At 51.0% G+C, this 70,480-nt stretch overlaps 2 protein-coding genes across 4 annotated transcripts in view; both read right to left on the minus strand.

Moving 5' to 3' along the window:
• The window catches only part of MLEC (malectin), a 16,752-nt gene extending 2,028 nt beyond the window's left edge, over positions 1-14,724 (minus strand). The window contains exons 1-5 of the mRNA XM_041003481.1: positions 14,332-14,724; positions 6,112-6,290; positions 5,357-5,533; positions 5,216-5,273; positions 1-3,417 (exon numbers count right to left, since the gene is read on the minus strand). The exon at positions 1-3,417 is cut by the window's left edge and continues 2,028 nt beyond it. Coding sequence (XP_040859415.1) covers positions 3,188-3,417; positions 5,216-5,273; positions 5,357-5,533; positions 6,112-6,290; positions 14,332-14,548 — 861 coding nt within the window. The 5' untranslated portion in view covers positions 14,549-14,724 and the 3' untranslated portion in view covers positions 1-3,187. The remainder of the gene's footprint in view (positions 3,418-5,215; positions 5,274-5,356; positions 5,534-6,111; positions 6,291-14,331) is intronic.
• A 10,766-nt stretch (positions 14,725-25,490) lies between these two features.
• Positions 25,491-49,291, minus strand: CABP1 (calcium binding protein 1). Of its 3 annotated transcripts, XM_041003711.1 has the most exons (8): positions 43,372-43,382; positions 39,910-40,239; positions 35,511-35,690; positions 31,500-31,530; positions 31,191-31,334; positions 28,818-28,927; positions 28,420-28,567; positions 25,491-25,932 (listed from the first exon to the last, which is right to left on the minus strand). In XM_041003711.1, the coding sequence occupies exons 2-8, from the start codon at positions 39,952-39,954 to the stop codon at positions 25,907-25,909; spliced, it is 684 nt and encodes a 227-aa protein (XP_040859645.1). In that variant the 5' UTR covers positions 39,955-40,239; positions 43,372-43,382; the 3' UTR covers positions 25,491-25,906. The 3 variants fall into 3 exon arrangements, with proteins under 3 accessions (XP_040859645.1, XP_040859646.1, XP_040859644.1); XM_041003712.1 differs by lacking the exon at positions 35,511-35,690; XM_041003710.1 differs by lacking the exons at positions 35,511-35,690; positions 39,910-40,239; positions 43,372-43,382 and adding an exon at positions 48,575-49,291.
• Between the last annotated feature and the right edge of the window lie 21,189 nt (positions 49,292-70,480).

Genomic DNA, 70,480 nt, shown 5'->3' on the forward strand with positions numbered 1-70,480 from the left:
CAGTATCTCTTAGGCAGGGGTGCAAGGGAACACACTGGCGTTCTCACAGACTGGTGGCCTGTGGTCGAGGTGAGCTCTGCCAGGAGTCCACCACCGCTGCTAACACCTGAAGATGACCACCATTCAGATCTCCACTACTCAGGCTGGGCCCGGCTTCTCGGCTTCTCGCCAGCAGAAGAGTGTCTCAGCAGACACTCTTCAAAAACATGGATTTGGTTTAAGGGATAAGGATCCCGCAGATACTATCTTCGCACAATGTTTTAGTCAGCAAGAGTGTGAGTTCTTAAAAAAAAGCAGCTGGCTCACCCCAAGCCAGGGCTGGGCTACTATCTCTTTCAGCCTGTCTCCAAGAGATGCCTCGGCACACAGCTCCCTCAAACTGACCTGAGCGAGGCTTCTAGCCAAAGAAGACACCCCCCCCCCCCGCAGTCATCAGGCGGCTGAGACCGAGTCTGCAGAGCCCAGGAGCCAGGCCTCTCCTCCCCACCGTCTTAGGCTGGCGTCACTCAGCAACACAGAGCAACGCAGAGCAACGCAGAGCAGCGCAGCGTAGCCCAGCCCAGCGCAGCCCAGATGCGCTCCCTGCAGGGCAGCAGTGTCTCAGTCCTAACACAAGCTCAAAACACACACAGAGGGACAAACAGTGCAAAAAGCAAAAGATGAACAACAGAATAATTCTTCACACACACTATACAGAAAAAGAGTGCCCCATCCCCACCCTTTAACCTAAACTTCATGTACCTTATATATCTTCTGGGAGGACAGCCCCCCACTCAAAGAGGGAAAGAAAAAAAAAAAAGCTTTCAAGTTAAGCATTGGAGCCAACCGTTGCCAGCCATAGGAAGCCCTCGCTCTTGCTGGCCGGGTGGGCTTGGCTCCAGGGGAATCTACCCCACCCCCCACCACACTTCTTCCTGTTTCCTTATATCCCCCTTTAGTTTTTGTTAGCCTCAGAAAGATGTTCCTTCCTTTTGGTCACAACCAAAGAGGAAAGTACCCATCCCCAGCCCTGAGCTCAGTGGGGAGGGGTAGGCTTGGAAACAGAGGCAGAAGCAGAGCTGCTTGGCTTACAGTACCGTTAGGAAATGGGCCCAGGAGCCAGGGTTTCCTTCTGGGACTCTGAGTCATCACAGGGATGGGCCGAGGTGAGGAGGCAGGACCCCCTACTTCCTCAGAGACACAGGCAAACTAACAAACAAGGCCAAAGGAGGCAGCAGCCTCCTGGCGCATCTTGTCTGATCCACTGGCAGTGGCCCATTGCTCTGAGAAGTTCTGATGGAGCAGGAACCAAATTCACCCTTGGAAGCCGAATCAGACAGAGGTCTGTGGCCCCAGCAAGGCTGCCCCCAGGACCTAAGCTACAGCAGCTCATCCCTTAGGAGCAGAAGAACATCAAGAAGCACTCCAGAAGTATTCTATAGCCACCCAGCTGCCTGACTACCCTAGGACCAACGCCCAAATCACAGCGAAAATAAGGGCCTTGACCTCAAGTGACTGAATGCTGGCCTGGAGTCATCGCCAACAGCCCAGAGCTACTTACTTTGTCAGATAAAGGACAGCTCTAATATACAGGACTCTTCAAAAACATATCTTATAAGGCAAACTCAAAATTAAGCACATTCAAGAAGGATGGGCCTGGCCTGAGAAAGTGTACCGTGGCCCAGCCTGGGCTGAAGCTCCTCCCGCTGCCTCCCAGCCCCAGAATTCCCTTTAGCTTGGCTGGGCCCTCCCTCACCGTGACCCTCACTGCGAGACAGATGACGGTGGTCAGGTGGTTAGACAGAAGGCACGGGGAAGCTTCACCTCCTGCAGCAAAGTCTCCAGGGAGTTCAAGACAGACACTTGGTTGCTAAGAACAGCTTCAGAGCTGCTGGGGCCACAGCTGACTCAGAGCCCATCACACCAAGAACCTGATTGCTACCTGGAGAGGGAAGAGAGCAGCCAAAAGCCACACAGCTCTGTTTGAGAGGTCACTGGGCTGATTTAGCTGATCAGTCTAGTTCCCTGGGGCAGTCTGGCCATCAACCAAGGCTGGCTGAAGAGTGACACAGAATGAATGACATGGAGGAAAACGAACATCGGATATGAGACATTCTCAACAGTGCTCAGGCACTGAGTAGGGCTCAAGTCTCTGAGGTTGCTCTTAAACGGTGCTAACTAAGCCCTTCCTAATCCAGAGATCAGAAGAGACTTTTAAGGTCAAGTGTTCTTTTGCTGCAGGCTGAAAAGTATCCCTGCCCCCTGGCAGGGAGACCCTAAGAATGGGCCAGCAAAGAACTGCTGGGTCAGGGCCTCCTGGCTGCCAGCTCCGAGAGCCAAGAAGGGAGGTACCAGCAAGCTGAGGCGACAAAGGATGAGACAGCTGAGCAGGCAGAGCCCCAGGTTCCCATGTCTCCATTCCTTCTTGCCAATAACTTGAATGGTTAAGAGGAAGAAGAGATTTCAAATACATCAGATTTAGAAGAAAACTGAGAAGCAATCAAGTCCCCAACAGGCACTGAAATCAAAGTGATTGATCCGTTGTGGTACCACATCAGAGGCCACCTGAGGACCAGACAGAGCAATTGTCCTGCAACTAGCACAGCAACAAAGCTTAAACACTCAACATGGAGCTGCTGGCAGCATCCAGAGGCTTCCAGGCAAGCACCAGCTTTTCCTTCTTCTTAAAAAAAAAAAAGAAAAGAAAAGAAACAACAACAACAAAAAGAAAAAAACACTTCCCTTCTTTCATCTTAACCTTAAAAATTTAAACTTTCCACACACATTTTCTCAATCTGGCTCTCACTTCAGAATTCCCGACTTCCAGGGCTGGTCTTCCCTGCTGCTAAGTGCTAACTAAACAGAGCAACCACAACCTGCTATGAGTTCAGAGCCCTTTCCACGAGGTGCCCAAAAGGGGATCCTGGACAGCGAGGATCCCATTTCCCCTAAGGACCCTGGAGAGGAGGGCTGGCCGAGGCCAGCCACAGGGAGTACTAGAACTGAAGCAGGTCCAGAAGAGGTGGTGGGTGAGGGCTGCTTTCCTCAAGCCCCCGCCCTTTTGATTTCCTTGACTGTTTCTGTGTTTTTTTGGTTTTTTTGTTTGTTTGTTTGTTTGTTAATCAATTTGAAGAATACAGAAACCAAAACCAATGTGTTTGGTTTCTTTCCCACACCCCTCCATCCTGTTCAGGATGGTAATTTATTCTCACAATCGGCAGAGGCAGAAGAGGGTTGGAATGAAGACTCCGAAGGCCACCAGGATGGGAAACATGAGGCTGCTGTTGTCCGAGGCATAGGGGTTGGGTGTGCGCGGGCCCGACTGCACTCGGTTCTTATTGGTCTGTCTTTTGAGATTAGACCCTTCATCATATTCTTCTTCTTCCTCTTCCTCTTCTTTCTTCTCTAGTCCTGGATGAGGCTGCAGCTTTGGTACATCTAACAAGAGACAGAAAACACCTATTACGTAAGACCTAGCACTTGCTACAGAGATCCCCTAGAATGCCAAAGGAGTCACACCAGAGGCATACAGGACCTGAACCAGGGTTTCAAGGAAGGAGCATGTCTGGCCTACAGGAGAGCAGCGTGCTGCCAACACAGGTCTTCAGATGTAAGTCAAAGTTCTATCCTCAGAGAAGAGCCTGATTCCCCTTCATAGCCCAGGAGGATCAGATTGGACAGTGACAACACCCTGATACTGTCAGACTTTCCAAATTCCTTTTCCTCAAGCCCACATTTTTGTTTAACTCACAAAGGCAAGAGCCGATCCTCACCTCACAGTAAAGTTCTCAACATGTGTTTCTTCCCTATCCTTGTCACCTCCTTAGAGACCCGCCTGGTGGTGACCCATCTTTCCTCTCCCCAGCAGATGGGATGACATCAAGACAAGAGGATTGGATTTTCAGAATGCTCAAGATAAGCTAAGGGCAAGCATTTGACCGAGTGGTTGAGATGACCATATCCACTATTAGAGTGCCTAGCTTCAAGTTTCAGCTCTGTTCCCAGTTCTATCTATCTTCCTGCAATGTCCCCTGGGGAAGGGGGACTGAGGCTTCTAGTACTTGGGTTTCTGGCACCCACACAGAAGACCCAGACTTCAGTCTGGCACAGTAGCCTAGCGGCTAAAATCCTTGCCTTGCATGTGCTACGATCTCAAAATGATCGCTGGTTTATGTCCCGGCTGCTCCACTTCCCAATCCAGATCCCTGCTAGTGGCATGGGAAAGCAGTCAAGGACGGCCCAAACCCTTGGGACTCTGCATCCGCTTGGGAGACCCAAAAGAAGCTCCTGGCTCTGGCTTTGGATCCAGCTCAGCTCCGGTCGTTGGGGCTACTTGGGAGTGAACTGGCGGATGGAAGATTTTTCTGTCTCTCCTTCTCTCTGTAAATCCGCCTTTCCAGTAAAAATAAATAAATCTTTTTTAAAAAAGAAGACCCAGACCGAATCCCCTGTGCCCAGCTTTGTCCTAGTTGTGGGCATTTGAGGAGTCAATCAGTGGACAGAAGCTATCTCTCCTCTTTTCTTCTGCCATTCTCCTTTTCAAGTAAATAATACTTTTTAATAGACAATTAAAAAATATGTTTATTAAAAAAAAAAAAAACATTGGGCCCAGCACAATGTTAAGCAGTTAAGTCCTTGCCTTGAATGCTCCGGGATCCAATATGAGCACTGGTTCTAATCCCGGTTGCCCCGCTACCCATCCAAGCTCCCTGTCTGTGGCCTGGGAAAGCAGTCTTGGGACCCTGCATCTCTGTGCGAGACATGGAAGAAGTTCCTGGCTCCTGGCTCTGGATTGGCTCAGCTCCAGCCATTGCGGCCGCTTGGGGAGTGAACCGGAAGATCTTCCTCTGTCTCTCCTTCGCTCTGTATATCTGGCTTTCCAAAAAACAAACACACACACATACATTTCAAAAGGAGGACAGAGAAGAGTCACTAACACACAAGTTTTCTCTACAAAACAGCCCGGGAAGTGGCAGCCAGGATGATCTAAACCTGAGAAAGACAGGTGCTGAGGAAGGACCAGGAGACATCAATAAGCAAGGGCTGTTCCCCTGCAGCCCAGCTCCACAAGGATGCTTTTCCTCCTTTTGCCTTTTGCTCCTAGGAAGTAGGCGTTGAACAATGCAAACACAAGACATGCAAGTTTCCTTTAGCAATGAGTTAAATGAACTCCCAAGGGTTTTCTCAATCTCACTCTTCAGCAGAGTCCCAAAAGCAGGTAAAAAGCATCACCTACCATCCACTGTCCCAGCCAGGATATAGAGTGCACAGACTTTCGGATTGTCGTAGTAACCCTAGGAAATGGATGACAGGGGTCAGTCCCACACTCAGCCAGCAACCCCTTCCCCAGCTAGGAGGCCCAGCCCAGGGCAGTTACCTTGACGAACTCAATGTAGAGTTTCCCGGTGAAGGTAGACACCTCCCCCTGGACACTCAGCTTGCCCTTGCGGATGCTCATGGGGATGATTTCATCGTGAGCTGTGCTGTGTCCCACACGGTCAAAGATATCCAGGTCCTTCACTACAACATGGCCATTCAACCGCACATCGAACACCTATCAGGATCAGAACAAGAGAAAAAGTCAAAACCATCAGCTTCACAACCCCTTAGGCAGCTGAACATCATGCACCTGGTCTGGGCTTCAAGTCAAAAAACAAAACAAAAACAATTTAGGAAACCCTGGAGCTGGAGATCCTCCGGGGGTGCTGGAGGTCCCAGACCTAGGCCAAATCAAAGCCACATCCCTCCCTGCCAAAGACGTTTCCTATTTGCCCGGAAGATCAAAGGATACAAACAAAAAGTTACATGTGAAACAAGAAGTTCTCAGGAAAAGACAGAAGAATAAAGCTACAACAAAACCAGGCAGGCTTTCACAGGATGGGTGGTGGACTGACAAGGACTAGGATGCCAGCACCGCGTTGTCACCAGTCCAGGAGACCATGTAGCCTCATGGCCAACAGAACAGGATTTCTCAACAGGCACAGGGAATCTGGCTTTCCTCTGAGTTCAACTGTTCCTCCCTCCTGGAAGCAGGCGGGAGGAACAGCTCTCACACATTCTGGTCCCGCAGCATAAGACTCTCCAAGGGCAGTCACATCCACTGGTCCTAGCAGGGGCAGGACCAGGCCTCACCTTCTGCTGGGACTGTGCAAAGTAGACTTCGGCAAACTTCAACACCAGCACGTAGTCCCCCTCCTCCTTGATGGGCACTTCGTAGCCAAACGTCTCCTCATTGTACCGTTCTGTTTGATAGAGGATCTGGTCCTCGGGGTTGGAACGCAGGATTGGCAGTTTCATGCCATAGTCTGAGGCTGGGGACAAAAGATCAAGAGAAAACATATCAGAAGCAAGACACAGCAGCAGAGACCCAGAACTGCCAGGGAGCATTCCAGGCCAATGTTAGCAATACTTTTGGTAGGAGACCCACCCCATCTGTACCCGACCCCACACTGTGCTCATATGCAGGTAGGAATCAATTACTTCTCCCAAAAATACCACAAAAAATAATAAACACTAAATACCCCACCAACTGCGCTGACTTTTCTACAGTGGAATAATGAGCATACATAGGCTAGCCTGCTGTTTACAGAAAGTGAGAAAGACCCCTGGCTCCCCAGAGGGACAGCTTCCAGGGAGGGGGCCAGGAACTTGACACAGGATGAGTCAGGCTAAAGAACTGCTTTTATTCTTCCTCACTCAGAAAAGCTGAGTCAAAACCAAACAGGATATCTCAATAGGAAAGACATCTGTTGTTACCTTTAGTACAAGTAAGAACACCAACATTAGCCGGTTTTGTAAAATTTTCAGCTGCAAAGCACCAAGGCTGATAGAGAAACAGGCTTATCAAAAGAAGGGCGCAGATGTTCCATACTTGCCTTCAAGTCTACATGTCTTGCTTCCCAAGACCCTCAAAACCCTACGTGGTACTCTCAGTTTATCCAACAGAAAAGATCTTGGCCCACCTCCAGCACCTAAGGGGATGGTTCACTGGGAGAGGGAAAACCAGGCCATTCACTCCCTCCATAAGGCAAGAGGGAAAACACACAACTTGCTGGGGCCCTGCTAGCACCTCTGGCTTAAGATGCCCAAGGATGAGGGGGCAGGGAGAGTCTCCTGGTTCACCCTGAAGTTAAAAAGTTACTTAAGTCGGGTCAGGACATCAACTGTCAGCCACCCTACTTCCCGTCTCACAAAACGTGCTAAACTGAGGTCTTCCCCCAAATGTAAGACATCACCGTATAGCCCCAGAAACAAAGGGCCATGTCTCCTCCCCCACTGTGAACATGAGGCGGCTTCCCAAGGTTCCAGTGACACAGTGGTTTCTCTTCCACCATGGGGTTCAGACTGTGCTGCCTTCTGGTCTCACAGGAGGACCCCAGAAGACAGGGGCCACCTCCATCCTTTGGAGGATTCCCAAAAGCAGCCCGCACTGGCTGCAGTAAGAACTTCCTTCTCGGTCACCAAAAGACAAGGTAAAAAATTAACTCAAAGACCTAGTGGCTGAGGTCAAGCCCTCCAAACAATAAACAAAGCCACTAACAGTTCCTGTAAGTGACATGAGCTGTGAGATCAGATGAGCTGATGAGACAATGGGACAGGAAACACAGCCACTTTTATCTCCAGACTCTTTTCTTTCCTCCTCAAGAAATCAAAGAAGGCTAGGCAAGTGGTACCACAAAGAATGCACTCTTAACAGGCCCCAGCCTCTTTCACAGGGAAAAAAAAAACAAAACTCAAACCTGCTAATTCTGAGTCAGCTGTAACATTTTCTTCTTCCAGATTATCCTGACCAATGTGGAGCATTGATTAGCTCTAATTTACTGATAAACAGAAAAGTTTGTGCCTGCATGGGAAATATTCACTTTGTCTAGTGGAAAGAGACAAAAACTGGTAGAAACAATCTGTGCCCATCTCAGTTTCACAGCTAAAGAAATCCAGCTATGTGTATAAAATCACTCAGTAATCTGGAATTATTCATATAAATCTTTAACTATGTATCTTTTTAAAAGATTTATTTTTATTGGAAAGGCAGATATACAGCAAGAAGGAGAGACAGAAAGATCCTCCGCCCACTGATTCACTCCCCAAGCAGCCACAACAGCCAGAGCTGAGCCAATCTGAAGCCAGGAGCCTGGAGCCTCGTCCAGGTCTCCCACATGGGTGCAGAGTCCCAAGGCTTTGACCCGTTCTCCACTGCTTTCCCAGGCCACAAGCAGGGAGCTGGATGGGAAGCGGAGTGACCAGGATTAGAACCAGTGGCCACATGGGATCCTGGTGCGTGCAAAGCGAGGACTTTAGCCACTATGCTACCGTGTTGGGCCCATATATCTTTAAATACTTATTCCTCTCTTTTACATTCTTATTCTTAAGATTGATTTTTATTGGAAAGACAAATGAGATTTATAGAAAGATCTTCCATCTACTCACTCCCCAAATGGCCACAACAACTGGAGCTGAGCTGATCTGAAGCCAGGAGTCAGAAGCTTCTTCTGGGTACAGGGTCCCAAGGCCTTGGGCCACCCTCCACTGCTTTTCCAGGACATAAGCAGGGAGCTTGATCGGAATTAGAGTAGCTGGGACACAAGCTGGTGCCCATACGGATTTCTGGCTCTTGCAAGGCAAGGACTTAGCCATTGAGCCATAGTACTGGGTCCACTATTCTTAATTTTTTCACTTACTTGGAAGGCAAGGCAGAGTGTGTTAATCTGTGTCTGTGAGAGTGTGAATAAATGTCTTCTATCTTCTGATTCACTAAAATGCCCATAATAGCCAGTGCTGGATCAAGCCAAAGCTGGGAGCCTGGAACTCCACCTGGTTTCCCACAAAGGTGGAAGGAACATAAAAATTTGAGCTGTCATCCGCTGCCTCCTAGGACACACTAGCAGGAAGCTCAATGGGAAGAGGAAGAGCCAGGACTTGAACCACCGCTCCCACTCAGGATACCAGCATCCCAATAGGTAGCTTAACCTCATAACATTCAGCCTTATCTTTCCTTTAAAGTGACTTTCCTGAGATATCTGCCACATGTAGAGTGTAACTTGCCCAAGTCCCAGGAGATGCAGCAACGAAAACTTTTCTTCCCTCCTTAGTCTTTTAATGCCTTCTCAATTACAGCGATTCCGCTAAAATATAATGAACTGTACAGTCAGCACACTGCTGAGTTTGGCACAGCATAGGAACTGCTTCTCAGTTCAAAACAGAGCAGCCAGGTGCTCTGGAAGATTCATCCCATGTTTTAGGTAAGACAGGCCTGGATTTGAATCCTGGCTCTGCCACCTAGTCAGTGATGCTGAAGAGGTGGTTTTCTTGAAGTTTCTTTTCTCACCTATGAGGATATGATCTATGCCACAAAATTGTCTTGTGGGTTAAGCTGATGCAACGTTAACACCCCATATGGGCATTGGTTCAAATCCAAGCTCTTCCACTACTAAATCAAGACCCTGCTAATTTACCCAGAGAAGCGATGGAAGACGGTCCAAGTGCTTATACCCATGTGCCAAGACCCAGGTGAAGGGCCGGCGCAATGGCTTGTGGCGAAATCCTCACCTTGCACACGCCAGGATGCCATGGGGTGCTGGTTTGTGTCCTTGCTGCTCCACTCTTTCCAGCTCCCTGCTTGTGGCCTGGAAAAGCAGCCAAGGATGGTCCAAAGCCTTGAGACCGGACCCTTCACCTGCATGGGAGACCCAGAAGAAGCTCCAGACTCCCGGCTTCAGATCAGCTCAACCCCAGTCATTGTGGCCACTTGGGGAGTGAACCTGTGGGTGAAAGATCTTTCTCTCTGTCTCTCCTCCACTCTATGGATCTGCCTTTCCAATAGAAGGGTCTTCTTTAAGAAGACCCAAGTGAACTCCAGGCTTTTGCCTGGTCCACTTTAGCTGCTATAGGCATTTAGGGATGAACCAACAGTTAGAAGATTTCTCTTCTTTTCTGTCTTTCAAATAAACACACACACACACACAAAGCAAAAAATAAAGCTTAATCCAAGGGCCAGCATTATAGTACACAAGGTTAGCTACCACCTGTCATGATCCCATGAGTACAAAGTGGCCGTTCCCGACGGTCCACTTCTGGTGCAGTTCCCTGTTTATGGGCCTGGATGCAGCAGTAGATGGTCTCAAATCCATGGGGTCTCCACAACCGAAGGGGAGACACAGATGAAGTTCCATGGTCCCTAGCTTTAACCTTGGCCAGCCCCAGTTGTTATAGCCATTTGGGAAACGAATCAGCAGACAGAAGATCTCAATCTCTCTCCTTTTCCTTTCTTCCCTTCTAAATAAATAAACCAATCAAAAAAGAATTGGGGCTAGTGTTACAGCACAGTGGGAGAAGTTGCTACTTGTGACACACCCCACAAGGGTATTGTGTCTTGGCTGCTCCGCTTTCGATCCAGCTCCCTTGCTAACGGCCTGGGATAGTAGTAGAGGCCAGCTCAAGTTTCTGGACCCCTACCATCCATGTGGGAATCCTAGATAAAGCTGCGGGCCCCTCGCTTTGACCTGATCCAATGCTGGCTGTTGCAGCCTCCTAGGGAATGACCCAGCAGATGAAAGACCAACTTCTCTTTGTCTATAACTTCCAAAACAAATAATTCTTAAAAAAAAAAAAAAACTTAATACAATGCCTGACAGAGAATAACAGGTATGACAGCCAGAGAGATACATACAATAAACACCAAAATAAATGCCTACAACCTAGGGTGTTTAGGAAACAGACTAAAAGGAAAAGTGAGTAATAATACTGATTAGAGAGGGTAGGTACCACCACAAAGTATATTAAACTTCTACTTGAAGTGCTGTCATCTCATATGGATGCTGGTTCAAGTCCCAGATGTTCCACTTCTGACCCAGTTCCCTGCTAATGTGCCCAGGAATGCAGCAGGCAACCACATGAGACCTGGAAGAAGATCCAAGCTCCTGGCTTTGGAACAGCCCAGCCCGTTGTTGTGCCATTTGGAAAGTGAACCAGCTTATGGAAGATCTTTCTCTGTGCCTCTCCTTCTCTCTCCAAATCTCCCTTTCAAATAAAAACTAATAAGTCTTTCAAGTAAAAATTGATTCAGGGACTCAGCCTTGTGGCATAATGAGCAAAGCACCCTTTTATGAAAGGGATGCTGGTTCAAGATCCAGCGGCTCCATTTCCAACCTATTCTGCCTATGTACCTGGTAAAGCAGTGGAAAACGACTCAAGTGTTTGGGCCCCTGAACCCATGTGGAAGAAGCTCCTGGCTTCAGACTGGCTCAGCTCGGGTCACTGTGGCCATTTATAGAATAAACCACCAGACATAATATCTTTCCCTCTGTTTTTCCCTCTCTAACAAATAAGCACATCTTTTAAAAAGAAAGGAAGAACAAAAGAAGACAACTGATTAGAAAATGTGGCTGAGAAGCTCAGACCCACAAAAAGCCCAAAGGAGCAGCAGCAGGTCCACCATTTGCCACATTCCATCGCCCAGCACAAGGCCCCTATCGCTAGTTCCCTCTGAATCACTGATCTCACATGAGGTCAGTTGCTAAATTACTCTTCCCAACAGACTGAGTGAGGCAAGGAACCCAAGGCCACAGTGACCTACATTCTCCACCTGTGAACTTCTGCCCCCTGCAGACCAGGCCTGTCAACCAGTGATGAGAGGGTCACAAGCCAGCCAGCCAGCCAGCCAGCCAGCCGCTAACCTCCTCCACTCCCTTCTTACCTTTCAAGCTGGTTATCTGCGCATGAGCAGATCCTCTCCCTAGCTGAAAGGCGGACTGTCCACAAGAAGGGGGTCTTCCTTGGTGGCGATGTAAATGACTCATCTGATAGGCTGTCGAGGAAGCCAACCTTTTCCCCCATCTGGAGCCATGTTCTGCCTTATTTTTAATTCCATCAAAGAAAGAAACAGGCGATGACACTTCAGCCTACTCTGCCCAAGCAGTTTTTTCTACAGCACAAGTTTTACCAGGAAAGAAAACAAGGCTGAGAGGCAAAGCAGGTTCCTCAAGGTTACACGGGTTTCCACACCATCTTTCTGCAAGCAGCAGAGTCTTCCCCAGCTGCCACACCAACCTCTGTGCCCTCAGGCCAGCTAATCCAGAGTCAAAAACCATGGATGACCGAGTAAGAACCCGTATAGTGTGCCCAGAGGTAAGGCTCTGGCTGACGATCTCAGGCTGTGAACACCAGCTCTCCTCTAGCCAGTCCAACAGACATTATTATGAAATGTCTTTGAAAGCATAAGCCGGCAGGTGCCCTGGGCCGGAGCACTGGGAGCTGGAATGCTGAACTACAAAGGAACTGCAGGGAAGCAGCAAGTTCAAAAGCAGGCCAAACCCTTATCTGGCCTAACTCGGCAACAAACAGGTGAATTCATTCAGTATAAAATGAACTTTCCTCGGCTCATTGGAAACTATGTCACAGGCGTGTCACATCTCTCCACTTGTAATCAGTGCATAGCTAAAGAAGGCACCTGGCCCACCTTCAACCCCACAGCAGGGCCATCGACAGGGCCAGAGATGGTGAGCGGAGGGAACAGCCACATCGCCCTTGGTGAGGCTCACCCCTAATCTACAGCAAGCTGCTTCCTGAGCTAGACAGGCTTAAGACCCAATCCCAGCGCCAGCTCAAATACTTTCGGGAACTTGGGCAAGTGCAACATGCAGGTCCTAGCAGAGCCCCACCCATGCCTTAGTCCTGCTGTGCACGTGCAGGAGGGAGCAGGCAGCCTCCTTATTCAACACCCTAAAGGCCAGTGTCCCAAAAACAGGAAGCCTCCAGGACACCAGTTTTGGCAGGTCTCCTGTAATTTTACCTGCTACAGAAAATTCCTCCCAAGGAATTGCAACCATGAGCCAACCACGTGGGGAAGAGAGCTGGATAGACCAACACCCAACTGCCACACCAGCTTGCGGAGGAAGGGCAGGGGCTGGAGACTACACCCATGTGGTCTCAGTTCTCTTCCCCCGGAACAGCGGACCGCTCTCCCAGTGTCAGGCTGCGGGCTCACGGGAAGGGAAGCATCTGCACACCAACCTCTATCTGAACACTCCCGCTGCTATCTCCACAGGCAAAGTCCACAAACCGTCTGCCGTTTCCTCAAGGCCGCCCACAGGCATGAAGAAAGAGGAAGGGTCCAGGGTGAGCTTGGCGATGGCCTCTCGCCATGAAGTCTGCCTCAGCTGAACCCAAGGTTACCACACAACCGATGTGCCAGGGTTACATGAATTCCAAGATAGAGAATTTCTGAAAAGACAGCGGTGGGGTCCCAAGACCCTCACACGTAGGGAAACAGTAAACTCCTCAATGTAGCAGTCTCTAAGACACAGGCTCAAGCTGGGAGAATCTCAGAGAAATGTTGACTGGGGCAGCTTGTTGCCCATCTTGCATGCTCAAAACCCAGAATATGGCATCCAATACATTAACTTCCTTTTTAAACCTGTTTCCCTATTCTACTTAAAAGACAAAAACAATACAGGATTTTTCTTCCCCCTCGAAAAACTGGTCTGGGACAACCTTCATCAAGGGGCCCACGGAACAGAAACCTGGGTCCCTGGAGGGAGGGGAAAAAAGGAAGTTTCACACAGCCGGAGTGGGGCCCTTGGGAGTCTGCAGTTTAACCACCTGCCCTGCCAATTTTTATGCATGCTTTGAAAGCAAAACAAAACAAAAAAGACTGTGGTGCCCAATGGTTCCCCCACCCCCTGGCAGTTGGAATCTCTTTTCCAGGCCACCTGCGCTAGGCTGTACCCTCTCTGGCATCCACATCGTTTTACAATGGGTCCCGGGGCCACGCAAGCCTCCCATGCCACTCGGCTCCCATACAACCATCCCGCAGCTTCCACTTTTAAGCACATGTCCTCCTGGCTCCATCAAACTTTTCCCAACCCACCCTCCTTGAAGACGTGTCGCGATTCTGACTAAGGACCGAGCCGGGCTCCTGCAGCAGCAACCACGAGAACGGCCTCATTTCGGGGCTGTTAAGATCCTGCCAGCAACCTTCTCGATCAAAGAAGGCAAGGGGACCGGCGATGACCTGCAAGGCAAGCCATGTGGCCTCGAGGGGGCACGAGCCCGCCCTCGTCCTTTACTCTCCTAGCTTGGGTTGGTGAGGACGGCGAGGAGCTGCTCCCATGCAAGATGCGCGCTGGTCCAAAAGACAACTTCTCGCCAACTCTGTGCCTCGATGGGAGCCAGGGCCAGGCCTTGGGCTCTGAGACCCAAGTCCCTGAGGGCAACTGCAAGCAGAGGGAACTTCAACCCCAGGGACGTGGCTGCCGGGCTGAGGACGGGGCTCGAGGCCAGCTGCCCTCCGGCGGCTGAGGCCAGCACCGCAGGCCTCCCGGCAGCGGCCGAGGGGCGCTCACTCCTCTCTCTCACCTCGGCCCACCCGGCCTTCCAGAGGGTCCTTGCGGAAGTGAATCCCGTGCACGTCCACATGCGCCTCGCCGCCCGCGTTGACCGCCCAGATGACGCTCTCGGGCAGCCCGGCCCCCGCCGCGCGACCCACGCCGAGCCCCGGCCCGCGGAGCGCCAGCAGCAGCAGCAGTCGTAGCAGCGCCACCACGGCTCCCTCCACCGCTCGGGCCCCCGGCATGGCGGCCACCCCTGCGAGGAGGGGACAGCCCCCCGGCCGATGGGTTTTTGTTGCTATTGTTGCTCTCGGCCGGCCGACCGCCGGGCCGTCCCCGGGACTCAGAAAAACAGCGCCACGAGCCGCTCTGCCTGAGCCGCCGGGGACATGTCGCGCTCCGGCCTCCTCCTCCAGCCGCGGGTGCCGCCTCCCACCTCGGGAACAACCTACCCCGCCGCCCAGCCCCCCAAGCCGCGGTCCGGCAGCCAATCACCGCGCGGCCCTCATTAATTACCCACCACCCAGTCGAGAGCCGTGCTCTCATTGGCTGCCAGGTGAGGGAAAGGGCGTGGCCATGCCCAGGCGCCGACCCAACCACCGGGCACAAGACGGAGCGCGCGCAGAGGGAGGGAGTTCGGTTGAAGCGGCGATTTGCTACGGAAGTGGCGGGTGCAGCGCCCAGGAGGGCCCCGGAATGCCATAGCTGAATGGGAAGAGTGGCGTGTTGGGGGGGGGAAGGTTTAGAGTCGGGCGCACAGACACGTCGCCAACACTTCCGGTGCTCCAGTTGTAGAGAACGAATGGGCTCCGAAGGGGGCGTTACTGCCTTTCCCGCCCCCCACTCAGCTGGTCGGAAAGAGGGATGAGTATGAGCTCTAGGAAGAGCTATGGACTCTCTCCCAACCTCAGTCGCGTGAGGCAGAGGGGCCACAGGCACAGGCCTTCAGGGCACGAGTCCCACGAGGCTCAAACTCCTCCTCCTCCACCCCTTTACGGGTTCGGGACGGGTGGTAGCGTCCAAACGACCGTCCAATCAGAAGACTCCAGCGCAGCGGAAACGCGTGGCTTTGTGAGGGCAGGGGGTTCCAGGCTGCCCGCGTTGCCATGGCGACAGCCTCTGGCGGGCCTCGGCCGCGTGGGGTCGGGGTGAGTCCCGGCCTTGGCGACGACAGCGGGCATCTCTGCCCAGTCTGGCGACGCGTGCCCGGCGTCTGCCGTTGGCGCTTTCCCCTGGCGTTCTCTCCTGCGCTGGAGCTGCCTGCGCCACAGCTGCCTGCTCAAACCCCCATTTTTTGGATAGCGACACTGAGGCCCACAGAGGCCAAGCGTTGCCACCAAGTTTGTGCCGCAAGTTTAGAGCAGACCACACACACACAAAGTTTATTCAAAGTTTATTCCCATTAATAAGTAGGTTTAGCAGATGACAGGAAGGCTGGTTAAATTAAATTGGGGATAAGCACATTGAACATACTTAGGATTTTTTTTTAAAAATCATTTGCCAGGAAAAAAAAAACTGGATTGATTGGGTTTTTTGGACAAACCCAACTACCCCATGCTAGGCAGTGAGATTTGTGGGGCCCCGCTGGAGGATCGCACACTCAGAAGAGTTCATCAATCCATTATTCAGAACAGTATCAGGTTTCATGAAAGAACTAACCAGGCAGTGGAATGGAGATGCTCCATGGGGGAGCTGAAATACTCAAAAATTTCCCCCCCAAGATCAGATGTCACAGAGTAACTTCTGCACATGTTTAGCCTTTTTAATTTTTTTTTTTTCTATTCTTTACCAGCATTTGGTTTTTCTTCTCACACAGACTGGCTATGTTCCCAGGGCTTGCTTGGAACCCTATCTTGGGGGTTTCTGATTGTACCCCACTCTCTGAAAACTGTGACCAGGCAGAAGCCTGGAGAGCCCTCAAGAGCCATGCTGCTAGCCTGGGGGAGGACTGAGGTCCTGGCAGGGGACAGTTGGGCTGCCTCGCAGGCAGTGGGCTTGCTGTGGAGCCCCTGGCTCAGAAGTGAAACAGCAGCTGGGACTTACACTGAAGTTGGTCCAGCATGCCAGCATCACAGACAGTAGCTTCACTGGCCATGCTGCAGCACTGCCCACCCCAACCCTGCCTGGTCTCTCCTTTTCGCTTGTAGGTTAAACCACATCTTCAGGTACACATACATGCTGAGATCCCAGAGACTGGATGAACATGCAATTGGGGTGACACTGTGAGGGTCCCATACCCAGTGACAATGGTGAACTACCTTGTCGCCTTGGCCAAGTGACTCAACCAATGCCCTGGACACGTGAGTTCTTTATCAGTGTATTCCACAAGCACAAATCAAAAACATTAAAAGACACAAAGCTGTTCTGACGAGGGACAAGCAGTCAAGGGTAACAGCTATTCATATTGTGTTACGTATTCTAGGTTATCTAGAGATGATTTATAGTATATGGGAAGAGGCTGTCAGCTAATATGCAAATACTATTTGATTAAGGATCCTTGTACTATGGGGAGCTAGGAGCAGGCCCGGGAAGTTCCTGGCCCCAACCCCCTGGGAGCCCTTGAGAATCAGCAGTCCTTCTCTAGGCTCTAGTTTCCTCTGTTGTGAAATAGAGCAAGTACATCAACAGGTGCTATTTCAAAGAGTATCTGTGAGGATGAAAGAGGGCAATTCAGCCAGAGGAGGAAGAAGAAGGTCACGGAGCACATCACAAAGTCCCTGGAATTGCTCAATAAGCTGGAACCATGTCAATTATTGGAGGGCTGTTTGTCTTTGAAAGAATATGAGGCCTGGCGCGTTGGTTGGCCTAACAGCTAAAGTCCTCACCTTGCATGCACTGGGATCCCATGTGGGCGCTGGTTCTAATCCTGGCAACCCTGCTTCCCATCCAGCTTCGTGCTTGTGGCCTAGGAAAGCAGTCAAGGACGGCCCAAAGCCTTGGGACCTTGCATCCACGTGGGAGACCCGGAAGAAGCTCCCAGCTCCTGGCTTCAGATCAGCTCAGCTCTGGTTGTTGTGGTCACTTGGGGAGTGAATCATCGGGCAGATCTTCCTCTCTGTATGTCTGACTTGGCAATAAAAATAAATCTTTAAAAAAGAGAGAGAGACAGAATATAGGACAGTCTGCCAGGAAGAAGCCCAGCTACTTCCTCTTGGACGTACTATGAACTGGGCTGTTGCCGCTGTAACCCATGACTCCTCACCACCCTTGGTTGGCTGTCTCCCAGCTTACCTACAGTTCTTTCCTGTGCATAATCAACCCTTACAGATCTTAGCTTGATCTGGTGTTCTTTATGCTGGACTGGCATGTGATGTCAACCAAGCGTTCGACCAGTTTTTACCCTGAAATAGGACATTCTTCTGAATTCTATTGCCTGTGACTTGGACACCCTACCTCATGCTCTAAAGAGGACCAAGAACTACAAGGGCATGGGTACAGGTTCATGGAAAAATGGAATTAAAAAAACCAAGTATATTTTTGGTTTGAAAAATGCATAATCCTTTCTTTTTTAAAAGATTTAGTTATTTTTATTGGAAAGGCTGATTTATAGAAATAATGAAAGATCGCCTATCTCCTGGCTCACTCCCAAGTGGTTGCAACAGCCACACTGAACTAATTTGAAGCTAGGAGCCAGGAATTTCTTCTGTGTCTCCCACGCGGGTGCAGGGGCCAAAAGCATTGGGCTGTCCTCGACTGCTTTCCCAGGCCACAAGCAGGGAGCTGGATGGGAAATGGAGCAGCTGGGACAGGAACTGGTGCCCATATGGGATGCCAGTGCTTAACCTGCTGAGCCACTAAACTGCCCTCACATATGCACTTTTCCTTATATGCACTTTTTGAGGGCCTCTCATATATGTAGATTTCAGACTTTTGTTTGGTACCAGAATAAACTGATCTTCACATTCCATTTTTCATGAACTTTCTCAAGTGCCTTCATTTGCTTTCAAGAATGCAGTGCCCGGACCCGGCGCGGTGGCGCAGTGGTTAAGGTCCTCACCTTGCATGCCCGGGATCCCATATGGGCGCCGGTTCTAATCCCGGCAACCCCGCTTCCCTTCCAGCTCCCTGCCTGTGGCCCAGGAAGGCAGTCGAGGACGGCCCAAAGCTTTGGGACCCTGCACCCATGTGGGAGACCCGGAAGAGGCTCCTGGCTTCGGATCAGCATAGCACCGGCATAGCATCGGCCCGTTGCGCTCACTTGGAGAGTGAATCATCGGACGGAAGATCTTCCTCTCTGTCTCTCCTCTCTGTATATCCACCTTTCCAATAAAAATAAATCTTAAAAAAAAAAAAAAGAATGCAGTGCCCATGGAACACTCAACAAGTTCAACCATGGGAGTTGATGGCCTCTTCAAACCCACTCTTGCCCTGAAGATGGAGTGTCTTCTGTAGAGTACACCCAGTTACTCTAGTGGCTGGTGAAGTGCTTGTGGTGGTGCACAGGTATTAAGTCCTTGGGGTGTAGCAGAGATTGGCACCTGTAGACAGGGTCTTACTTGAGAGGGCCTGTTCCAGGGGTTGTGTTTGGGGGCCTGGGCTGGGAGAGTGGAATTTCCAGCAATTACAGGTTTGACAAGATCAGGACCCAGGCCTAACACAGGACAGTATGAGGGGGTGGGGGGGCTCAACTACCAAAGTGGACTGGAGGGCCTGAGTCCCTGAGGGCATTCCCAGACAGCCAGAGGCCTATTCTCTGGAGGCCTGGGAAAGTTGGAAAGGGCCTTGGGTGGTCCTGAGTCCAGACATTCCTCTGATAGCACTAAGCTCCTGCCTGCTGTGGGCAGCCATCCCTGTCTGAGAGCCAAGGGACATGGTGTGTGGCTGCACTCCCAGTTTCTCTAGCCAAGGATGGTTTTCTGTGAATTTTTCCTCAAAGCTTCCAAGACTATCTCATGTGGGGCACCTGAACTGGGGATCAGAGAGAGCGGGGTTCACTTGGGTCCATCCTCCATGGCTTCCCAATCTGGCTATCTCCTTTCTCAGAAAGTGAGAGGACATCCTCGTACAGTTGTATGGCTTGAATGAGATACCTTTCAAAGGAATGGCAAACTATTTGTTGAAGGAAAATATATACTCTTTGTACAAAATGCAGATGACATGCAAGAGGATTTTTTTTAAGTTAAAAAAAAAAATTATATGTTTGAAAGGCAGAGAAGGAGACAGGATTTTTCTCTCCTGGTTCTCTCTGAAAAAACTAGAATAGCCAGGAGTGGACCAGGCCTAGGCCAGGAAGCAGGTCTCCCACAGGGATAGCAGGGACCTCAGCACTTGGTCCATCTTCAGCATTGCTTTCCCAGGTGCGTTAGCCAGGGTGCTGGATCAAAGTGGAGCAGCCAGTGATTCAAACCAGTGCTCCTAGAAGGAATGCTGGGTTAAGCTGCAGCTTACTCGATTATACCACAACACTATCCCTTTTTCATTTACACCAAAGACTTAGGAATTTTAAACCCAGTCCCAGACAGAGAAGTGATTTCCCAGAACCCCCCAACTAGGAGCCAACGGTCAGGAGTCCCCCCGCCCCACCCCAGCCTGGCGGCCCATCATTCACAGAGTGTGACCTGGGGACATGGACTCACCTCTCTGGGCCTCAGGCTCCTTCCCTGTGCAATATACTTGCTCATTCTTCATGAAAGTAAAAAGAAGTAAAAAGAGGCATGTTAAAATGAACCCCCTCAATTTATTTAAAATGCAGGTAGAAAGATAGGAACCATCTTCTTGGTTCATTCCCCAAGTGCTCCCAACAGCTAGAGTTGGGCCAAGCTGAAACCAGGAGCCCAGAATCTGTGTCCCTCACCCGGCTTCAACTGCTGCAGCCATTTCTGCTGCCTCCCAGGGTGTGCCTTAACAGGAAACTGGAATTTGGTTTTGAACCCAGCCACTCCCATATGGGATGTAGGAGTCCCAAGAGGCCTCTTCACCACTGTGCCAAGTTCCCACTCTGAAAAGAGATCTTTTAAAGAATGACAATGTTGGGGTGGGGGACACTTGTTTTGTTTTTTGTTTTTTAAACTAGCATTGCAGAACCACGGAGCAGAATGCACGTGCTGAATAAATTATCATGCAAGGAGCAGAAGGGATGTCATAGGGACTTCTTAGAGCACTGTGGCCTTTGGAAAGTCATTTTCCACCCTAGATATCAGCTTCATATCATTAGAAAACCAGGCCAGAGCCAGGCTCAATAGCTCAGTGGGTAAATCCTCACCTGCCATATGGGCATCAGTTCACATCCCAGCTGTTCCACTTCTCCTCTAGCTCCTCACTTATGGCCTGGGAAAGCATTAAAGGATGCCGCAAAACCATGGGACCCTGCATTTGCATGGGAGACCTGGGAGCAGCTCCTGGCTTCAAATTGGTTCAATTGTGGCCATTTGGGAGAGTGAACCAGCAGATGAAAGACCTTTCTGTTTTACCTTCTCTCCTTAAATTTGATCTGACTTTTCAATAAAAATAAATAAATCTTTAAGAAACCAAAAAAGAGAGAGAGAGAGAGAGAGAGAGAAGAAAGAAAAAGGAAGAGAAAGAGAAAAGAAAGAAAACAAACCAGGACAACCTGCTTGGCCCATAGAAAGTCCTTGGTACCCAGCCATGATGATTCACCTACGAGAGAGTTAAGACAAGTAATGTTCTGACACGTGACACTGGCAATCTGATGACTTGAAAAGGCCCCGGTATGGGGTTCAGAGTAAGGAGTGGGGGGAAAACCCTTCCACCTCAAGGGAAAGAAACAGCTGACAGGAACCAGAGTTCAAAAGGGGACCCTGGAGCAGCCTATGGGTCCCCTGGGGTAAGTTCACCTTGACCTACAAGACTGAAAAGAGGTGTGTCTTCCTTTCCAGATAAGGATCAGAAGAACAAAGCAGGCTATTAATTAAGTCTTACCTATTTTTAAGTTTATGAGTCGTTGTACCCCCATTTCAGGATAAGCTTACAATAAAAGTTCAAAAGGTAAATACTGAGAGGAGGTAGGGGCCCGCCTTGCCTCCTTCTTGGCCAGCTTTACAGCCTTTAGGCCCAAAGGTGGGAGGTCTTCCCCCGTACCAACGTCCCTCTGCCTGGCATTTCTAGATGTTAAACCCCAGGGACCAGAGGTACCCAGAGAGGCAGGGACCTGACCCACCCCTCCTGGCCCTGGTGTCTCCTGGCCCTGGCCCTGGCCCTCAGGGAGCAACTTGAACCCAAAAACCTGGCCAGATCTCCAGCTTTACAGGAGGGAGAATAGCCTTGGCAAGTTGTTGCTTCCCCAAGAGGATGTGAGTCACAAGGAAGAAGGCAGCCAGGGAGGGGTGGGGATGGGGCGACGACAGAAAAAGCAGATGCCTTTCTAAGCAGGTGGCCTTGGGCAGGTCGCTTCTCTTCTTTTTCAAACATTATAACTTATTTATTGGAAAGACAGTTAAGACAGAGATGAACCTCCCATCTTTTTGTTCACTCCCCCAGATACCCACGACAGCCAGGGCTGGGCCAGGATAAAGGTGGCAAGTAGGAAGTCAACCCAGGTCTGCCTCATAGGGGACAATTCCTTGAGCCGTCACTGTTGTCACCCTGGGAAGCATCCACAAGAAGCTAGAATTCTAGGAGAGCAGAGCCAGGGCTGGAACCCAGGCTGCAGGCTGTGGGATACAAGTGCCCCAAGCAGTATGCCATGTCGTTTCCCTTCTACCCCTAGGTTTGTTTACTGGTGAAGGAGGCATCGCCTGCGGGTGGGGAAGAGGACATGCCTGACAGGCTGCTCTAAACTTCCTGGACACATTCGCTGTTTTTATCATCATCTCCCGGCTTCTTTTCCTTGTGTTAAGAACACAGTTGACTGGAGTCAGGAACATAGGGACAGCCTTGGTCCAAAAGTTTGCTGAGTCACGTCCCTTTACCGAAGCTGAGTTTTTTACACCATGAGAATGAAGAGGCTTAGAGATAATGCAAGACAAGGACTTAGGGGCAGGTGTTTGGCACAATGGTTAAAGACCCCAGTGAGGATGTCCTTATCTCATTCCAGAGTCTTGAGGCTCAGATCCCAGTTTGGCTCCTGGTTCCCACTTCCTGCTCACGTGCACCCTCAGATGGTACAGGTAGTTGTCCCTCCCATGCATGTGGGAGACCCAGGTTGAATTCCCAGCTTTTGGCCAGGCCCAGTCCTAGCTGCTGCAGGCATCTGCAGAATGAACCAGTGGAAGAGAGCTTCTCAAAAACAAACAAACAAAAAAACAGGTAAATGTTTTTGTTGCCGTTAAAGGGCGGGTTGTGATGGTGCATGTTAAACTGCTCTATGTGATGACAGTATCCTCATGTTGAAGTGCCAGTTAAAGTCCTGGCTATTCCACTTCTGATCCAGCTCGTATTAATGTGTGCCTGGAAAGATAGCAAATGACAACCCAATTACACCAGCCCCTGTCACCCACATTGGAGATCCAGATGGAGTTTCTGGCTCCTGGGTCTGGCCTGGCGCAGCCCTGACTACTGTGGGCATTTGGGAGCCATGATCTGCAGTGCTGCCCGGTCTGGCTTGTACTGAAGGCACACACTTGCTGAGCTCAACATTAGCAGATCATCTGATCAGACTCACATAGGATCAGATATGGCAAGATCCCAGTGGTGGCACATCTTTCCACTAGGGATATTCTGCTTTATGACCTGAGCCCATGTTCTAGAACACTCTGTGGTGGAAGTGCTTTCTTGGCCACCCTTTGTTGCTGTGTTTAATTCTACACCAGGGTTTCTGCTCCGGGCCTGGTTGATCTAAGGAAGGCAGCTCTCTAGCTGTCCCACCTGCCAGGATCTGCAGTGGAGTCAGGCTCTGTGCTCCTTCCTCTACCCAGCACACCCAAACACAGAACCACTGGATTCCCAAAGGAGCCACGTGGCCCCTGACCACTGAGCCTCTGCACAGTGCTGTTCCCACAAGTGGAGACAGTTCTCCTGCCCAGCAGGCACTACTTGTCTTTCAGGTCCCCTTCCTCCTCACTCACACCTCATGGCAGCTTCCAGGCTCTAGTCCGTTCTCTGATGGGTTCCCCCTCCTAGAATTCAAGCTCCTTAAGGACAGAGACCTGAGCCTGGAGCCTCATAGGAGCTCAGTAAACCATAGAGGAATGCTCACAGAAAGGAACCGATGACTCACTCTCAATTAACCCCAGGGGTATGGGGGATGGGCAGACTTGATTCCATATATTGATGTTTTCAATTACTAAGAAAGAGTGTGAGAGCAAGCTTCCATCTGTTGGTTCACTCCCCATGTGCCTGCAATGGTCCCCAGCTGGAGCTGAGAGCTCAATCCGGATCTCCCATGTGACTGGCAGAACCCAGCTACTTCAGCCCTCACTTCTGCCTCCCAGGGTGCACTTGAGCAGGAAGCCACAGACAGGCATCAAGCCCAGAACCTGTGAGGCAGGATATAGGCATTTTGGCAGTTGCATTAACAGGAGTTCTAACTGCTAGGCCAAACACCTGCCTTTGGGGAGGTATTGATGAAACTACAGCAGGCCACAGTGAAAAGTCCCCCTTACCAAGGCACATCTTGGTTCTTGAAGTCACTTAACTCTTCCTTCAAGTAACTTACTAGGAACCCCTGGAACACAAGCCCCGTTCAAGAGAAGACCTTCCCATTTTGGCATCCCAAGAAGGCAGAGGGCCAGACTTCAGGCTTCTCTGCCCAAAGCACTGTCTCTTCTGAAGAGTGCTTTGGCAGGACCTGCCAGCCCTTCATGATAGCGGCTGTGTCTGTGACTTCAAGAGGCCACACAGCAGGATCAGAGGCATCTTTGTCACCTCATCTTCTCCCCTGTCCCGGTGGTACCCTCAGGCCTTCTCCGCCAGGTGACAGAGATGCCCACAGGAGCGCTCTCTTTTGGCAAACTGCCCACTACATCCTTTGTATCCCCAAAACGGTGTGGCTGTGGACTCACTAGGCAGAACTAAGCTGGCATGGGGGCAGGCAGGGCTGCAGGCCTGCCTAGCGAGGCACAGAGCCAAGGGCTTAGTCTGAGAATTGGATTATTCAAGTGAGTCTGGAGCTCCCAGCCTTGCTAGCTGGGGATTACCCCAGCTGCTGGCTGGGGCCCACACACTCTTGCCTGGTCTGAGAATGAGAATCCTCCTCCTCCTGTTGCAGTAGAGGGGACAGGCATGTTCCACCTCCCTTCCCAGTTCCATCTCTCACCTCAGAAATGCACCTGCCTCCCACAGGTGTGCAGTGATTCAGCCAATGGCCCATGCCTGGCAGAACATCCTTTGGGTTGTTAGAGATGCAAAAGCCTGGACCCCATGCTATATGCAGAATCTGAATCCCTGCAGTGTTCAGAATCATCCAGGGGATCCCGACACCTAATGCAAAGCACTGGTGACTTGGGGGTCGTGGACCACCTGGCACACCTGCTCATGTGTACTCCAAGACCCACGCGTGCCATGATGGACTCTGTATTCCTGCAACCCTTCCACTAAAGGGATCAACTGCAGTGGCAACGAACTTGTTCCATATTGCTGCCTTGCACAAATCCGCTGTAGTCTATAAGTGACAGCCCCTTTATCAATGCCAAGGACACTCCCCCTGGGCACTAACTCCCTTCTTCCTTATCCCCACATGATGTATGAGAATGCTGAGGTTTAGGGATGCAACATGACTGGCCCAAGGCCATATGCCATGCTAGGGTCTTATGCACCCCTCCACCCTGCTTCCCAGGAGGCAAGGAGGGTGGCAGCTGTTTCCACACCTGTCTTGCAAATTGGGATTTCCTCTGGGGCCATATGCCTGTCCTCATTTCCTCAGGAGAGCCCTCCTCAATGTCCCCTTCATGTCGGTTGCAGGTTCCTATGTTTAGCAGCAGTGTCACTGTCTGCCATCACACACAGATGTGTCTACTTCATGTCCGTCTCCCTGACCAGCAGGAAAATTCCTACAAATAGGAAGTGCTCACCTCACAGCCACTGTCCTCTTCTTGGAGACCCCGATCACACCACGTGGGGCAGCTGTGTTCTTGGCTAAACCGTCATATTCTTCCATCTTCCTTTCAGCTCAAAGTAGCAGCTTCTGGCCTATGGGGTGAGAACGGAAGCCCCTGGGTATCAAACAGGTACTCCATGAGTGCAGGCAGCATGCTGGAGTGTCCAGATGCTCCTGGGCACACAGCTAGTGCTCAGGATATGGTTGCCCACCCTAACCAGGCCCAAGAAGCAGAGACCACCTGGGCTGTTGTTCTCTTGGAAATACTTTATTAGTTTTGAGGCGAGCTGGGACGGGCACAGAGCTGAGGAGGGCAACAAGAGGCTCTGCCCCGGGGCAGACATGCTGTGTGGGGTCTGCTGGCGGGCTCCCTGGCCCACCCAGCCAGCCACGGCTGGGCACATGGCACTTGGCGCCTGGCACGACTCTGCCGGCTTGGCACTGTGGCCTCCTCCTCGGCGGGCGCCTCCCTTTCCAGTTGCAGGAGTTGTGAGTCTTTCACAGTGCGGAGGGGTGGGGTTCCGGGGTGGGCACCTCCCCCGGGGTGCAGGCAGGCCCCATCCGCGAGTTCATCCTGGGCTCTTGGCGGCTACAGCGGGGTGCGGCGTGCTCTGGCTTCTCTCCTCCCCACCTGTGGGAGCTTGGCAGTCCTGGAGGGGCCCTGGCGGCCTCAGCGGGACATCATCCGGACAAACTCTGCATGGAAGACAGCAGCAGTCGGGGCCAGCCCAGGATCCTGCTTCTAGGCCCCTATCCCCAGTACCATCTGGTCCCTTTCAACCCTCTGCTCATCCACGTATGGGACTTCTGCTGAAGCCTGCACGGCTCCCTGCAGATCACATGGAGTTCTGCTGTGGCCCCAAGGCCCTACCTGACCTGATCCAAATAACCAATCAGCTGCATCCTTGATGTTCACTGTCTCTGTGCTCCCACCCCTCAACACACCCTTCTCGCTGCTCTTTCTCTCTTGCCCCGAACTCAGCTTCAGTTCCAGACTCACAGCAAAGCTGAATAGAAGGACAGAGGTTTCCCATATAGGTTTTCTCAACACATGTATGGCCTCCCCCACCAACATCCTGCGTCAGAGTGGTACATTTGCTACAACTGATAAAGCTATAGTGCTGTCACGCCAAGTCCCCAATATGGAGTTTACTCTTGGTACACAGTCTAAACAGGTGCACCCCAGCATCTACCTACCACATCAGTGCCCCAGGGAGTCCTGTGCTACCACCAATCATTCCTTCTTGATGGACAATGACAACCAGCACTTGGGTGCCAAGGGGAGGAGCAGGGGTGAACCTGAGTTGTTGTGAGAGCACCCCATACTCCCAGAAGCAGGTTCAATTTGAGGAACCATAAAAGAAGAGCTGGATGAAGAGGTCCCACTACCAGGTCTTGAAGGATGAACACAGTTCAGCCCAGAGGGGGCATTTAGCCTAGTGGCTAAGATGCCTGGGGCTCACAATGAAGTGCCTGAGTTCAATACCCATTCAGGCTTGATTCCAGCTTCCTGTTAATGTACACTCTGGGATGCAGTTTTGATGGTTCAAGTATGTGGATCCCTGCCATTCATGTGGGAGACCTGAACCGAGTTCACAGCTCCTGGCTTTGTTCCCAGCCAGGAAATACTGTGGATATTTGGGGAGTAGAGTAGTACATGAGAGCTCGTCTCTCTCACTTTCTAACACACTTTTTTTAAAAAAATGCTTCTTTAAAAAAAGAAAAGAATTTAGCCCAAGTGAAAAATACAATAAGTGAAAAATACAATACATGGTGTCATGGTGTGTAGGATAAACTACTGTCTGTGGGTCTGGCATTCCATATAGGTGTCGGTTCATGTCCTGCCTGCTCCACTTCACATCCAGCTCCCTGCATATGGCCTAGAAAGCATAATCTTTAGGACTCTGTGTCCATGTAAGAGACTCAGAAGAAGCTCCTGGCTTCTGATTGGCTCAGCTCTAGCTGTTGTAGACATTTGGGGAGTGAACCAGCAGAGGTTGGAAGATCTTGATCTCCCCTTCTTTCTATAAATCTGCCTTTCTGAGAAAAATAAAAATAAATCATTTTCAAAAAAAAATAAATAAATACAATGAAAAGCATGATGGCAAGTGTGGGCATCCTGCTCAGGGGCTAAGACACTTGTATTCCATACTGGAGTGTCTGGGTTTGATTCCTGGCTGTATCCCAGATTTGAGCTTCTTGTTACTGCAGGAAGGCAAAGAGACAGCCAGTGATGTCTCAAGTACTTGGATTCCTGGGGTTCATGTGAGAGTTCTGGACTGAGTTCCCAAGTGCCAGCTGTGGCCTGGCCTAGCTCCAGCAGTTGTAGGCATTTGGAAAGTGATAAGGTAGGTGAGAACGCTGCCTTTTTCTTTCTCCCTCCTTCTGCCACTCCTTTCATCAACCCCTCTGCTTTTCTCAAATAAATACCATAAGTTAAATATTTTTAAATAAAGCTTAACAGGTTCATGGATTGCAATTATCTAGGCAGAGAGGGAGTAATGGAACAGTAGAGGCTGTGGCTGTGAAGGTGAGCTGTGTCACATGTCAAGGACTTGTTGTTCAGGTTGAAGAATGAGGTTTCAGAAGATAGCTATCATGAGTGGATGTATGAGTGGGTAGACAGGTGGAAAGAGATGCATGGAGAAGACAGACACAGGGATGGGTGGATGTCTGCGTGCATGTGTGGATGGATGAAGATGAGGAAATGATTGAAAGGAAACATCGTAGATCAATGGAAGTATGCTACGGGTAGGAGTGCACATGGATGGACGTATTTACTTGCATGAATACAGCAACGCAGATGGATGTACACAGAGAAGTGTACACGGAGGCTTAAATGAATGATGGGGAATATCTAGAAGACAAGATACAGGCATAAACGGATACATTATCGTATGGATGATCGTCTATAGACAGTGGAATGGATTAAAAGGTATCTGGACAAATGAGACAGATATGGAAAATGGGTGGGTGGATGGATGGGTGAAGCATGGATGGACAGATTAACGAATATAGAGATGGAGGGTGGATTAGATGGGTACATGGATGGAGGGATCATGTTGGAGGGACTGAAGAACAAAAGGCTGGGTTGGGTTAATGACGGCATGAAAGTCATGGTTGGAGGGATCTGTAGATGGTCGTTACTGGATTGCTTCTCTTCCACCCTCAAGCCCCTCCTACCTTCAAAGTCCACTCGTCCATCCCCATTGAGATCCACATCTCGAATAATTTCTTCTATGTCTCGGTGTCCCACCTGATGACCCAGGAGCTTCCTCATGGCCTCTCGTAATTCACTGGTGCTTATTTCTCCATCACCATTAGTGTCAAACTAGAGTGGGCAGGAAGGAAGCAGGGTGGGAATTGGGAGACAATGAGGCGATGGACCCCATGGCAACAGCAAATCCCAAGGCTGAGCTCCTTCTCAGGAGTCACTGTGCCCCCAGCCCCAGAAGCCCTTCTCCTGCCCGAGTTGCCTCCCTGGGTTGGAACTTGGGGCGCATGTTTCTTCTCAAGAGGCCACCCTGGAGAGGAGCGTCTGATAGTCTTCTCGCTCCTGCCCACCACTGGCCACCCCTCACCTCTCGGAAAGCGTCTCGAAGCTCCTTTACTCCAATCATGTCTGCTGTCTCTGCCAGAAGTTTAGGGCCCATTAATTCCACAAAGTCATCAAAATCCACATGGCCACCCACTGGAAGAGCAAAGGGTTAGATCATCCTCAGTACACCCATTCCCCATCTCCAACTAGGCAAGTGAGGGGAATGCCTGGCCACTGTGCTCTGCTGGCCACGAGGTCCAGGATATAACCAAGGGCCATATGAGGACAGAAACGTAGCCAAGGGCAGGTGGGTGATCAAAGAGTGGCTCAGGAGAGTAGTCAGTTTTTAGTAAGGGAATAAACTAAGGGATCAATAAGGGGAGATGGGATGCGAAGAAGGAACATGGATAGGCAAAGATCACTAAGATAGGAAGACAGAAACACCCTCAGAGAAAGGTGGGGAAGCACATGTTACCAGTGCCTGGTCTATATGTGCCAGTCCTTGTCCATCTTATGCCAGTAGAAGCTCACTCAGGAGGTGGGGGGGGCTGGATAACTGGTAGTCCACTGCTTACTCACAATGGCTGTTAAGCACCAAGTGCCAGAAGTTGGGGGTTGGTATGTTTGGACATAGTTTGAGGCTTCATGTGTTGGAATGCAATTCTCACTGTGAGGCATTAAGAAGGTGGAAATGTAATCCAACCCTGAGGTTTAGAGGTGGGGCCTCTGTGAGAAATGATTAGGACCCAGCTATCCCACTTCTGAGAATATATTGAAAGGAAGTGAAATGTGCATATGAGAAAGGAATCTGTCATCCTATATTTACAACAGCACAAACTACAATAGCAAAGACATAGAAACAACCCAAATGCCCACCGAAAGAGGAGTAGACAAAGAAGCTGTAGTACATCTATTCCAGGGTATATCTATTTCATCTTAGCCATTGTAAAGAATGAAATTCTACCATTTGCATCCAAATGGTCCCAACTAGAGACCATTATGCTCAGTGAAATAAGTCAATCCCAAAAAGACAAATATCATATGTTCTTTCAGATATAAGGCAACCTTCATGCAAAATATAAGATCAATAACCTTTTCAATAGCTTTTGCTACCTACATCTTATGGGTTTTAATATTTTTGCTTTTGTTTTCATTTCCTCAAAATATTTTTCTTATTAATTTCTTCAGTGACTCACAGGTCACACAGTAGCATCATTTGCTTCAAGGTTTTTTTTTTCTTTTTCATTTCTTCAGCGACACATTGATTACTCAGTAGTATGTTATTTAACTTCACGCTGTTGCAAATGTCCCATTTTTCTTCCTATTGTTGATTTTGTTTTATGGCTTTTCATTTAACAGGTATATAGTGACTATGTAAATGTGACTATCATATCCAGATGTGAAGATATGAAGATGCATCTCTACTTCCAAATCAAAGATGGACTCCCAATGAAATTGTCAAATATATCTTAACAATAGGATGATGGACTTTCCACAGCTGTCCATACCTACAATGTCAGGATACACTTAAAGAGAAGAATGATGGACTTAGGACTGTTAATGAAGGACTATGACCACTGTAATAATATGGGAAGAATTGGTGGAGGGGAGGGACTTGTGAAGGGGGGAAGGGGAATCCCAGAGCTTATGGAACTGTAGCATAAAAATTTTTTAAAAAGAACTGACTAGGAATAATACGGTCATGAGAGCGAGGCCCCTGATTGAATCCTGGTGGCTTTCTAAGCAAAGAGAGACCAGATACAGAGACCCATGGGAAGAAAATAATAAAAGACACCCATGACGGCCTGTCTCTTGCCATGTAGACGTATGTGCCACCCAGGCACAGGACTCCACCAGCAGAAAGCCGTCACTAGATGGGAGCCCTTGAGCCTCTAGAACTGTGGACCAAAACAAACCTCTTTTCTTTTTAAGCAGCCTGCCCAAAGATGTAGAGGTTGTGGTATAATTTAGAGGAGGGCACCTCCATACCAGCTTCTTTAGTTCCCCAGCAGGACTCTAGCTCCTGCAGTGCCAGCTGGCAGGAGAGATCCCTATTTGGACTTCTCTCCTTCCCAGTCTCGGGTCCTCACTTCCTGCCAATGCACTATCTCCACTTGCCTGACGGAAACTCAAGCTAAGACAGAGAAGACCTAAATAACAGCAATGTACATCCTCTTGTTGCTGGGAGGCCACTACCAGGCTGCTCCACACCTGTGCCTCACTGACTTTCTGGGTTCCACTCCCCATGGCAACCCTCACCACACAGACGAGCAAACCCAGAGAGGGTAAGCGGTTTGCACCAGGCCACAGGGTTTGGGAGGGGTGGGCACAGAACTGGAAGCCAGGCATGTCTGAGTGCCAAGGACTCTAGAGACCAGGGCCAGAAGGGCAGGGTAAGTACTGTAGAGAGACTCACAGTTCATGTTAATCTGCTGCGACAACTCAATGAGCTCCATCTCGGTGGGCATGTAGCCCATGGTGCGCATGCAGTTGCCCAGGTCCCGGCAGTTGATGTAGCCGTCCTTGTCCTTATCGAATTCTCGGAAGGCCTCTCGGAGCTCTGGGGCAGTGGACAAAGGTGCTGTGGTTAGGGTGAAGACCTGCACGGCTTCTCAAGCTTCCCTGCTCCAGGGGCCACCGGGACCTTGGCCATTCTGCCCACCAACCCCCTCTCATGCCTTCCTAGAAGGCTGAGCGGCCCTTTCTCCCAGGGACCAGATTTTACCTTCAATTTCCTCTGGTCGCAGTGACCTGTCCTGGAAACAAGAGAACATGTCCTGTTAGCAGCAGCAGAGGACCTGGAAGTCACAGAGTGCCCATCCTCTGGGGGCCACCCAAGGGATAGTAGGCACTGGGTGGAGGCAGGGGGAGGATGCAGAAGGGGTGATCTGGATCACGTCCTTGAGGGAGAAAAGGTGCAGGTCCCCATATCCCATCAACACAGAAACTCTGGAGTCACTGACAAGAGAATACCCCAAGGACCCAGCAGCCACACCCAGCCTGAGCACAAGAACAGTGGACTTCCAGGACCTCATTCCAGACCCAGTGGGCTGGGGAACACGGCTGACCTGGATACAAAGCCTGTAAATAAAACAGGGTCGGGGAGGTCAGGACAGAGAGAAGAGGGCAAAGAGGAGTGAGGTGGGCCAGAAAGCAGGTATTGAACATGTAGCGGCAGATGAAGGAAGCAGCTGGGAAGAGCCTGGAGATGCTGAGGCAGAACTTGCATTCAGGCCTGCTTCCTGGGCACCATCCAGTCTTCCCCAGTTTGATTCCCACCCCTACATACTCTCCAGTCAGTACAGGACCCTGGGGGCCACCATGCCTCGGCTGCTGCCAGGGTCCAGAGCATATATCTCCAGCTGCCCACAGGACCCAGGACTCCTTGGGGAGGCTAGGAAGCCTGGGTCTAGGCATCAGACAAGACACTGGTGGAATCTCTGGAGAGCAGGTCAGAGTCGGTGGGGTCACCATCACCCTAGGCCAGCTCAGAAGGAGGCAAACTGGCCCAGAATGGATTCAGTGCCCACATGAGCCAGTTTCATCAAGGGCTTCCACACTGGACACAGTGTTCCAGCCCTTGGCCTTTGGTCAGGGAGTGCTGGAAGCAGGTGTGCCCACCCTGAGGAAACTCAGGTGTAGGCACACTGTCAGGCTCACAGGCAGCGGGCATGCCCCAGGGAGCATGAGGCATCTTGGCTGCATATACTGTACACAGCCTGTCCCAGTCAAGAGCACCAGGGCAGGAAAACGGGCAACTGCCCACCCATTCTGTCCCAGGGCGAGGGACACCAGCACTGTAAATCTGGAGCGAGTCCGGAAGGGGAGGGGAACCACAGAACGATATCTCCTGGGACGACCTGGCGCACAGCAGCAGGAACTAAGAGGGGGCTACACCTGGTCAGACAGTACTGAGACTGTGTGTGACCTTGGAAAAAGCAGGCCATGAGCTCCTTGTTCCTGCAAGTGACCTTTCATGGGAGGAGCTCCTTGAACACTTTTCTGTGTGTGGACTTCGGCTCAGAAAGTTCACCAGGGGCAGGTGTTTGGTGCAGCCAGTAAGATGTCCCCACATCCTGTACTGAAGTGCCTGCCTGGATCCAAGCCCCGGCTCCTGATTCTGGCTTCCTGCTAATGGGCACCCAGGGAGGCAGTGGCCAATGGCTCAAGTGGTTGGATTTCTGTCAGCCACATGGGAGACCTAGCTGGAGTTCTTGGCTCAAGGCTTCAGCCCGGCCTAGGCCCGGTTGCTGTGGGCATTTGGGAAGTAGAGGACTGGTACCGTCTTTCTCTGTGTGTGTTAGTGTTGGCTTCTCAACAAGATAAAATGAATAAATGCGGGCCGCTGTGATGGTTTAATTGGTTAAATCACATGCTAGACCAACATTCCATTTGGATGCCGGTTCTTATCCTGGCTGCTCCACTTCCCATCCAGCTCCCTGCTTATGATTTAGAAAAGCAGTAGAGAATGGCCCAATGCCTTGGAATCCGGCACCAGCAGAGGAGACCCAGAAGTTTCTGGCTCCTGACTCTATCAGCTCAGCTCCGGCCATTGTAACAAGTAAAACAGTGGATAAAAGATCTTTCTCTCTGTTTGTCCTTGTCTCTGTAAATCTGCCTTTCCAATAGAAACAAATAAATATTCTTCTTTTTCATCTTCCTCTTCTTCTTTTTTAATATCAGAGCCTGACACAATAGCCTAGTGACTAAATCCTCACCTTACATGAACTGGCATACCATATGGGCACCAGTTCATGTCCCAGTTGCTCCACTTCCCATCCAGCTCCCTGCTTGTGGCCTGGGAAAGCAGTGTAAGACGGCCCAAGTCCTTGGGCCCTTACAGCTGTATGGGAGACCTCCTAGAAGCTCCTGGCTCCTGGTTTCTGGTTGGCTCAGCACAAGCCCTTGCAGCTACTTGGGGAGTGAACCAGCAAATGGAAGATAGTTCTCTTTGTATCTTCTTCTCTCTGTAAAATATGCCTTTCTGACAAAAATAATCTTAAAAATATAATAACAGAAAAAACAAGGAGACTCATGGCATGGAGGTCGGGGTCTATTTCCACTGCAGCATGGCAGCCTCCTGTGCTCCTAGATACCCTTAGGTGACCAAAAAGGACTTGGTTTGTCACATGTCTCTCTGCCAATAAGGGAAAGTGAGTAAGTGAATGAACACAGCAGTCCCTTGGTATTCATGGGGGGTGGGAGGTCAGTTCTGGGGCCCTGCAGTTAGCACATCCACGGATGTTCAAGTCCCACATGGGAAAAAAATGTAGTACTTGCAAAGAATCAGCGCACATCCTCCTACATACTTTAAATCACCTCTAGATTATTTATAATCCCTAACACAATGTAAATGCCATGCAAATAGTTGCACTGTGCTGTTTAGGGAATCATGGCAAGAAAAACATGTCTGTGTTCGGTATAGATGCAATACACTTTGCTTTCAAATATTTTGGATCTGCAGTTGGTTTTACCTGCAGATGGGGAATCTGGGGCTGGAGGACTGAGTGAACAAGAAGGCATTCATCTGCACCCAGTGCATGCATTAGGCCCAGCTACTGTTTTGCTATAATAAGCCCTCCCCCATCTGACAGGCTCCAAGTGCTTGCGCCTTCTTCAGCACCCCATCCTGCAGGCCTGCAAAGAACAGCACTGCACACGCGTACTGTGCTCCTCCCCACCATCCCCCAAACTCTTACTGGCATAGTCAGAGCCCAGCAAGCAGCCAGCAGCCTTTCCCAGTGTGCCTGCGGGCCAAGCTGGACTGCTGAGCCCTGGCTGGTCCCCAAATCACACCCTTCCTCCCACTGAGTAGCAGAACCATGCACGCTAGGCAGGGGAGGACAGCATGGATGGTCACCAATAGCACAGGGCAGCTGCGGATGCTGACTCAGGAGGTCTGGTGGCAATTTCCCCCAAATGATTTGGCTGGGGGAAACATTGGGGGCTTTACAGCAGAAGAGAGCCCAGATCTGCTTTCCAGTGGTGGGACATCAGGCAGATCACTTCTGTCTTCTAAGCTAAAGTTTCCTGATCCACAAAATGGGTTTAAATACCAGTACCCATCTTGCAAGGCCTCTGCTGTCACTCATGAAGCAGGGGATGCTAAGTGTTGACACCTACTATTTGATAAATGCAGATGTTCTTGTCTGCAGCACCATCCTTATCACACACCTCCCTGTGCTCCTTAAATTTGAAATAGAATGAGATAACATCACTAACCCCACTTCCGTAGTTGCACTAGCCACATTTCAAGTGACTGTTGGTCACATGTGCCTCATGTCCACCGTACAGGTGTTACAATATTTCCATCAGCATAGTAGGTTCTACAGTTTGGATCCTGTTCCTACCTGGTACTACCTGTTACCCGAACCTATGAGCCTTCCTTTGACTGCACTCCTTTCTGTAGAATGGGCATAATAAATACCTACCTCTTGGGCTTGCTCTGGAGCATCAAGGAGGCAACCCACCAGCACACTCAGCCCAGTGCCTGGCATGCAGTCAGGACTCAGTAAAAATGGACCTGTTGTTATTTCCTGCTGGCAGATGTGGACTTACCACAGTTTGCAGCCGTGAGTGGGAAAACTCAGAGACCAGACCTCCCCAGTTGGGGGTTTGACATGTATCTACTGGGGGGGGGGTGAGCTGCTGTGCACAGAACCCCTTTTTCTTCCCAGCACCTCCTCTTGCCTGGTGAAGCCAAGTCCAGCAGGCTCCACTGGGCCAACTTACGTACAGGCTGCCTGTTCTCGGCGAAGCCCTTGCGCAGGAAAATGCAGGCGGGGCCCAGCAGGTTGTGCATGACTGCACAATTCTGGGCCAGCATCAGGAGTGGTCCTGGGAGATCGTCACTGGTTGCCAGTCCCTCCTCGCTCGTCTGTACCACCATATAGCTGCTTGTCTCTTCCTGGCGCATCTTCAGCCAGCACCGAGCAAATACAAGAGAGAAGTAGGGAGTCACCTCTCTGGCTGATGGGCTCCTCTTTGACCTGGCTCCTGGGTCAAGGGGACTCTTCTTAAGAGAAATTCCTTGAGTTTCAATTGGTGAGGTTCAGAGAGGCCTTGAGATGCACAAGGACAGGTATCCAATTGGTCCAGCAGACGTGTTCTCCAATCCTTGACTGGGAGACCAGGGTGGAACATGTGCACACACACACACACACACACACAACCAGATGGGTCAGGGGAGGCAGGGAGTGGGGAGGTTTCCACTCTAACCAATGGAAAATGCTCAATCAGAGCCCCTTGAGATGTTGCCTTGTTCTAAAATGCTCCCAATATCTCCGCTCCATCCTTGGGGCTAAGTCCTGTTTCCCAGCTTCCCAAGGGTCTCTGATCCTCTCCTAAGTGGATCCTGGTTGGAAGACCATGCGTGAAATCAGAGCTAGCACTCCCTGGAGGTTGCAAAGGCAGGTGCCACGGCTGACACAGCCAAGCAAGCAGACTGGGGACCATGTGCCCTTCTGAAAGAGCAACACTGCTTAACTCCAGCACAGAGTGGTAGGATCTGCTGTGAAGCACAGTGGGGAAGAAGACACAGGTTGTGGTTGGGAGCCCCCCTCCCATTTGTAACCTCTCCAAGACTAGACACACTGTTTTCCCAGTTCTCCTGTTCTTCCCTCCTGCCCTCCCTGGCTCCCTGCCCGGCCTGGCCTGCTGGACCCCTCCAGAGGCTGAGGCAGGGGCCTCCTCCTGCTCACCGAATATAGCTGTGCTCCCAGGCCCGAGGCAACCTCTGCTTCTCCCTGCAGGTTCCCATGCGGCTATAAAAAGTCAGCTCTGCCCTCAGACCTTCCCCTTAGGACAACAGCAGCCTCTGAACACAGCACTCAGGTCGACCCCCAGCCTTCTGCTGCCTTTCTAGACCAAGAACAGATGGTCAGCTCTCAGTTCTGAACTGGAAACCTCCCGAGAAGTGGCGATTTGCACAACTTTTTCAAGGACAAGCTCAGCTGAGAAGCTTAGAGTTGTGCACCTGATCTTCCATCCCACTTACTCTATTTCTTACAGGCCTCTCCCATATCACAGGATTCCAACACCTAGAAGATGCCAAGACAAATGAGTAACCTATCCTGTCAGGCTAGAAGTACAATGCTAAGCACACTCCCCTGGCCCCTCATGCCTTCCAGTCCCCCCACCCCCACCAGCACCTTCCAGGCCTAGCAAGGAGCAACAGCTTCGTGGCCCTTCGGTGGGAAGCAGTGATTCAGACATGAGGCCAAGAGCAGCAAGGAAGATGCGAAACCAAGGAAGTCAGCCCTGGGGCTCCAGGTTGGTGGGAGGACTGAGAGGGTGGGGGAGTCAGTTTTAGGTCATCTCAAGAACTCGAGAGATAGTGGACAGGTCAAGCATTCTGGTTTGATGTCCCCTAAGAAGGTAAGAGGCAGAGAACCCTGGTTGCATCCAGAGGCACCTGGGCAGAACTAAGCAAGTCCTTCCCAGTGAGGAGTGGGAATCCGAAGAGACCCTGGAGGAGGCAGAGGGCTAACGACCGGCAAGCAGCTCCGGAGATGTTAGCAGAAAACTAGCCGTTTTTGTTTCTGGCCCCATCCTGTGGACTTGGCTCTCAGTGAGCACAGCCTGCGGGCAGGAGGGGGCAGTGGGCAGCAGAGATGCTGAGAGGTGATTTCAGATGTTGCTTCTAGATTCAGAATCTTGGAGACAGATTCTGGCTCTGCCACCTACTTGCTGGGTGACCTTGAGCAGGTCACATTACCTCTGTATGCTCTAGAGTCCTCTGTGTGCCATGGGGAGGAAACCCACGTCTCCTTAGAGGAGTCTCAGGAGAAATCAGTGAGCCACTGCCCATGAAGTGATTTGCACAGTGCGTGGTTTAAACAGCTGAGTAATCAGAGTTGTCACAGCGATGGTAACAGATGACGGTGATCATGACGATGATGATAACAAGATGACTTAAGGGACGCTAGGTGCCACTGACTCTGGCTCCAGCGGAAGGGGGAGAACACTTGCCAATCAGGAAAGAGATGAGAAGGAGGCAGAGGAAGTGGCTGGCACGGAAGAACAAAACAGGGGCAGCTGGGGAATTTTCCACTGCCTCTGTTGATCGTAACAGTGCCTGGCACCAGCTGCCCCCTGAGGCTGCCGTTCATTTCCGGCCAGTGATGGCACCTGACAGCCAGTCCTGCCCCACTTAGGACCTGAAACTGCCTCGTGCCATTTCCAGTTCCCCAGCTACCACTCAGGATGCCAAGTGTCCAGCGGCCTACGGGCTGACAGCGTCTCCTGGCCGGCTCCTGAGTGTGGTGTGGCAACAGGAGGGGCTGGCAAGCCTCGTGACCTAAGTGCTTTCTAACAACACAAGCCTGGCCAAGAGCACCAGGGCCAGGTCCTCCCTGCTGGGGAGGTCCCAGGGGAAGAGCAATAAATGGGGCTTGGAGGTGGGGGGTGCTGCCTGGAGTGGGAATTTGAGACAGGGAGAGGAAAACAATAAAGAAAAGAAAGGAAAAGGAAAGGAAAGAGAAAAGAAAAGAAAGAGCAGAGAAATGATCAACCCAGGTTCCTATTTTATAGAGAACAGGGTTTTTCAGTCCTGGCTGCCAGGTGACCTCAGGAGGGCTCTGCTGAGTCCAGCCCAGAGGAATACTTAGTGGGTAAGAGATGTTTGACACATTGCAGATACTTAGTATAAAAAGGTGACACTGAGTTACAATACTTTTTTTCTTTGCAATTTTAACTTTATCCCATAACCTCTATTTCCATTCCTCCTCCCTCCCTCCCTCCCTCCCTCTCTAAAATCCATAGCGGATCAATCAGGATTTTGATGACCATCACACGAACAGCCATGGAGTACAAGAGGCCAGGCATGGTGCCTGGCACTTAACCTCTCACTGGAGGGAAGAGGCAATGGGACACAGAGAGGTTAAGTAATTTGCCTAAGATCACAGGGCTGGAGAGAGGAGACCCCAGTCTTCTGACTCTGAAGCTCTTTGTGGGAAAGGGAAGGAGGGTGGAAGTAGGTGGGGGAGAGTTCACCTCTGTAAGAGCTGACAGAGCTCCCCCTCCCCAAGTCCCGTCACCCACGGGCCTCCCTGCTGGCTCAGATCAACGGCTGTAGAGGCCATCTCTGACAGAGAAGACACCGCTAAGGAGATGACAGCCTTGGGGATGGGAGGCACACAGGGGAAACACTTGGCCCTTGTAGGGATCCAAGGAAGAGCAAAGATTAGCCGGGGATTTGATGCTGAGCAAGACAACAACTGGAAAAGGTCCCGAGAGCCCCAAATCAAGAGGCTGAGTCTAACACAAGATGGAGGGTGGGGCTGAGGGCCAAGGCACCGCTGGCTCTGCGGAGACCTTGACCGAGTCACTCGGGCCCGCTGAGTGGCACTCTAGCCCCTTGCCTGAAGCTGGAGGACCCGGAGGAGGATGTCCTTACTGCTCCTTCTTCCTTCTAACACAGGCAGCCATGGCCTCACTGCAGAGTTAGCAACAGGGGTGGAACGTGGGGGAAGGCAAACTCAGGAGATGAGAGCCCAGCCCCGGAAGAGAGATGCTTGCTTGCTTTAGGACTTCTGGCAGGAGACTACAATCCCCAACAAGACTCCTTCAGGAAAGGCTGGCACACACATCTGCTCAGCTAGCTCCTAGGGACTTCTCTCCTCAGCCAGGCCCTTCAACAGCCTGCTCCACCTGCCATTCCCACACCGGACAGACTTCACATCTCAGGGGCAGCAGGGGAAAGCCCAAAGCATACCCACCAGCAGTGAAGGCAGCTGCAACAGACCCCACAATGCTGAAAGCATGGAGCCAACCAGATAGGCTCATGGATGCTGAAAGAATACGGCTGGTGCTGCATGAAGGGGGCTTCTGGGTCTGCCAGTTCCAAGGGTCTCTGCCTGCTGAGATCCTAAGCGGCCACACTGTCCATGTTATGGCCCCAGAGCCTCCAGTTACCTAGCTTCTTTCCTAAATCTCAAACAGAGCCCTTCTCTCCCCAATCTTTGCAGCTCCAAGCCTGGAACACAGAGGAAGATGACAGGGGCATCACTGGGCGGGGGCAGGGGACAGGACCCACGGGAAGGGCTGACATGCCCCTCTAGACCAGATCTCTGGGACAGGTGGCAATACGACGCGGTTCCCGCAGCCCCGCAGCTCGGCGACTTCCGGAAACATACCTTTCTGGAGAGATTTCTCAGTGGAGACTTGACACAGTTGCCCATCCTAAGCTGAGGCAGCCCCTGGCAGGATCCTGGGGTCCATGAAGGAGGCTCCTTGGGGGGCGAAGAGGCCTCAGCGCCAGTTCCTGCCAACCCCAGCCTCCCTCTGCCTGTGCTGCAGTTCCTCCAGGACCAAGCAGAGCCCTTTCTTGCGTGCGTGCTCTCTCACGCGTCTGCCTGCTCCTGCTTTCTGGTGGATTTTTTTTTTTTTGAGTGTGTGTATGTTTACATGTCTGGGTTTAACTTTCAGGGCACTTTCTTAAGGCGGGTGAAGGCAGCAGGAGAGAGCTGGTGGCAGAGGGCGGCTGAGCTAGAGGAGCCTCGTGGATCATCTACATCAGATTAGAACTGAGTCCTCTCTCTCTCTCTCAGCTTCTCTCCCCTTTCCTTCCCACACCCCCCCTCTTCTCGGTGCTCCCAAATCTGCAGGGAGTTTGCCTCAGGGAGGGAAGCCCAGAGTGTGGCAGCTGTGGCTGGGAATTAGGACAGCAGACCCAGAAGGAGAAGCTGGCTAGTTTGGGCCCCCGAAGCCAGGGCTGCCTCACAGTTTGCGGTCTTGCATGTGCGCATGCACACACAAGCACACACAAGCTCCCCAGCAGACAAACATCACTTGCAGAGAGCAGTCATCTGGACTGGTATGCATCCTCATTGCCTGGGGCAGCTCTGGCTGCTGCACTGAGACCCCTCGGAGGTCTTGTGTGGCCCTCTTCATCAGGCTGGTTTTCACACTTGCCTTACCATCCAAATGGGATGAGGCTTTGGGGCTGGCAGCACAGCCGTTCTCTGCGCAGTGTGAGATCTTTCCACCTCAGGCAGGGGTGGCGGGGGGGCAAAGGGAGAACCAAGACATGGTTCCAATGCAGGAAGGATGGAGCCAGCACACTGGTGAGGGCAGGGACACCCCAAGCAAGGTCTGTGGATCTTCTTTGCTGATGACAAACCCTGAGTGAGGATCTATCACCAGCATCTTTGGGGGGCAGCCAAGCAGGAAAAAGCAGCCCTGCACAAAACCATCTTTAAGGTCCTAGGATGAGAATGTTTCCCGCTGACTGTCCCTTGTCCCTGCTGGTTCTTGCCGGGAAGTGAGTTCATCTCAAGCCTCCGATGTCCCAGTTAAGACCTACGGCTCTGTTTCGCCCACACCAGCTTTGCCCAGCAGGGGGCACCACAGACAGACTTGGGAAAGTCTCCTCCCAAGGCCCTGACGCACACCCCCAGGAGTTTTCAGCCCAGACAGACTCCTTTGCCAAGGGCTTTTCACGGAATGGATTCATCAGGGAAGTCACCTTTGGCCTTTTCTGGACCAAAGCTCTGGAGGAGGGGCTGCTCCCTGGGAACCGAAGGAGGAGTCTGAGTGGGGAGGATCGGATGCCTAAAGGACAGGAAAGAGGGTGGGGGAAGATGCCAGGGGGCTGGAGCAGGGAGAGTCAGCAGCCAATACAAATGCCTGCTTCAAGCTTCATCTCGCAGAAACAGGGCAAGAAGGAAACATTCAACAGGTTTGGGCCAGGGGTCAAGTTCAATTAACGCTGATGAATGGGAAGGAGCCGGGAGACCCGGAGCTCAGTCTGGTCTCTGCCTGTTCCTGACCTGTGACTGCCTTCCCTTCCTCAGCTCGGGTTTCCTCCACTGGGAGATGGGGCTTTCCCTATCTTATTTATAAAGTGTACAGGGGAAAAATGTGTCACATAGAATAGGGACTCCAGAAGCCATTATTCACATGGAAGACAAAGGCCTCATCTGTTCGGTGTTTATGTGTACTAGGCCCTTACGCCCTGCTCTGGAAATTCAGTGGGAGAACGAAATAAACACGGCCCTGCCTCAGGGCAGAGTAGCAGTAAGTGCTCTAGCAGGCTGAGCAGAGATAATGAAGAGCAAATGACACAATTAGCAACATTTCACATCAATGCTAGGAAGGGGAGCCACAAGAACTCTGAGAATGTGAGACAGGGATTTGATTTGCTCTGGGGGAAGGGGAGATCAAAAAAAGACTTGCAGGCAAAATACAGAAAACAGACCATGTGCAGACAGGCTTGGAAAAACGGGGCTCACCCGGGAGCACAGAGGGACAGGTGGCGAGCACAGATCTGGTCTCATGTGAATGAAATGGGTGGACTTGCTGTGCAGGGCAGAGGCTCTCAATGTAGGCTGTAGACTAGGACCAATGGAGGGCACCCCTGGAACTCTGATTCCGTAGGTTTCTTTGGTGGGCTCTGGCCACTGGCATGGTTTAGCAGCCCAGGGGGATTCTGACCTGCAGCCACAGTTTGGTGGCACTGTGACCTCGAGGGCAGGTTCATTCCCAGGAGCTTCAGATTCCTCCATTATAAAATGCAGACTCCAGTAGCATCTCCTGCAGGGCTCCTGGGAGGAATCTGTGAGCTGAGGAGGCCTGCAAAGGACCTGGCACAGGGCCAGGCATCTAGGATAGGCCCTTTTCTTCTGCCCAACACAAGCCTTAAATGTGTATTCATTCTTATTTACTTGAAAAGCAGAGCAATGGTGGTGGTTGGGAGGGGAGAGCAGTTGGGAGAGAGATACCAAGTCCTTCCATTCACTGATTCACTCCCCAGATGCCTGCCACAGCCAGGGAGGGGCCAACCCAAAGTCAGAGCCAGGAACTCCAACTAGGTCTCCTGCATGGGTGGCAGCAGCCCAAGCATGCGAGGCATCATCTGCTGCCTCTGAGGATTCATTAGCAGGAATACGGATCAGAAGCAGAATCACCAGGACTCAAAAGGACGTTCCAACATAGGATGCAGGTAGCTTAACCTTGTCTGCCACTAAGCCCACCCTCCAGCACTGATTTCGAAGCGCATCCATTCATTCAGCGAGACATAGATTCAGACCTGGTGACTACTGCCCCCTGCAGGTCAGCTTAGGGCACAGCACCTGCTTACCGACAGCACCTGCTTACCCACACTTGGAAAAACGAGACAGAAAAACCAATGGAAAAGTGACACACACTTTGGCGAAATCCCGTCCTGTTTTGGGGAGGAGGGTAGCCAGTTTAAGACTTAGGGGAAAGGAGGGACCCCGAGATTCAGATCTGATAATCCAAGGATTCAGTGTCCTTCAGTAGGACATTTAAGAAGGGCAAACAGTAGGAACTCCCTCTTGAGGCTCAACACACAGCTTGTACCCCCCTCCTTGTCTCCCCCAGTCTCTGGAAGGCATACTTTGAGTTCTGGAATGGGATAATAGGATTGGGGGATGAGAAGGATAAACCTATTGCTGATTATTCCTGATTAGGAGGGAGGCTCACCTTCTGTTTTGACCAGGTCTATTGCGGGCATCTGAACTTGGATGACAGCCCAGTTGAGAAGGACCTCGGGGAGGCTGGGTCGTAACATGACACTGCCGACAATAGGGTATGACGCGTGTGGCTATGTGGCTTCCCGATGGACCAGGGGCCACTGCGGGGCACACAGGCAGGTGTGCCTGGAGATAAACAAACACAACAGCTCTGTTCTGCAGCCCTGCCGTTGACTCACAGCGTCACCTTTAGGCCAGTCACTTCCCCTCTCCTGGGCCTGTTTCCTCAACTCTGAAAAAGGGTATGGTAATGCCAACCCTCACAACTCGCTGTGAAAATAAGATAAGGAGAAGCAGTTGCTTCCCCCGACACCCCCAAGGTGTAGGGATCTTCCTCAGGTCTCCAGTACTTGAAACAGCTGGAGGTGAAGGTAGACAGCCTGGAGGGCTTCTGCCCAGCTGACCTAGCCACCCCCATCACCTACAGTGACCTCCTCGGGCCCTAGGGGGAAAGGCGCTGGGCTGGGGCAGGAGTGAGGAATATACACAGGCCTAGTGTGACCCAAACCATCAAGGTCCCTCTCCCCATCTAAGTCAAAACTAAACTCCCAAGTCCAGCAGCTGGTGATGCCATGCATTCCTTCGCACATCGACTGTTACGATCCAGAGTACACACTTGGCACACTCCTTGGGAGACGCGCACCCCCTATCGGAAGTATCTGAGTCCTATTCCACCAGTCTGCTTCCGGTTCGTATCTCCGGCTAATTGCATATCCCGGGTGGCATATGGCTCAAGGACTTGGGTCCATGCCATCCGATGGAGTGTCCCAGTGTGAGTTCCAAGCCCCTGGCTCCAGCCTGGCCTAGCCTGGGATGTTGCAGGTATTTGGGTAAGTGACCAGTGGATAGGAGATTACTGTCTCTTTGTTTTTCAAATGAGAGAAAATAAAACAAATTGCCATGATCCAGCCATCCATTAAGCGGTATGGGAATGGAGATGCCCCCCAGGACTGGGAACATGGGAGGACAGGGCAGAGCTGTGGCTTTAATTTGCACTTGTATCCTCTGCCAGGGTTGTCTCCCCTCAAGGTTAAAGCAAGAAGCAGAGAGCCTGTCTATAAAACAGTCTTGCAGGACTCAAAGCCCCCGGTCACTCAGACTTAATTTCTGACAACACGGCTTTTCTCCAGGCAGCTGGATGGCACGTGTTTAGCTGTCCACGACAAGAGGACGAGCAAAGGTCCTTTGGCATTCAGCTCTTAAAAAAAAAAAGATTTATTCATTTGAAAGACACTTACAGAAGGGAGAACGACACAGGGGTTTGCCTTCTGCTGGTTCATTCCCCCAAATGGCCACGTTGGCCAGGGCTTGGCCAGGCTTGCAGCAACGAGCCAAAACCTTCTTCCGGATCTCCTGCATGGGTGCAGGAGCCCACAGCCTATTGTTTCTCCAGGTATACCAGCAAGAAGCTGGGTTGGCAGTGGTCAGCTCTGTTCTTTTTTAAAAAGAAAAAATTATTTATTTTTCTTGGAAAGGCGGATATGCAGAGAGGAGGAGAGACAGAGAGGAAGATCTTCCGTCCAATAGTTCACTCCCCAAGTGAGTGCAACGCCGATGCTATGCCAATCCTAAGCCAGGAGCCAGGAACTTCCTCCAGGTCTCCCACGCAGGTGCAGGGTCCCAAGGCTTTGGGCCATCCTTGACTGCTTTCCCAGGCCACAAGCAGGGAGCTGGATGGGAAGCGGGGCCTCCAGGATTAGAACCAGCGCCCATATGGGACACCGGTGTGTGCAACACGAGGACTTTCACCACTACGCTATCACACTGGGCCCAGCTCTGTTCTTCAATAGCCTTCCTCACCTGGCTCACAGGTAGCATTCAACGTGCCTTACATTGGTCTTCACTTAGGCCTTCACGCTATTAATAGCAGCTAAGACACTACTGAATGGTGCCTCACTGCCACCACACACCTTGAAGCACGTATGTAGATAATCGTCTTGTGTGAGCCTCGTAACAATTCTGCAAGGTGGTTTTGGTCAATCTCATCTCTAAATGAATAAGCCAAGATTACAGGGAGACAGGAGAGAGAGGCTACTCTGCTCAAGGTCATAGAGCTAGGAAGTAGCAGGGCTGCTAACATCCAAGCCCCAACTTGAGGCCTTGGACTTGAGACCCACACACACCCCTGCAGGCAAGAAGGATGCTCCAGGAGGCCACTGGGAGAACCTCACTTTCGGTTTCCCCCAAAGCAAAGTTCTGTCTGGGTGCCTTCACCGCCTCCCTGAACCCTGGTCCTAACTGCCTGTGCTACCAACAGGAAACTGAAGCCCCTGGTAGCTAACCAACAACAAGAGCAAAGACAATGGTATCTAACAGTACAAGGCCAACCTCAATATGTACCTCCATGTCTTCCTTAGTCTCTCAATCACAAAGTTGAAGTACTGTGGTTATGCCTATATTACAGTAAAGAAAGGTACTTAATGAGGTTAAGGTAGTCATTTAAGATTTTAAAAATGGAACTTGGAAAGCAGGAAATACATTTTCTGTATACTGGTATTAAAATGTCACAATGTGGGCCCGGCACAGTAGCCTAGTGGCTGAAGTCCTCATCTTGCACGCACCAGGATCCCAGATGGGCTCTGGTTCTAATCCCAGTGGCCCCACTTCCCATCCAGCTCCCTGCCTATGGCTGGGAAAACAGTCGAGGATGGCCCAAAGCATTGGGACCCTGCACCCATGTGGGAGACCTGGAGGAGGCTCCTAGCTCCTGGCTTAGGATCGGCTCAGCTCTAGCCATTGCAGCTGCTTGGGGAATGAATTGGCGAATAGAAGATCTTTATCTCTGTCTCTCCTCCTCTCTGTATATCTGACTTGAAAATAAAAATAAATAAATCTTAAAAAAAAAAAGTCACAACGTGAAGCCAACACCATCCTATAAGTAGGTTAAGCTTCTGTCTGTGGGGCCAGCATCCCATGCAGGCATCAGTTTATGTCCCAGCTCCTCCAGTTCTGATCCAGCTCTCTGCTAGTGGCAGAAGGCAGCAGAAGATGTCTTAAGTGCTTGGGCCTTCGCACACACATGGCAGGCTTAGAGGAAGCTCCTACTTCCAGCTTCGGACAGGCCCAGCTCTAGCCACTGCAGCCACTTGGGAAGTGAACCAGGGGAGGGAAGATCTCGGTCTCTCCTTCTCTTTTAAATAAAAATGAATAAATTATTTTTTAAGTCACACTATAATCCACATATACGTATGATTATCACGTGCCAATGGAAAACTTTAAATACATATTTGTAAATATGTATACACCCAAGTATGTGTATTCCTGTACACAAATGCATTTATATATGTTTATGTGTACATACACAGCCATATATCGCTGTGAGGAAGTACCCTTACACACATACATTTTACAGGGGCTCTAATTTGCTCTAAGACAATTCTACCCAAAAAAGTTGTTGCATTCAGAATCTCACATTTCTTCTGGTGGTTCCAATCCTGTCTTTAACGACAGAAGTCTGGGGACAGAGAGAAGGAGACTGACGGCAACTGACACCAAAGTCCCAACTCTGGGCTGTTGTGGCCGTCGCTGCTGGAGCAGGAAGCCTGGAGCCTGCCACGCAGGGTTGGGGAAAAGCAGCCTGCAGCTCTGGAGGCAGGCACTTCCGGAGGGAAGAGCTGGTCAATATTTGATGGGACCTTCCAGAGCCTCCTGACTCGGGTGGCTCCGATGACATTTCAGAACCCTGGGCTGGGAGACGGCCTTCCCTTCGTGGCTGGGTGAAAAGGAGGGGCAAGAACACGTCACTGAGCTGAGATGGGGCACAGGAAGGTACCATTTGCAAGAGTGGAAAGAAACGGGAAAGTCAGCTGCCCAGCAAACTGGAGAAGCAGGAGAATGGGTGACTGTGTGACTTCCACACTGCCACACCACAGGCTCAAGAACGAGAACTCATGTTACCTGTTCATTAGTCTCTCTACTGTGCAGTAAAAGCCTGGACAAAACAAGTGGTCAGGAAACAGCCGACGAACGAATGAACTGCCCTCACCCACTTGCCACCACAGCACTCGTGGTGCACCCCGGCCCTCATTCACAGAGCCCTGTTGTCCCGACACGCTGACACACAAAGCCGCCGCCGCACACTTCCTCTCGACATGCTGCCACACTCACAGCTCTGCGTCCAGATCTCTGCTGGCGGGGAACTCTCTCCAGCTCACTCAGCTAACAAGGGCTCCCTGCAGCAACAAAGCCATACACACGCTGCCCTCTCACACTACACAGCAGCCCCATGCCACCTGAATTCATGTGCAGCCGCCTTCATGTCAGACTGCCACGGCATCAGCCAGTACAGAGTAGTGAATTTTTTTTTTTTTTAAGGGAAAGTACAGATCTGAAGCCAAACACATGCATGGCCTCCTTGGGATTCTGACCCAGGGTGGCAAACCAGGAGCCTGAGACGGCTCGTAACGCCACAGCCTACTACAATCTTCTGCAGCCAGCCACACCAGTACCCTGATCTGGCCCCTGCAGTTTACGCTCTGAGGTTGCTGCAGGAAGGACTGTACACTGTGCCCGGCACTGGGAGCTGTGGAAATCCTGGCTGTGGCCTGGCCCCAGACTGTCGCCCTGGGTTTAACCACATACACTCCAGCTCTTCAAGGGCAGGTGCCAAGCCACCGGGAAGCCACTGGTGAATGCATGGCGGCCTTTCTGACCCTGGAAGGCACTCCAACTCAGGCTGGCATTCTGGGGCTATCATTCCACATCCTCTCAGTCAGCCACTGTCCAACTGCCATCCTAAAGGCATCGCTCAGGTGACCATCCCCCCCGCCCCCGCCCCAAAACACCGGGAAGCCCCAGTGTGAGCCAGGTTCTGACACTGATTCCCATCTTCACGGTTTTCAAGCTGTTAACTTTTCCCAGGCCTCTGGGAGTACCGTAGGTAATGGCCACGGCTCGCGCTCGCCCCCCATCAGGGTCCTGTGTCCTGACTCTCTCTCTTGACACCCCTCTTGGGCTGCATCCCAGAGGCCAGGGGAGGGATTTGGCGCCACCTGTTCCGACGCCCCTCTCAGTCCCAGCAAATCCCCAGAGGAGTCGTGGAGGTCGCTTCCTACCAGGGCGGGTCAGTTCCGCAGGTGTGAGGGCGGCTGGGTGACGGTGACTCGCCGCGAGAGGCCCGGGAGCGGAACGTGGACAGCGCACAGGGTGCTGAATCAGGCACGGCGGCGGAGCGGCGCCCGCAAGGGAGGCGGGCCAGGAAGGACCGGGTGAGCCGAGGCTTGACCCAGGGCCCCGGAGGATGCGCGGCCGCTGCAGGGTCCCGAGCGCCTTTCCCGGGAGCGCGAGCAGGAGGCGCGGCCCTTACCTGGCCGAAGGCGGAGCTGAGCATGGGGCGCAGCCGGTGGAGGAACGGGTCTGCCTCGGACACGGCGGCTGGAGCCGAGTCCCCGCGGCCCGGGACTCGCGGAGAGCCCCGGAGGCCGAGCGCCGGAGACAGCCCCCGTCCCTCCCCATCCCGCCCGCGGGCCAGCGGCAGCGGCGACGGCGGCGGAGGTCGGGACGCCGCGGCCGGCAGCGCCTCCCGGGGCCTGCAGTGCGCTGGAGGGAGCCCACGCCGGCTCCCCCGCGTGCCCTCCTCCCGCGGCGCGGGTCGGCACAGGGGCCTTCGTGAACTGGGGTCCCCGGACGGCGGCGGCGTACTCGGGCAGGCGCCGGTCAGCCGGCGGCCGGGCAGCCCCGGGTCCCGGGCAGGGCCGTGGCGGGGAGCCCGGCTGCCCCCGCTCGCCGCCGCCGCCGCCGCCGCCTTCAGCAGCGACGTCTTGGACTCGCTTTTGGCGATGTGCGAGCTCATCGCGGCGGGGCCCGCGCTCGCATGGCCCGGCGGGGGCGGCGCGGTGCGGCGCGGCGCGGGCCCCCCGGCGGGCAGGGAGCGGGGCACCCGGCGGGAGCCGAGCCCGAGGACGCGCTGGAGGCGGGCGCCGTCGCCCGGCCGCTTAAATGCGGCCCCGTCGCCGCCGCCCATGTGACAGCGCAGCCTCTACGCCCGGAGCCCTGAGCTCCCGGCGGCCGACGGTGCAGATCTGGGGGAGGGGGGATTGCCGCTGTCCCCCGAGTGCCCACCCCCGACTCCCGGCCGGCCCAGGTACCGCTGCGTCCCGCCCCTCGCCCCGCCCCGCGCCCGGGGAGTCCCGCTTCCGGGCGGCCCCTGGTGGCGAGCGGGGCGCTGCGGCGGCGCGGAGCTGGGAACGCGAGGAAAGGGGCTTGGCGAAGGGCCCTAAAGAGGCGGAGACCCTGGGCGCGCCCGCAGTGCCCCTCGCCAAGCCTGGTTGGAGCCCCCTACGGTGCCCCGGAACCTCCAGAAACGTAGGCAGGCTGCACTCCCCAGAGGGTACAACTTTGGCAAGGAGCGCGAGAGATGATGCGCCGGGAGGCAGAGTCCCGAGGAGGAGGAGGAGGATGAAGGCGCTCTACGACAAAAACGCAGCGCCAGCTTGGCCCGGAAGGGAAGGCGCCACTCTATACGAAACCCCTCCGTCCCTTCCCAGAGGTATGCACCACCCTGGTAGGTCAGCCACATGAATTTCAGAGCAGAAGCCCGGTGGCAGCTGGCTGCCGCACCTGTCTGGACCGTGCCTGGTGATGCCCATTGCTCAGAGAGAGAGAACCCATTTGTCGTTCCTCCACCCCTCTGCTCACCTTCATTGCCTGTTGGACGCTAGAATGGACACCGCTCTTGGGAGGCAGCCAGGGAGTCACACAGTGTAAATCTCAAATCCCAGCTTTGCGGTTTGCCATCTGGGTAGCCTGGGCAAATGTCAGGGACCTCTCTGAGCCTTGCTTTCCTCCAGTCTCAAATGCCCATGACAGTCATCGCTAACTCCTTGTTATCAGTTGACACCAGTCACAGAAGGAGCTGAGCTCAAGTCGTGGTCGGGGAGGACAATGGGGCGGACAATGGGGCACGCATGTGGTTGGAGCCAGTTCCCTGGCCTTGTGCAGCTCACAACGCCCCATCTAACTCGGTTGTTTTCAGATGGAATGCCTGCGACTGCACCCCAGGTTCTCTCTGTTTTAGGCGCTGGCCCTGGTGCCATGCACAACCTGGTCAGTGCCTAGACTCATGAGAAGGACAGATGGATCGAGTGCCATCTCACTCCTCACTCACACCCAGGGCTCTCTGTTCTCCTGCCCTGATGGCTTCTTTTACATACCCACGTGCAGGGAGGGAGTTTAGAACAAAGGGATGGGCTGGGAAAGTGACTGCCCAGAAACCACAGTGAAATAGGAAATACAGCAGACTGTTCCCTCTGAGCATCCTGTCAGAGTCTCACAGGTTCCTAAAGTGCAGAAAGTGGGGCAGCTTGGGGTACCCCCACCTCGGGTGCCCCACAGGCTCCCTGCGGGGTCTACTCCACAGCAGGAGGTCAGCCAGCTTCCTGCCCCGTCAGTGTTTGGTGGGATTAACATCTAACTGGACACCTGTTCTAAATCACAGGAGATAAGGTACCTTCTGCAGATTCCTGTGCCATTCCTGGTGACCTTTCTGGAATCCCCTAAATATTCCCGGACCAGACCGCTGTCAGCAACTCATTCCTAAAAATAAATAAATAATAAATAAATAGAAAGAAGGACTTGGTTCTATCAGGTATGATGACTGAAGTAAGTTAATCAAAACTATACGGAGCAAATGGACAAAACACCTGTGGCCCTACCCAGGATCATGCTGTATTTACACCAGAATGCCGTTTCATTGGTACAATATGTTCATTCTGTCATTTATCGAACAAGTACTTAATGCAAGTAGGTGCTGGGTCAGGCATCTGGGATGCAGAGATTTGTCAGCAAATACGCGGATGAATGTTATTTGCCAGGTGATGTTCTAAGTACCAAGGACATGGTAGCAAACAAAATGCAGTCTGTATTCTCAGCAACAAATAACGTTACACACGTGAAAAATGAATTAGTGAGAAGCTAGTGGTCTTTAGTGCCCGCTTCCTTCCCAGAGAAATAAGTCAGGTAAGAGGGTAGGGCTTAATTAAGGATGTAATTTTGGGCCTGGTGTAGTAGCCTAGTGGTAAAAGTCCTCAGCTTGCATGTGCCAGGATCCCATATGGGCGCTAGTTTGTGTCCAAGTGGCCCCGCTTCCCATCTAGCTCCCTGCTTGTGGCATAGGGAAGCAGTTGAAGATGGCCCAAAGCCTTGGGACCCTGCACCCACATGGGAGACCCAAGAAGATCTTCCTCTCTGTCTCTCCTTCTCTCTGTATATCCGACTCTGCAATAAAATAAATCTTTAAAAAATGATGTGATATAATTTAATTAATTTATTTGAAAGACAGAGAGAGAGGCAGAAATAGATATTGCATTTGCTGGTTTACTTCCTAAATGTCCACAAGTCAGGGCTGGGTTAAGCCGAAGCTAGGCACCTGGAACGCCATCTGGGTCTCCCAGGTGGGCAGCAGGGGCCTAACTGGCTGAGCCATCAGCTGCTGCTTCCCAGGGTCCATAGAAGCAGGAAGCTGGGACTTGCCCACAGGCACCCCAGACTAGAGTGGCGGAGTCTTCACTGCTGTGCTCAATGCCTGCCTGGAGGGTGCTATTTTAGACAGCAACCAGGGACCAAGCCTCTCTGGCAGAGGGAACATCTGAGCAGAAACCGGAATGAAGGAAAGGAGCAAATCGTGGCTGTATCTGGGGGAGGAGCTTCCCCAGCAGGGAGATGTTAGGAGGTCCAAAGGAGGGATGAGCTTGGCAGAACCAAGCAGACAAGGGGGGGTGGGGCGTGGACGTGAGACACAGGGGGAAGGTGGTGGAGATGGAGCTGCAGAGGAAGGCAGGGACTGGCGTGAGCAAGGGCTTTGGGCTTCTTCGAGGCAGAAAAGGAAGAGCAGCAGTGGGTTAGTGGTAGAGGAGGGATGAGACTTCACATTAGTAAAGCCTGGCTGGCTGGCGACATGGGAGCGGGCTGGGGGCTGGTTCCTGGTGTGGGGTGAGGTGTGGCGGTGGCTGAGATTATAACAGTAAGAGGTGGAACAGGGGTCAGATTTGGGAGATGTTTAAGAAATGGTCAGATCCCATGTCTAATTTGAAGGAATTAAAAAAAAAAAGTTGGGGGGTTGGAGGGAGGACTCAAAACATTATGGGAATTGTGCAATAGGGACTTCAGAGCTGGGCTATCTATAAGCAACCCAAACACCCTCAGGGGAGTTAGAGAAAGTATTAGAAGAGGTGACATTTGAGCTGCTTTTTGAAGGATAAATGAAATTCTAGATAATGGATAAGGAGGGTAAAAGGAGGTCATCTCAAGTGCAGGGACTAGCTGAAGGACAGGCATGGGCTGTGAGGCTGCCTGGTATGACTGCGGATCATTTGGCAGTTGAGGGTGAAGGGAGACCAGGGTCTGAGAAGCTGGTTAGGAATTAGAACGTGGTGGGGCTGGAATACAAGATCCAGGAGTTCGTGCTTTTGCTGTGGCGGGCAATGGGGAATTCCTGGCAGCACAAAGCAGACTGGCTTTTGAAGATAAATGCTCATGCACTGTGGGGTGGACTTAAGACTGAAGGCAAGGTCGGGGAGGTCCATTTCTTTCTTTTTTTTTAAGATTTATTTATTTTTATTGGAAAGGCGGATATGCAGAGAGGAGGAGAGACAGAGAGGAAGATCTTTCGTCCAATGGTTCACTCCCCAAGTGAGCACAACGGCCGGTGCTGTGCCGATCCAAAACCAGGAGCTCTTCCAGGTTTCCCACGCGGGTGCAGGGTTCCAAGGCTTTGGGCCGTCCTCCACTGCTTTCCCAGGCCACAAGCAGGGAGCTGGATGGGAAGCAGGGCCACCGGGATTAGAACCGGCGACCATCTGGGATCCCAGGGCGAGTGCAACACGAGTGTTGATTGCCACACGAGGTGATGTTGATTGCCACACGCGGTGGCCTAAAGATGGCGCCTGGCGGAAATAAACACGTCAGCAGGAGTAGCTCCTGTCACGTACATTAGAGAGTATTGCGCAGGCGCTTGCACATGCGCTGAGGGCTGACGCGTGAACAGCGGCGTGATCAGCGCGTGCACAGGCCTCTTGCCCTATCCAAACTGCAGGATTGGCGCGTGGTCTAGAGGCTCACCAATAAGCCGCCACTTGGGCGGAGCCATCCCCGATAAGAGCGAGAGCACGAGCTGGGTCGGGGCCTTCCTCTTCATCATCTTGGTGTGCACAATAAAGACTACCGCGGAAGACTTCACTCGCGTCTGCCTCTTATTGCGGGTCGATAGGAGCGTGGGCGTGACAACTGGTGCCGAAAACCCGGGAAATTTCGGGACCTAGAGGAAGGCCCCCCGTGCCATATGGGGAGAAGTCAGAACCGCGGCCATAAATAGGTAAGGAGCTCTGAGAGGGAGGCGTTACTGGGCTTGAGGAATTTAACCCTGAGACATGGGTGCGCAGACTTCCTTGATTAAGCCTTTACAGGCAGTTTTGAAGGCGCGCAACTTAAAGATTAATGAGCGCACACTGGAAGGCTTTATCAAAGAAGTAGACCGTCATGCGCCCTGGTATGTGGTTTCCGGATCATTGACTCCGCGGTCCTGGGAGAAACTCGGTAAAGATTTACAGAGAGCTAAGGAGCGTGACCGTTTGAGTCCGGGAGTTATGCCACTATGGAGATTGATTCGTGCATGTTTAGAAGATGACCGGTGCAAAGAAGCTGTGACTCAGGGTCGAGATTGCCTTCAATTAGCCCAAGATAGCCTCTCAGAAACAGAGCGGGAGGAGAGAGTTGGTACCAAACTTAAACAAGAAAAGGGAGTCAAGAAAAATGAGAAAAACGATAAAAATGGCCATAGTCAAGAGAAAAAATCTTCCCTTTACCCGATATCGGAGTTAGAGAAGTTAAAAGTAGCTCCCTCTTCCTCAGATACAGAATCTTTAGACTCAGAGGAAGAGCATAGACCAAGAAAAGATTATAATAGAAAAAGGAGAGGTGAGAAAGACTCCAGGGAACGCGAGGCCCAGGAGGGACGTTGTGGCCCCTCCTCCCGCAATGGGCGGAGCCAAGAGGCACCCGCAACTCCGGCGCCTTCAGCGCCCCCCTTACCCATGATAAATGATTCTTTTCTTAGTAATGAAGTGAAACGGGAACTTCAACAGGCATTCCCCGTACTTGAACAGGGGAACCAGAGAGTACATCACCCGGTGGAGGCCTCATTAATTAAAGAATTAGCTGCAGCTGTGTCTCAATATGGCCTTCATGCCAATTATACCTTATCCCTGTTAGAGCGGTTGGGTGGACAGGTTTTGACTCCGTCAGATTGGCAGTTTGTGGTGAAGGCCGTCCTCCCAAATATGGGTGTTTACTTAAATTGGAAGGGCCTATGGCATGAATATTTGGCCGTGACGGCACACGCCAATCATAGACGTGCTGGCGAGGCTGGAAGATGGGGGTTTAATATGCTTACTGGACAGGCTGAATACGCCAATGATCAAAATAATTTCCCCTGGCAAGTATACACACAGATTGCCGAGGCGGCAATTAGGGCCTGGAAAGGCATTTCCCTTAAAGGACAGGAGCAGTTGGGGATAACACAGGTAAAGCAGAGGTCTGATGAGCCTTTTGCTGACTTTGTTGCTCGAGTAATGCAAGCAGTGGAGAGAACTTTTGGAGAAGGAGAGCAAACAAATAAGATGATGGAACAAATTATCTGGGAACAGTGTAATGCAGAATGCAGGGCCTTGATAAAAGATCGTAGAGCCAGGGGACTGACGGATTGGCTGAAAATTTGCAGAGATACAGGAGGCCCTCTAACCGCACATGGCCTGGCGGCGGCCATTTTAAAGGCCTCCCCCAGAGAGAGGACATTGCCGGTATGTTTTCAATGCGGTAAGCCAGGACACATGAAGAAAGAATGCCGCGCCGGGCCAGGCCGTAAAGTCCCCGGAATATGTCCACGGTGCCGTAAGGGAAAACATTGGGCTAATGAATGTAAATCTGTCAAAGACATTGAAGGGCGACCACTTCCCACTCAGGAATCAAAAAACGGGGAGTGGGGCCCAAAGACCCAGGTCCCCTCAGTCCCTCGGGCATTTTATCGCTCCACACAGAAGAGCCCAACCCGCGCCAACACCCAGCAAGTATGGACCTCTGTGCCGCCACCGGAGTCCTATTAACAACAGAAGATGGCATCTTGCCAATTCCTGTTACCCTGACAGGCACGATGCCGCCAGATAAACTAGGGCTTGTGGTGGGCCGTGCCGCCCTGAGTTCGCAAGGCTTTATTGTAACACCAGGGGTCTTACACCCGGGCGCTGATTCCTTGTCGATTTTATGCTCAACAACACAAGGTACCTTCGCTGTTGCCCAAGGTGACCCCATTGCTCAACTTATATTTTTGCCAGTTTTATCTGAAATGAAGGATTCCTCTCAGACCAAAGTAGAGATCTCTAATATAAATTTAATGATGGATATGGCTGATAGACCTATGCTTAAATTACAAATAGAAAACAGGCCGTTTATGGGACTTTTAGATACAGGAGCTGATAAGAGCATTATAACCTCTAGATATTGGCCGCGTGATTGGCCTTTGCTTCGAACTTCCCATAGTTTACGCGGCCTCCGGTTTGAACAAGCTCCATCCCAAAGTGCCAGAGCCCTACAGTGGAAGGATAAGGAAGGCAACTGCGGGACAGTCACACCTTATGTCCTGGACCTACCGGTTTGCCTTTGGGGAAGAGATATTCTTCAACAGATGGGGGTGCGGTTAGTCTCCAATGCCTCCAGTTATTCTGAGACCTCTCGAAAACTAATGAAACAAATGGGCTATATACAGGGAAAAGGTTTAGGCAAACAGAATCAAGGTATTGTCCAGCCAATTGAACCTCGAGAAAATCCAGGCCGTAAAGGCCTGGGTTTTTAATGGCGGCCATTGGTATGCAGCTGCCCATACCTTGGAAAACAGCCGAACCGGTTTGGGTTCCCCAATGGCCGCTATCATTTGAGAAATGCCAAGCTGCTCAACAATTAGTTCAGGAACAATTACATTTGGGACATTTAGAGCCCTCTGTTTCTCCTTGGAATACTCCTATCTTTGTTATCAAAAAGAAATCAGGAAAGTGGCGCCTTTTGCATGATTTAAGAGCTGTAAATGCACAGATGCAATGCTTTGGTCCCGTTCAAAGGGGCCTCCCAGTTTTGTCATCCCTCCCTAAACATTGGCCGTTATTAGTGATTGATTTAAAAGATTGCTTTTTTTCTATACCATTAGCATTACAAGATAGGGAGAGGTTTGCTTTTACTATTCCCTCTGTTAATCATGAAGAGCCGGATAAGCGTTATCAATGGAAAGTATTGCCTCAGGGAATGGCTAATAGCCCCACCATGTGTCAGCTTTATGTTGCCCAAGTGTTACAGCCGGTACGAGACCGGTTTCCAACAGCTCGTATTGTCCATTATATGGACGATATTCTAATTTGTGCCCAAAAACAAGACCAGTTATTACAGATTTATGTTGACTTGAAGCAGGCTCTACAGAATTATGGCCTTATAGTTTCAGCTGAGAAGGTTCAAATGCAGCAGGTAAAAGCCTTTTTAGGATCTTTAATCACAGAAACATATGTTAGGCCTCAAAAGATAAGTCTTAAAATGTCTCATTTGCGAACACTGAATGATTTTCAAAAATTAGCGGGGGATATTAATTGGTTACGACCCTTCCTTAAGATCTCTTCTCAGGAGTTAAAGCCCCTGTTCGCCCTACTTGAAGGCGATTCTGATCTTGCCTCCCGACGAACACTCACACCTGAGGCACAACAGGTCTTAGTGAAAGTTCAAGAGGCCATAGAGAAGGCTCAATTAGTTCGCCTAGATCAAGATCAGCCTTTTGAATTATGTGTGTTAGCTACAGAGATTTTCCCCACTGCTGTGTTATGGCAACAAGGCCCATTGCTTTGGATTCATTCTCAGATTTCTCAGATTAAGTCTATTCAATGGTATCCATCTGCGGTCGCGTCCATAGTACTTAAGGGGTTAAAATTAGCTTTGTGTCATTTTGGGCGCTATCCAGACCGCGTAGTAGTTCCCTATACTGTTCAACAATTACAAGTGCTGAGTGGGTGTAGCAATGAGTGGTCCATCTTAATGTTTACCTATCAAGGAGTTTTTGATAATCATCTTCCAAAACACCCATTATTACAATTTTTACAGCGACATCCTGTGGTTTTTCCAGAGAAAACCAGCTCTCATCCTCTTACTGGTGCTTTGACAGTTTTCACTGACGGCTCCTCGACAGGAGCTGGAGCCCTGGTTGCTGAAGAGAGGATAATAACCAAGTCCTTTTCAACAGTCTCTCCTCAGAGAGTGGAATGTCATATGGTGCTTCTTGCCTTACAAACCTTTTCAGAGCCCTTGAATATTGTTTCTGATTCCCTATATGTGGTGAATGCGGTGAATGTTTTAGAGGCCGCTGGCTTTATTTCAGAGTCCGGCCCGGTGGCAGATCTTTTTAAACAAATTCAACAGGCCATTTGGCATAGAAACCACCCCTTTTATATAACCCATATTCGAGCCCATTCAGGCCTACCGGGACCACTAACTAGAGGAAATGCTCTTGCAGACGCCGCCACCAGGACTCAGGTTATGATGATGCTCGTGTCTCCACCTTCCTCAGAGGAGAAGGCCCGCCAATTCCACTCACAGTTTCATGTTTCAGCCCAGACCCTTAGACTTCGATTTGGGATTACTAGAAAAGAGGCACGCCAGATTGTTCTTGATTGTCCTGCCTGCTGCGAATTTAGGCCTGTTCCGCATGAAGGGGTTAACCCCAGAGGATTGAGGCCTAATCAACTATGGCAGATGGACGTGACACACGTCCCCTCCTTTGGGAAAAATCAATTTGTACATGTATCTGTTGATTCCTTTTCAGGCATACTTTTTGCATCAGTACTAACCGGGGAAAAGGCTGTTCATGTAATCCAACATTGCTTAGAAGCATGGGCCGCGTGGGGTAAACCTGAATGTCTCAAAACTGATAATGGCCCTGCCTATACCTCGGTGAAATTTCATGCCTTTTGCAAACAGATGGGTGTGAAATTAATTACTGGTATCCCATATAATCCACAAGGACAAGGAATAATTGAACGCGCTCATCGCACCATTAAAGAATACATACAAAAACAGAGAACCGCCTGGGACTCATTTGGCCTCACTAGCCATAGCCCTCGGGCCATTTTGGCCCTGGCCCTTTTTACCATTAATTTTTTACAGCTAGATGAGAAAGGCCTGAGCGCCGCTGATCGGCATTCCCTTCCTTCTACTAAAGAACAGTCATGGGTCAAATGGAAGGATGTATTAGAAACTAAATGGAAAGGTCCAGACCCGGTAATAAGACAAGCTCGAGGAGCTATTTGTGTGTTTCCACAGGATGCTCCAGTCCCGATTTGGGTTCCGTCACGATTGACCCGCAGCTGTCCAGGCCCGATTGAAGCAGCGCCTTCGCAAGAGGACGAAGAGGACGCCGCTGAGAATGAGAATCGTGAATCCCTTTCGGGGTAATACCCTGTTAGTGCTAGTTGGGGTGCTGCTTCTATCCAGCTTAGCCATGACTGAGCATCGTTGGGGCATTCTAACTGCCTTTCCACGGCCCCTGCCGGTCACCCATACAGCGGCTGTGTTTCCTCGCTTTTTTACCACAAATGAGACCCTTGATTTGCCATATTTGCCTATGGATCTGGAAGAGGCCAATGTTACAAGCTATAATTTGGATCTGAGTGGCTCCCTGTGTTTTCAGTTTTGGAGTGGCTCTGCCAGCGAGGATTATTCTTGTGTTACTTTTTCTCCACAGGCAGCTGCGTGGGTAGATCAGCCAGAGCTAACCTGGACACAGAAGCTAGATCAATGGCTTAGGCAAACTTTGTTGTCCACACAGTCGCCATCTACTGAGGCCGCTCCTTTTGCCAATGCCACCATAATTTTCGGGGCTATGCCACTCTGCCATCTTAATAGAAATCTGACGATTCCATCACAGCCAAAATGGATGCCCCGTTGTTCCACGCCCTATTCATCAAAACTCTTGAAACCATGGACCTCCTGTCAGTCCCCCATGGTTATGTGGGCCAGACGAGGCCATTATACCTTTTCTCCTGCTATGGGTACCTGGCGCAATAACTCCTATAGTGGCCTTAATTATACATATCAAAATCCAGTACAATCTATTTTTGTGAATCCCTGGCATCAGTGGCTTCTTTGTGGAATTAATGGATCCTGTACAGATTTGCAACCATTTTCAATGTTGAGAGGAGGCAAGATAATGCTTGCCAATGTTACCTGGAATTTTACGGAACCTTTTGAGACCTCGTTAAATGTTACCAAAGAATTTAGGACAGAGAGTTTTGTTTCCACTCCAGTTTGTGTGATTCCTCCGTTTTTGTTCCTGCTGTTTAAATCTACAGGCCAACCAGTGTCATCTTTGAATTGTTCTGAGAAATGGTGCAAATTGGCACAATGCTGGAATGCCACTGATGACTGGGATGGAGCTGTTGTGATGCACATCCCGAGATGGCTTCCCTGGCCCGTGGACACCCCCACTGCTCTGACCCTATATCGCCAGAAGAGGGATTTTGGGATAACGGCTGCTCTGATAGCCGCTATTACCGTAGCTCTTGCAGCCTCCGCCACGGCGGCCGTGGCCCTTTCCACCACTGTACAGACGGCCACTGCCTTAAATAACATTTCTGCTGCTACAGCCCAAGCCTTACAAAATCAGGCCCACATTAATAGCCACCTAAAAGGGGGCCTGATGGTCTTGAATCAGAGAGTCGATCTGGTTCAGGACCAGGTCGACACCCTGTGGGAAGTAGCACAATTAGGCTGTCAATGGCGTCTTCCTGGCCTATGTGTGACATCGGTTCCTTTTGTTAATGGCTCACATGCTGCTAATTTGTCCAGACAACTGTCTAGTTATCTTTTAGGAAATTGGACCAAAGAGTTCGACGAGCTTCAACAAGATCTAAGGATCGCGATCGTGCAGATTAATTCCACCAGAGTCGATCCTTCAATAGCACACTCCATGACAGACTGGCTCAAAACCGCTGCAGCCTCTATAAAGGAATGGGCGGGAGTGGGGGTCTTGCTCTCGCTCTTATGCGGCGGGTTGGCTGCTTGCCCTTTTTTGCCTCTATCGCATAAGACAGAGGGCTGCTCAAGATCGTGTGATTATCCGCCAGGCCCTTCTAGCCCTTCAAGAGGGTGCCTCCCCCCAGGCTTGGTTAACCATGCTCAATAATGAATAAGGTCCAATGCACAGCCCTAGCACCTCGAGCCGTCACGGCATTGCACCGAGTTGGGTGTGCACACAACCCTTATTCATTCAGGGTCAGCCCTTGCACTCCGCTGGGATTGCCCATTGCACGCGGAAGGGTGACCCATGTCAGCAGCTTGACCTTTGCCGACTTTCTCTACAAACTGCTGCCAATGACGGGTAAGATGGCTAGGATGTCTCCACCTAAGACAGGAGGCCATTGGTATCTGACAATGATCTCCCTAGACGGGTAAAGAGTATCCCAAGCCACAACCTAAGACAGGCTTTTTTTGTAAAGAAGAAAGGGGGAGATGTTGATTGCCACACGAGGTGATGTTGATTGCCACACGCGGTGGCCTAAAGATGGCGCCTGGCGGAAATAAACACGTCAGCAGGAGTAGCTCCTGTCACGTACATTAGAGAGTATTGCGCAGGCGCTTGCACATGCGCTGAGGGCTGACGCGTGAACAGCGGCGTGATCAGCGCGTGCACAGGCCTCTTGCCCTATCCAAACTGCAGGATTGGCGCGTGGTCTAGAGGCTCACCAATAAGCCGCCACTTGGGCGGAGCCATCCCCGATAAGAGCGAGAGCACGAGCTGGGTCGGGGCCTTCCTCTTCATCATCTTGGTGTGCACAATAAAGACTACCGCGGAAGACTTCACTCGCGTCTGCCTCTTATTGCGGGTCGATAGGAGCGTGGGCGTGACACACGAGGACTGTAACTACTATGCTACAGTGCCGGGCCCAAGGTCCATTTATTTCACTAAAATTAGTCAGTGCCCACCATGTGCTGGGCCTGAGTAACAGAACAGTCAGCCAGCCAATAGCAGGCTTTTCTTCATGGATTTTATGTCTGCTGCTGAATTAAGGAAAGCTCCCATGTGGAAGTTGGGTCAGATTCAGGAAATCTCTCTGAAAAAGCCATCATGAAGATGTGGAAGATCTTAAAAGTGGAAAATGAGAATGTCTTTCCTCATTGCTGGTGAAACAGAATGGGAATGTAGTAGCTACAAAGTCTCCTGCCACGAAGGGATAATTATAAAACAATCCTTGGAAACATTAACATAAAGCCTTGTACTTTGCCTTAAGTATCACATCAATTGTAATTAGTAAATAATTACCTGCTGTTGCATTAGTTGGCTGCATAAATGTTAGTGACAATTATGCAGAAGAGCTGTTTGCAGTCAATGGAATGACATCTCCACGTGGGGGGGCGGAGTTCAACAGATAGGAAAGTGCTGGGTCACAGCGTGGAGGATCAAGATCTGTTCAGCTGTCCTTATGTCTCATCGCTAAAAGAATCCATTCCAAACGAGTGACAGAATCAAGGGCAAAAATTCCTAAAGCGTACACAGACCTCTCATGTAACCTGTCACTGTCTGATAATGTCATGTCCCTGCAGCAGACTCCTCTACAAACGGCGCTCTGCTGACCCAGCCCTGCTGTCACATGTGTGGTCTTGAACGAGGCCCAGTTGGGCTTGAATGAATTCTCCGTGACATCCCCATGTAGCCTGTTCCTTTCTGCTGTTGCCAGAATCAAATTCTGCACTTAATCACCCCTTGTTTTCAGATGACAAAATCTCTCTGTTAGGCTTCAGAAAGCTGGGATTACAAAATGTTCTTATGGTTTTAAGTCCTTGATGGTGACAGGGGAACACGGTCAAGGATTGGATGAAAATTGGGGTAGGGGAGCGGTCAGCGGACTAAGCGGAGAATTCCTTTCCAAAAATCTGCCTCTGGACGTCAATGTTCATCACTTAAGAGGATTCTAAGATTTTAAAAATAAAACGAAAAGGAGTGTGGGTTAGATGCACTGGGTACAAAACTGGATTTTAGATTATGCCTCTTGCTGTGTATAAATAATAACTCAGAGAGAAAATTCAGGGACAAGCGATGTGGTGCAACGGTTAAGAAGCCATCTGGGATGCCTGAATTCCTATCAGAGTGCCTGGGTTTGAATCCTGGCCCTGCTTCTACCTTCCTGCTAATGTGCATGCTGGGAGGCAGAGGGCTCAGTTACAGTGTGGGAGACCCAGGTAGAGATCCGGGCTCTTGCCTTCAGCCTGGTCCTGTCCTGGCTGGTACAGCCAGCTGGGGGAGTGAACCAGCAGTTGAAACATCTGTTTCTATCTGTCACTCTGCCTTTTAAATAATTTTTTTTAAAAAATAGGTAACTTGTAAAAAGAAAATTCAACAGGACAGACAGAGCAAAAGGAATTACTACTGACAAGTACAACCATTACCGGAACACCTTAGGGCTATGAATTATGACTTCCAGAATATCGCTGACTGAACTCACCCCACTGTAACAACAAAAGAGGGAGAAAAACATGAGGATGCCTGCATCCCCTACAGAGTGCTGACCGGTCAGAGGTTACCATCTTTTAAAAATAGCACGGGGCAGGGGGAAGGAGACAGGCCAGGTGACACAGCACATGAAGCCACTGCCTGTAATGCCGACATCCCAAATGGGTGCTGGTCTGAGTCCCAGCCACTTACCTTCCAATTCAGCTCCCTGCTACTGGCATAGGAAAGCAGCAGAAGATGGGCTAAGTTCTTGCCATCCTTATGGGAGGGAGACCCACATGGAGTTTTCAGCTCTCTAGCTTGGTCAGCCCTGGCCGTTTTGGCTATTTGAGGAGTAAACCGGTGCCTGAAAGCTCTCTTTCTGTCTTTCCAAATAATCTTTTAAAAAGTTAAATATAGGGGCCCGGCGTGGTGGCGCAAGTGGTTAAGGTCCTCACCTTGCATGCCCGGGATCCCATATGGGCGCCGGTTCTATCCCCGGCAGCCCCACTTCCCCTCCAGCTCCCTGCCTGTGGCCCAGGAAAGCAGTTGAGGACGGCCCAAAGCTTTGGGACCCTGCACCAGCGTGGGAGACCCGGAAGAGGCTCCTGGCTTTGGATCGGCACAGTATCGGCCGTTGCGCTCACTTGGGGAGTGAATCATCGGACGGAAGATCTTCCTCTCTGTCTCTCCTCTCTGTATATCCACCTTTCCAATAAAAAAAATAATAAAAATAAATCTAAAAAAAAAAGTTAAATATAGGGCCCAGCACAGTAGCCTAGTGGCTAAAAGTCCTCGCCTTGCATGTGCCAGGATCCCATATGAGTGCCGTTTGTCTCAGCAGCCCCACTTCCCATCCAGCTCCCTGCTTGTGCCTTGGGAAAGCTGTAGAGGATGGTCAAGGACCTTAGGACTCTGTATCCATGTGGGAGACCTGGAAGAAGCTCCTGGCTTCTGGGTTTGGATCAGCTCAGCTCCGGGTTTTGCAGCCACTTGGGGAGTGAATTAGTGGACAGCATATCTTTGTCTCTTCTTCTCTCTGTATGTCTGACTTTCCAATTAAAAAAATAGGTAAATATTTTTAAAAAGATTAAAAATCTCTTTTTGAGTATTAAAGTCTATTCTCACCATCCTTTCTTAGAACATTCCTGATTCTCTGATGGCTCTTGCCTTGATCCAAAGCATCTCTCAGCCACACCGAGGTCTTGAGCAGAAGTAGAAAGCGAACACCCTGATGCTGACGCCACATGCTCTAGTTCTCCAGCGGCACAGATACCAACGGCCCGGAAGTCACCCATTACACCGATGCAGTTTTCCATTAGGTGAAATGCAACCCGTGCCCAGTTGACCTGACCACATTGCAGCTGTGGTGGCCTTTTTATTCTGTCTCCTCTGCTAGTCACGTTCCACACAAACAGCCCTGGTCTGTCTTACTCACTGCTGGATATTCAGCCACTCGCAGAACGACTGATGCGTGATATCAAAGCAGGTACTCCCCTGGCACTGGGTGGAGGCGTCACCGGTGAAATTAGCAGTAAAGTGTCATTGTGTTTATAGAAATGCTTGGCCTCAGTGGAGGGGATGGAGGGAATTAAAGGAGTTATTTTCCTCCTGCAGATGGCTCATGCTTGCATCCTGAGTGGCCAGCAAATATAAAGGTCCATGTGACCTTCTAGGGACGATCGTGTTTTTGCCACAGGCGTGAGGGTTCTAGGTTTTAATTGCCTAGACTTTCCATCCAAAATCACAGTCAGCCAACAGTGCAGTCTGCAAGCAGGGCGGTTACATCTGTGGCACTTGGAGGTGTGCCTAGTCCTGCACCAGTGCAGAGCTATCCGTGCAGCCCAATGGAGACAACAGAGCTTCGCTTGCAGCATGGAAAAGTGGAACTGCCCAGAATGGTACCGAGGCCAGACCCTCAGAACAGACAGAAAGGTCAGTCCAGGGGCGGAAGGTCCCTGGGACTGTTTACCAGCCAGAGTTGAAGTATTTCAGGATGGTAGCAATTAAAGACACTGTCAGTCAGCTGATTGCCCAGTCCTAAGCACTGCTAGAATTAGTTCCATTCTTGAGTTGGATGTTTGAGTCACCTACATCCCACACTGCAGTGCCACTTCAGGTCCTAGCTATTCCACTTCTCTCTCTCTCTCTTTTTTTTGAAGATTCATTTATTTTTCTTTTTATTATTTTTTATTTTTTTAAAGATTTATTTATTTATTGGAAAGTCAGATATACAGAGAGGAGGAGAGACAGAGATAAAGATCTTCCATCCAATGATTCACTCCCCAAGTGAGCACAACGGCCAATGCTATGCCGATCTGAAGCCAGGATCCAGGAACTTCTTTCCGGGTATCCCACGCGGGTGCAGGGTCCCAAAGCTTTGGGCCGTCCTCGACTGCTTTCCCAGGCCACAAGCAGGGAGCTGGATGGGAAGTGGAGCTGCCGGGATTAGAACCGGTGCCCATATGGGATCCCGGCACGTTCAAGGCGAGGACTTTTAGCCGCTAGGCCACACCGCTGGGCCCAAGATTCATTTATTTTTACTGGAAAGGCAGATCTACTGAGAAAAAGGAGAGCCAGAGAGAAAGATCCTCCATCCATTGGTTCACTCCCCAAGCGGCCACAACAGCCAGAGCTGAGCCCAAACGGAGCCAGGAACCAAGAGCTTTCTTCTGGGTCTTCCCTGGGTGCAGGGTCCCAAGGCTTTGGACCATCCTCTGCTGCTGGCTGAGGCCACAAGCATGGAGTTGGATGGGAAGTAGGCCAGCTGGGACACAAACCAATGCCCATGTGGGATCCTGATGCTTGCAAGGGTAAGGATTAACCAACTGAGCCATCTAGCCCAGTTACTTCATTGTAACTCAATAGTCCTGCTGATGGGCAGCCTTGGAGACAGCAGTGATGGCTCACGTGCCCGTATCCCTGTCCCCCATGCCGTCCAGAAGTTCTAGCCACCTGGTTTTGGCCAGGCACAGTCCTGGCTGTTGTAGACATTTGAGGAGTAAATCAGCAGATGGGAGACCTTGCCATCTTTCTCTTTCAAATAAAATGAAAGTAAACTTTTTAAAAATTACAAAATAAAAACCTCTAGGAAATTATATTTTAAAAGCCTCTTCTTGGAAGCTACTACTTGATGGAGTGTCCAGAAAGTGTCCTAAGCAAGGACATTGTGGTGTTATTGTCAGGGTCTAGCCGGAGGTCTCCTTACTTGCTTGAGTTTCAAGACAGTCTTCCTTCAGCCAGAGTGACACAACTGACCTCATGGTGGCATCCGGGTGACTGCCCGACCAGGGGATGAGCCTTGCTTTTAGGGACACCACTTCAAAGTCCTCAGCAAGCCACAGTCTCCCCTCCTTCTCCCAGCTCTTGACACAGCCAGCCCTGTGGCTGCGCTGTGTACAACCCAACAAGGGGATCCATGGGACCCAGAGTGAGCAAGTCCACCTCTAAGCTAAAGTCCTCAGAGATATACAGCCTTTTATGGGGGAGGCTTTCAAAAGAAGAAGAAGAAAAAAAAATCTGACAAATCTCCTGCCCTTTCAACTTCACTTTCTGTTCTCTTTATATCTGTGTTCGGCATTTCCAATTAATCTTGGGCTCAGAGCCCAAGGCAGGGCGCCAGTGGCGCCTGAGCAATGCTAAAGAGCAAACTGATCCAGGGAGACAAATGCCAGCGAGGGACCCCACCGCCAGCAGACAGACACTGCGAGCAGCTCGCCTGTTACCATGAAGCTTGAGAGGCGTGCGCGCGGGTCTCCGCATTGGCACCATCTGCCAATTCCTCGGGAGGACAGAACAAGCCAGCGAGGCATGAAGATTAGATTATGTAACGCTTGAGGATTGCTGTTTGCAAAGAGGAAACAAATGGAACGAATTGATTTGCTTGTCAAAGTCATGTCACTGAAGGAGACCCTGTTCCCTCTTCCTGGAGGACTTCATCAGCCGTGTGTGTGTGTGTGTGTGTGTGTGTGTGTGTGTGTGTGTGTGTGTGTATGAGAGAGAGAGAATTTCTCAGACTCAAGAAACCAGAGGTCACGATCCACTCCATTCATAAGAGCCAAACCAATTTTCAAATCCTCTTCTGAGCCCCTTGCTTGAAAAAGGACTGCTCAGCTGCTATAGTGAGACTCCCAACGTGGCAGGGAGCATAAGTGCCAGTTGCAAGACTCAAAGCCTGTGTGCTCTGCCTGCACTCCGGCTTCCAGGAAAGCGTGCGGGACCTGGATGGTGACATTTTCTACCCGGGGCTTTGGTAGGAATGGGATGTGCTCTGCCAAAGACCGTGCACCAGGAAGGAGAGCACACTGCATGGCTGGGCTCTCTGCCACCTCTGGGCTCCTGTGTGCTATGCCCTGTGCAGTACCTCTTACGGAACCCTCAGTTTATCAGAGGAAGAAGGCATGAATGAGACCTGGGGCCCTGCTGCCATTGTTCTGCTCCTGAAGGTTTCCCCATCTCCCTGAGAGACTGAGATGTGAACCCCAGGTCTTCAGCATGGACTCCAAGCCCACAGGAGCAGGCATTTCCCACTCTGCCCTTTCCACAGACCCTGCTTCTCTGTTCCTCTTCGTCCTTGCCGACTGCCTCTGGCTGCTGACCCACATGCACTCGTCAACCGACTCCCTGGCCCTGTAGCTTTCAGATGGGTTCAGACTGAAGGGCAAGGGGAGAGGGAGGAGGGAAGCACTCCCTTTCTTGGCTCCAGATCGCCTTCGGTTCGTTGTTCCTTTTGATAAAAGGTCACCCCTGCTTCTCCAGGCGGCCCTCCCCAGACAACTGTCTCTCCATCACTCTCCCTCCCCTAAACCTTCAGATCTTGGAGAGATACAGGTCCCAGATATTACCAACACCCTGGGCACTGCTTTCCCTAGACTCTGCCCAAGCGTTTTAAATAATTCTTTTATCAAATTCTCTCATTACTTAATTTGAATGTGCCATCTGTTTTATATATATACATATATATATATATACAGCTCCTGATATACAAATCACATGTGTCCAGCTTGTTCTGGGCCCTATACTCTCCTTTTTAAAAAGTAGCAGCCTTAATAATACAATCTCCTACTATTTTATGGTAGTTGTTCTCAGTGTTCACCTTTTCCTGAAGCTATAATAACGATGTAAAGATAAAACCTAATTTCTCTTTACAACATAATTGTACCGTGGAGTTTGTATGAGCTAAATATAACACTGAGAACAAGCTTTTTCATGCGATCAGAACTCCTGCTAACAACTGTAACGCAAGAACTCCAGAAATGATGCGCCTGGCTAGATGATAAATAGGAAATACATTGCAGTATTTCAATCAAGCCAGCAAATATTCCAGACATGATGTGGCAAGCAAGATGATGATATTGGGACTGGTGTTGTAGCATAGCAGCAGAGGCCATTACCTACAGTCCTAGCATCCCCTATGGGTTCAGGTTCAAGTCCCAGCTGCTTCACTTCTAGTCCAGCTCTCTGCTAGCATATCTGGGAAAGCAATGGAGAAGCAGCGGAGGATGGCCCAAGTGCTTGGGTCCCTGCACCCAAGTGGGAGACCTGGAAGAAGCTCCTGACTCTTGCTTTGGGCCTGACCTGGCCTTGGCTCTTGCAGCCATCTGGGGTGTGAACCAGCAGATGGTTCTGTGTCTCTCCTCCCTCTGTGACTCTGCCTTTAAAATAAAAGTTAAATCTTTTTTTTTAAAAAATATTTTATTTTATGATACAATTCTATAACCTCTGGGATTTCCCTTACCCCCTCCCTGAACCCACTCCCTGCACTGTTTTCCCTATATCATTACAATAGTATAGTCCTTCATAAGCAGTCATAAGCCCATCACTCTGCTATTTAAGCATATCCTGACATTACAGGTATGGGCAATGGCAGAGTTCAGCATCCAAAAATAAATCTTTATCTTTGTCTTAAAAAGCACTCCTAAAAGTTGAAAACAACCTGCATTTCTACAAATCAAATGGCATGTTGCATGAGGAGCTATTTGACTAACAAGTTTGCAAAATAATCACCTTCCGTCTTTGGAGCCCATCAGATCTGGAAGCACACCTATCCAGGGTCCTTGAAATGAAATTTTTCTGTGGTCTGAAGGGAAGGCTCTTCTACACTGTTTCTGGAATAGCAGAAATTGTAGGGTGGAGTTTAGAGAAATGATAAGGGACTTGTCAGACCACATAAAAACCAGGGGGCAGTTTGCATCGGTGAGCACATTTAATCCTGAAAAGAAACACACACTCCAGGGTAGTCCACCATTCTCTCATATTCTACTTCTGAAAAGAATATATGTATATAACATGGCAGTTGTAAGATTCAACACCCATTTTATTCCCCCAAAAAATAGAAGGCAAAGGAAAAGGATGAATTGCAGCTTCAGTGGCTCCCCGTGGCTCTGCGGATCAAGTCTGAAATCGCTCACACACATCCCCTCCTCATCCTTCCCCCCAGACTAATTCTGAGCCAGGCCCTGGGCTTCTGTCACATTCACACATCCCAGGGGAAGTCTGTCTCCCCAGCCGGGCCACTGCCGGACACCAGAGAAGGACTGCCCGCACATTTGTCACCTGACTGAACCTGTGAGCCCTGAGGAAGGCCAGAAAGCTGCTGCTCCTGATGGCAGCAGCCATTCCCTCCATTCCCCTGATCCCCCAGGAAAGGTCAGGAGAACTTCAGTTGAGATTCTAGAGGGTCTGACCTTCTCTTTTCATTCCACAAGCACACACTGAGGCACTCGGGGACCCGGGGCTGCAGCTGACGAGGATCAGGAATGTGAGGGTCCCAAAGCCAGGATACAGCTCCTCATGCCTCACACCTACAGCTAGTCGGGGAGAGGGGGAACTGGGAGTCCCGTGGACCTTGAGGTAGCTGCACGCATGCAGAGAAGCATTTTTCTCCCCTTTGCAGCTGTTGCAGCTAGGTATGTCAACCTAGGGGAGAGGCTGGAGTACAGGAGGCACGCCTCTGACAGAGTCACATACAGGTGCAATGTGTCCATTTTACAGATGGAGAAACTGAGGGCCCTTATGGGGTTTTTACAACATATTCAAAAGCACAAGTTGGGGTTTGGCTTTAGCTTTCTCTGGCTCCTAAGTTCTCCGGCTGTTCCTGGTTCTTCACCAGTCTGTTGAGGCAGGTGTTTGGTGCCTCTGTGAAGATACTAACTGGAGCTAGCATCGTAGAGTACTGGGTAAAGCTGCTTCCTGCAACCAAACATCCCATATGGATACAGGCTTATGTCCCAGCTGCTCCATTTCCCATCCAGCTCTCTGTTAGTGGCCTGGGAAAGCAGTGGAGGATGGTCCAAGCGTTTGAGTCCCTGTCACCTACATGGGAGACCAGGATGGACCTCCTGGCATAGACCTGGTCCAGCCCAGGGCAATGGGGACATGTGGGTAGTAAACCAGCAGATAAGATCTCTCTATGTGTGTTTCTTCCTTCCTGTATTCAACTCTTTCAAATAAATAAGTAAATCTCTTTTTTAGTATTTATTTTGATTGGAAAGGCAAGTGCAAATTTTACAGAGAGAAGGAGAGACAAAGAGAGTTCTTCCATCTGCTGGTTCACTCCCCAAACGGCCAGAGCTGAGCTGATCCGTGGCTGGGATCCAGGAGCATTTTCCGGATCTCTCACGTGGGAGCCTGCTTCTCATTATTCAGGAAAAAGAACTCCTCCAACAAAAATGCCTACCAGGTGCCAGGTACCATGCTAGGTCCTAG

The sequence above is a fragment of the Ochotona curzoniae genome, unplaced genomic scaffold, assembly GCF_017591425.1.
Source record: "Ochotona curzoniae isolate NIBS_2020 unplaced genomic scaffold, NIBS_Ocur_1.0 scaffold_274, whole genome shotgun sequence".
NCBI classification, from domain to species: Eukaryota; Metazoa; Chordata; class Mammalia; order Lagomorpha; family Ochotonidae; genus Ochotona; species Ochotona curzoniae.

What these genes read in the sequence shown, in the direction of transcription:
- CABP1 (XM_041003710.1), bottom strand. Translation starts at nt 49,231, where the DNA reads ATGGGCGGCGGCGACGGGGCCGCATTTAAGCGGCCGGGCGACGGCGCC. An exon ending in TCAGCTCCGCCTTCGGCCAG is followed by an intron (nt 31,531 to 48,574) that starts GTAAGGGCCGCG and finishes TCTTGTTTCCAG; the next exon opens with GACAGGTCACTGCGACCAGA. An exon ending in GCAGCAGATTAACATGAACT is followed by an intron (nt 28,928 to 31,190) that starts GTGAGTCTCTCT and finishes TTGCTCTTCCAG; the next exon opens with TGGGTGGCCATGTGGATTTT.